This window comes from Gastrolobium bilobum, unplaced genomic scaffold, assembly GCF_033153095.1.
Source record: "Gastrolobium bilobum isolate Gb01-03AN ecotype WA unplaced genomic scaffold, APGP_CSIRO_Gbil_v1 utg5478, whole genome shotgun sequence".
In the NCBI taxonomy this organism is placed as follows: Eukaryota; Viridiplantae; Streptophyta; class Magnoliopsida; order Fabales; family Fabaceae; genus Gastrolobium; species Gastrolobium bilobum.
The window spans coordinates 83,693-154,770 of record NW_026896298.1 but is presented as its reverse complement, the minus strand read 5'-3'; the positions used below and the strand labels follow the sequence as shown (position 1 = coordinate 154,770).

General features: G+C 33.4%; 8 protein-coding genes across 12 annotated transcripts in view; 4 read left to right on the top strand and 4 right to left on the bottom strand.

Annotated features, from left to right (window-relative positions):
• Nucleotides 1–4,949, bottom strand: part of LOC133298726 (protein phosphatase 2C 32-like) — a 6,175-nt gene extending 1,226 nt beyond the window's left edge. The window contains exons 1-3 of one of the 2 annotated variants that reach the window (XR_009749852.1): nt 2,153–4,949; nt 1,366–1,479; nt 1 (exon numbers count right to left, since the gene is read on the bottom strand). The exon at nt 1 is cut by the window's left edge and continues 26 nt beyond it. Coding sequence is in view for 1 of the 2 variants with exons in the window: in XM_061498047.1 (XP_061354031.1) it covers nt 1; nt 1,366–1,479; nt 2,142–4,340 (2,314 nt within the window). In the remaining variant the exon portion in view is untranslated. Of the gene's footprint in view, nt 2–1,365; nt 1,480–2,141 lie in introns of both variants that reach the window. The other variant, XM_061498047.1, reaches the window with a different exon arrangement.
• An 11,083-nt stretch (nt 4,950–16,032) lies between these two features.
• On the bottom strand, nt 16,033–16,854 carry LOC133298729 (uncharacterized). Its single transcript, XM_061498050.1, has one exon. It carries the CDS (start codon nt 16,852–16,854, stop codon nt 16,033–16,035), a length of 822 nt encoding a protein of 273 aa, XP_061354034.1.
• A 3,079-nt stretch (nt 16,855–19,933) lies between these two features.
• On the bottom strand, nt 19,934–22,863 carry LOC133298731 (uncharacterized). 2 transcript variants are annotated; one of them, XM_061498053.1, is made up of 4 exons: nt 22,576–22,863; nt 22,319–22,524; nt 20,781–20,948; nt 19,934–20,414 (listed from the first exon to the last, which is right to left on the bottom strand). In XM_061498053.1, the coding sequence occupies exons 1-4, from the start codon at nt 22,823–22,825 to the stop codon at nt 20,205–20,207; spliced, it is 834 nt and encodes a 277-aa protein (XP_061354037.1). In that variant the 5' UTR covers nt 22,826–22,863; the 3' UTR covers nt 19,934–20,204. The 2 variants fall into 2 exon arrangements, with proteins under 2 accessions (XP_061354037.1, XP_061354036.1); XM_061498052.1 differs by having other exon boundaries at nt 22,319–22,863.
• A 927-nt stretch (nt 22,864–23,790) lies between these two features.
• On the top strand, nt 23,791–27,335 carry LOC133298733 (peptidyl-prolyl cis-trans isomerase, chloroplastic-like). Of its 3 annotated transcripts, none has more exons than XM_061498057.1 (7): nt 23,791–23,975; nt 24,976–25,141; nt 25,427–25,561; nt 25,675–25,763; nt 25,909–25,963; nt 26,130–26,215; nt 26,910–27,335. In XM_061498057.1, the coding sequence occupies exons 1-7, from the start codon at nt 23,907–23,909 to the stop codon at nt 27,066–27,068; spliced, it is 759 nt and encodes a 252-aa protein (XP_061354041.1). In that variant the 5' UTR covers nt 23,791–23,906; the 3' UTR covers nt 27,069–27,335. The 3 variants fall into 3 exon arrangements, with proteins under 3 accessions (XP_061354041.1, XP_061354040.1, XP_061354039.1); XM_061498056.1 differs by having other exon boundaries at nt 23,795–23,975; nt 24,976–25,137; nt 25,420–25,561; nt 26,910–27,328; XM_061498055.1 differs by having other exon boundaries at nt 23,796–23,975; nt 24,946–25,137; nt 25,420–25,561; nt 26,910–27,324.
• A 168-nt stretch (nt 27,336–27,503) lies between these two features.
• LOC133298732 (uncharacterized protein C24B11.05-like) lies at nt 27,504–30,024 on the bottom strand. The gene is made up of 9 exons (XM_061498054.1): nt 29,991–30,024; nt 29,713–29,781; nt 29,383–29,452; nt 28,823–28,888; nt 28,620–28,717; nt 28,390–28,515; nt 28,008–28,298; nt 27,815–27,880; nt 27,504–27,711 (listed from the first exon to the last, which is right to left on the bottom strand). The coding sequence occupies exons 3-9, from the start codon at nt 29,432–29,434 to the stop codon at nt 27,559–27,561; spliced, it is 852 nt and encodes a 283-aa protein (XP_061354038.1). The 5' UTR covers nt 29,435–29,452; nt 29,713–29,781; nt 29,991–30,024; the 3' UTR covers nt 27,504–27,558.
• A 7,989-nt stretch (nt 30,025–38,013) lies between these two features.
• On the top strand, nt 38,014–48,734 carry LOC133298739 (protein ABC transporter 1, mitochondrial). Its single transcript, XM_061498064.1, has 8 exons — nt 38,014–38,689; nt 38,802–39,021; nt 40,159–40,311; nt 41,314–41,472; nt 41,880–42,039; nt 43,109–43,218; nt 47,413–47,529; nt 48,172–48,734. Exons 1-8 carry the CDS (start codon nt 38,151–38,153, stop codon nt 48,568–48,570), a joined length of 1,857 nt encoding a protein of 618 aa, XP_061354048.1. The 5' UTR covers nt 38,014–38,150; the 3' UTR covers nt 48,571–48,734.
• Nucleotides 48,735–50,996: 2,262 nt separating this feature from the next.
• LOC133298741 (pectin acetylesterase 12-like) lies at nt 50,997–57,972 on the top strand. The gene is made up of 12 exons (XM_061498067.1): nt 50,997–51,225; nt 51,933–52,015; nt 52,184–52,313; nt 52,439–52,512; nt 55,403–55,489; nt 55,562–55,686; nt 55,779–55,839; nt 56,170–56,223; nt 56,307–56,384; nt 56,788–56,893; nt 57,063–57,208; nt 57,693–57,972. Exons 1-12 carry the CDS (start codon nt 51,033–51,035, stop codon nt 57,798–57,800), a joined length of 1,245 nt encoding a protein of 414 aa, XP_061354051.1. The 5' UTR covers nt 50,997–51,032; the 3' UTR covers nt 57,801–57,972.
• Nucleotides 57,973–63,202: 5,230 nt separating this feature from the next.
• On the top strand, nt 63,203–66,568 carry LOC133298728 (polygalacturonase QRT2-like). The gene is made up of 9 exons (XM_061498049.1): nt 63,203–63,463; nt 63,565–63,690; nt 63,795–63,974; nt 64,466–64,486; nt 64,590–64,797; nt 64,888–64,969; nt 65,076–65,184; nt 66,107–66,226; nt 66,341–66,568. Exons 1-9 carry the CDS (start codon nt 63,203–63,205, stop codon nt 66,566–66,568), a joined length of 1,335 nt encoding a protein of 444 aa, XP_061354033.1.
• Nucleotides 66,569–71,078: the final 4,510 nt, after the last annotated feature.

Sequence of the window (71,078 nt, the reverse complement as noted above, 5' to 3'; positions counted from 1 at the left end):
GCTAAACCAAAACAAAAAAAGGTTAGAAAAGGTTTGAATGATTCCATATAAGGCAGATTAAAAAAAAACAAAACAGTGCAAAATGTTATTGGTGTCATCATCAAAAAGTTGGTAAAAGGTATATGAGTAGCTTGAGGCCATTTAATTCACAACGTAAACATAAATAAATATATTCTTTTCATATTCAAGTCTTCACAATTAATCATCAGCCAAATGAATCTTCAGAACTACCAATAATGGACAATTAGAAAATGTACTTGATGCAATGCAGTAATATAAAAACATGCTGCATTCGACAGTCCTTGAAGCTTTACCTGCCACAAAAGTAATAGTACTACCAAAATCCAACCTGCTGATCCAATGTTCCACCCTTTCCTCAACTCTCTTTTCCTTTAAACTAGATTAGACCTCAATAGTTAAAATGCGATTAATCCTGTATTGACTATTTCATCCATTATTACCCAACTGCACCTTTATCTAACTTAAAAAAATTGGAAGTTAAATCAGAGAGACAGATATATGGAAACCATCTAAAAGCATCATCATAGGTATCCATTGTTGCTAGAGAACCACGACCAAAAGGGACATAGACAAGATTATCCATATAAACAGTTTGGATCCCCTATTGTCAGCTCGGAGATAACTTATTAGCCACCTACCAAGGTAAAGTGCTAAGAAATCAATACTATTAGTGGGCATAATATTGTGGCCCCAGATTCCAAGGGTGTTGAAAAAACAAATTTATGTCCTGTTGTCCACAACCACATAATATAGTAAGTTTATCACCAACTCCCGACCTTTGACTACTCCTCCCATTTGATATAGTTTGGCTATCACGCGCATGAACCCCAGCCCAGTGAGGTCTCCAATTCAAGGTGTATTTCTACCATTTTAAGTGTACAAAATCTTGAAAGATAGTCTTCAAAATAATATGTGAAAAATGTTTCATAAAAAGGAATACATGAATTGAGAGGCCAAACATAATTCTACTGGATTCAGCAAGTATAATTCAGCCTAAAAGACAAAGTAGAAGGACGTAAAACAAAAAGCATGCTGATTCCAAGCACCTGACAGTTAATATATTGCAATTTCAAAGCCAACTGACGTTGTCAGCTACTAAGTCAAGGATGAAAGTGAGACAATGGTACCTACAACTATTAGAGGCCTAGCTGAGGGCTCTGGGCAGCCTGCCCCGCGTGCACGCACACACAATTATAATGTATATACCTTTTTACCTAATTTTTTCATATGTTACGGGAAAATGGATAAATATGGAAACAAGTAGAATCCCTACTTATAAACTAAACACAAAAGGACTGCAACAAACCAAATTTCAGATAGGTCAAAGTCACAAGATCTACTGACCCTCTTCAAGAACCCAGCACCAAATGCTCTGGTGACTTTTAAATGTCCTTTCACTCGATCATTTAATATGGCTTGATTATCATCCGGGTGTTCTGCTCTTATTCTAAAAACTTCCTGCAGAAAAGAGGCAAAATTGAAAAATATTCGGTGAAACACTTTATTAAATGCTATGAACTTTTCTTTCTAGTACATATTTCATATTTTAAATAAGTATAATGATATTTGATTGGAATTCTTGTTAGTAAATGCAAGAGTGCACAGGATATCAGGGAAATCCTCATGCAAAATGAACTACAAAACAAACCTGGTCTGATCTAGAGAACTGTACATAGACATGAATTTCCACATTTTGATTCATATTTTATTAAAAGCCAGCGGAGAAAGAAAATCCACTGTATAAGCAAATGATCAAGAGATCAACAACTGTCTGGTGCACAAGTGGATTATTTGTGTGAATGCAAAATGACACATTATTGTTGATGATACTCATCAATTCACTTATACAGTTTATTATGTAGAACATTTTTGTTGACAGAAAAGTACACAATTTGATTAGCATATAAGATTTATGTCATAGTAAATATGCTAGTTATAAATCAATATCATTCCAACATACATATGCAGGCACAGAGAAATAGAACACAATACAATAATTCACATCAGCCTAGCGGGTGAAATTTTAGAACTAGAACATTTGACCATAATTTATAAAGATCTCCGAACAAGCATCACAAACTATTTGATTCACCAATACACAAAGAAGGAAGGAAACACACCTCTTCAATACCTGTGCTGTGATCAGTGGAAAGCTGAAGAGCCCTCATTCTTAATCTGCACATGGATATCTCACGGTTTTTATTCATCTTGTTGACATGACTGTTATGCATGTGAATTGGGGACTCCTCCGAAATCCTATCCAGCTCCATGCGTACTAATGACTCTCTAGATCGATTTCTATGCCTCACATCATCCTTGACAAAACTTGGATTAGGATGACGATCATTTGGTCTTTCTTGAGCCACAATCACTCGACTATCTCCAAGGTTCATGACATAAACATCTTGATCCTTCATCAGCATCACTAAAACACATGATCCCATTAAAGCAAGCTCTGGATTTTTGTCCAGATTATGCTCCACCATTTCCAAGTATGCCTCTTCTGTTCTTTCAAGAGCTCGAGCCATTGCTCTTAAAACAGCGTTATGATCTACTCCAGACTTGCATTTTCTAATTGGTCCTGAGGCTTCCAATATTTTCTCATCAACACAACTTCCCTCCCTATGCCAATCATAACTCCAAGGAAAAAGTTTCTTACACAAGGACTTTGGCTTCCTGTACATTTTTCTGATTTTTGTACTGATAAATGACTTTCTCGAATTCTGCCTTTGTCCCAAAACAGAAAAAGCAGCTTCAGGTTCCTGATTGGTTGAATCAAACCCAGTGCCCACATTTTCTCCTGATGTAGTGGGACCTTCTTCCTGATGTTTAGAACCATCTTCTTTTGCATTAGATGAGCAAGGTCTCATATACCTATCTAGTGTTGATTCCCTACAAACCGAAGAATCTTTACATTGTTCTGAGACTGACCAAAAACCATGTTCATCCCAAGATTCCATCTGGAGTAACTCATAAAGCCGCACACTTTTTCTACCTTTTCCAGTCAATTGTCCAAGTTGACCGGAAGCTGGAAGAGTACACGAGATACTGGGACTTCCACAATTAGGTAACAGGTGTTCAACATTAATCTTAGCTTCAGCATTTTCCTCAACTATCTCCCTGGCAGTTGATTGATCCTTGATCATCACTGAACCAGAAGAAGCTTCTAAACATTCTTGATTTGAATTAGCATGAGTATCAGACATTTCCCCCCTACTGCATTCTGGAGCAACCACAGCTTTTACAGTTTCAGGGACTTCAGGTTTAAATGGATCTATAGGATTATCTTCATAATCCCAAAGTAAACCTTCCAATTCCTTGTCTACAAATCTATAAAGATGGCTCATCAGAAAATCAGGTGCATCTGGTCCACTAAAACCATCATATATCCCAATAAACAACCACCCTTGTTCTTCAGAAAGCACAACATGAACCCTATCTTCACCAGCCTTACCATGAGCCCACTGCAAATTGTGTGTATGCTTATACTCCGCTTCAGATGGTCCAACTTCAATACAGTTCCTTGAGACTTCAGGTCGAAACTTTGCATCTTTGGAATGCCAGGCTAGTTGAGTCACTGGGTGAAAGAATAACCTTTGCATCCAACTGCTACCCATAGAATGCTTAGAGAAGGTCCGAGAGAAAGTGTTCTTCATTGGTCCACTTACACTTCTCATGAGATGTTGGAGGCCTGGCCTTCGACGACCACGTGCAAGTGGTGCCGAAAAATTGGATTTGTCAGTGGCATCAAGAGGACCTGACATAACTCCCTTCTCTATTGGCCCAGACATGAAACCACCACCCCTATCCAATGGACCTGAGGCAAAACCTCTCTCCAGGGGGCCAGACATGAAACCATTCAAAGGTCCAGAACCACGTGGAACAGGCTGCAAAGGGATTGCAGCAAAAGAAGCAGTTCCCTCAAATGAAGCAGCAGGTTCCAGGACATCACTAGCAAACAATGCACTCTGGTTACAAATCCTTGCAGTTGAAACATTGGCACTAACAGAAGCCCCTGAAATCGTCTTGAATGTGGTTTCTGGAAAATTCTTACTCGGCTTGTGTATGCCAGAAGAATCTTCCATACTATCATGCCTAAAGGATCCACTCAAGGTTTCAGAATCCAGGGTACTGGAATCAACTGTAAACCTCTCAGAGTTTGATGGGCTAATGGCAGGAGATTCAAAAATAGATGGCCTCACATAACAGAAGGAATGGCCTAACCCTTCATCTAATGGCTCTAAAAACTCCAAATCAACTCCACTTTTGCCATTGAATGGCACCAAACAGCCAACAACACGAGAAGTGCCGTTACCCATTATTGCATACAATACAACCCCAGACCCCTAAGATGCTATTATATAGTTCCCGTACCTGAGCACCCTCAACAAATAAAGATACAAACAACAAAACCAACTCCCTGAAAACCCAACAAACCCCACAACCACCCCATGATTACTAAGCTGACCATGCATCATCATCAAATTCCCAGCCCCAAAGTGATGCAACCCATATGCTGTTTCCACCAAAACTAACATAAAATGAAGCCAAAAAAACACTCTTTGGCTCAAAGGGTGCAAATCAACGAAATCCTCCCGAGAGTGAGTGTTTCAAACAGTGCCAAAAGACAAAAGAAAAAAACCACAACTTCGTACAAACGTGACGGTTTAACCTTGTGAGTAAACGAGGGTGGATCGAGCACACTCGCAAACAGATCTAATAGCGCCAGAAACAAAAACAGAAACCCATTTCACAATTTATATATAATATTTTTCTTCTTCTTCTTAGTGGAATCTGAGAAATAAACGTAGGAGGGAACCATGCCCAAATTGATTCGAGCCATGAGATTGAATCATTCGAGCACAGCCACTCCTACCTTGAGTGTGATAAAGTATATATAACTAAGAATAGGTGAGAAATGGAGGAGTGAGGAGTGTGTTTGTTGGGTTGGAATAAAGAGGAGAGCAAAGCTTGAAGCAAAAGGGAAAATGTGGTTTTTTGGTTGCAATATTTAAAAATGAAACCAAATAAAAAATAAAATAAAAAATAAAAATATAGAGATTTGGTTTGATGATGAAGAATCAATATTGAGTTCATCAAGGAGGGTCTCTTTCTTGGGGTTTTCAAATGGTTTGGGAGGGTAAAAACTTTAAAATAAAATTAAAAAAAAGGGAGAAAAATATAAAATGGAAATGGTTAAAATAATTAGTTTGAAAAAGTAGAGACTGTTGTACATGGGTTTGGTCATTTTCTTCTTTGTTTATGTAATTTTCATTGTGAATGATTGGCGTGTGTTTTGGACTTTTGGTGCTGTAGAAGTCAATAAATAAACCCTTATCCCATCATCACTCTCATCAATGGAGTTGGATGGGCGGGATGCCGTGGGGCACCACACCTCGCTAATTTCTTTGCCTCATTTTTACCCATTTTGAAGCATAAAGATAATCTCTCAATCCACTTTGACAGAATACCAAAATAGCTTCCAAATTATGGTTATCAAGAAAGGAATCAAAAGGCACAAATGAAAAGAAAATGTCATCATACTCCTTTATTATTAGTGTTCCTTGCGGCTTAATATATATACGTATATAAATAAAGTTACGTAGCAATCAATTAGTATTACTATCAATATTATTATCTTGTTTTCAAAAAAAAAAAAATATTATTATCTATTAATTTCACTGTTAGATTGATTATATTGATCAAACGGTTATATTTATTTTCATCTTTGTAAGGTTATGATTCTCCATATTTAATGTTTTATATTTATTTTCACCTTTGTATAGTTATAATTCTCTATATTTAATATTTTCACATTAAATATGAAAAATCATAACTATAGAAAAATGAAAATAAATATAATCATTGAAATAACATAATCAATCTAACGGTGAAATTAATTGGTAGTAATATTTGTAGTAACACTAATTAATTGTTACAATATCCTATCCCTAGATATTAGTGTTTTTTATGTTGTAAAACATAATTTTATTTTTTATACACATATAAATATGTTGAACCCATATTTTCTTTCTTTTTCTTTTTTTACATGACCTTATATGGATTTTATATATTTTTATGTATATATTATCTGTTATAACATGACAAATATTAATCATGTAAATAAATAAGTTGGCAATGTATTTCTCATTACTTGCCTTCTGTTCCGTGCTTGATTAGACTTTGCCGCGGTAATAAAATAATAATATCTCACGTGAATTTGTTTCCATTCTTACTGACTATATATATATATATATATATATATATATATATATATATATATATATATATATATATATATATATATATATATATATATATATGGGAAAAATGTGTATCATTTTAAAAGATGTAAAGTTGTGTCATTTTAAGTGAGAGAAAGAGATAGATAAAAGAGGAGAGAGAGAGTGGACACAAAAATATAAAGGTGTGGGTTTCACCTTTTTGTGAGAGTGAAAGGATATAAGTTGTGTCATTTAAAAGGATAAACATTTTTTCCTATAAATATATATATATATATAGGAAAAAATGTTTATCCTTTTAAATGACACACTTTTTTTTTGTAAGCTTAAATGACACACTTTACATTCTTTCACTCTCACTAAGAGGCGGGATTCACATTTTTAAAACTTTTTTTCTTTCACTCTCTCTCCCATGATTTATCTCTTTTTCTTACTTAAAATGACACAACTTTATATCCTTTAGAATGATACACAATTTTCTCATATATATATATATATATATATATATATATATATATAAAAGAAAAATTATTTATCATTTAAATGATATAATTTTATGTTATTTTAAATGAAACAATGTCGTTTTGATATATAATTAATAATTTTTTATATTATTTGTTCCCCCGCACTCCGGATTAGTCTCATAGCCGGCTCAAAGAGTCGAAGCTCGTGGGGATAACGGAGGGAGCCAACTCGTCTCAAAGAGATAATTAGGGTTGGGTAACTCCAAAAAAATTAATATTCTCTCTCCTCCACTTTGTGTCTCTTCCTAATTATTTAGAGATAAAGAATGTAAAAAATTATCAATTATGCACCAAAATAACGTCGTTTCATCTAAAATGATACAAAATTATATCCTTTAAAAGGATAAATATTTTTTCGATATATATATATATATAATTTTTTTATATTATCTATTTTTCATCAATTACTCAATTAATAAGATAAAATCGTATAAATGATAAAGTTTTTCTTATCAAATTTTAACATAACTGCATTTCTAAGAAGACTCAAACTCATACTACTAATTAAGTTACAACACCAACTTATCAATTGATGCATGTGTTTTGTGATAAGTTTTTTTTTTTTGTACTTTCTGTTTATTTCCCCCTAAGGTTATTGAATTTCCTTTGGAATGCTTTACATGTTTGGCTATTTGCCATTAATACCTTGGCCCCAAATGTCATGAATGCTTTGTCTTGTATGTATATGCATATAAGGGGCAAACACGAAAAATCCTAAAACTACGTAAAAGTCTACTCGATACGGCTTTCTTGGTGATAAATTGACTAAGAAGTTTTGTTAAAAAGTAAATGTATCCCTAATTAGTTTGACTATGTGAGGCCTTTTTGAAAGGAGGTTGATTTTTCTGCCATCACAAAAAAATAAAGAAAAAAAAAACTGCGTAGGTAGATTTAGAGATATTCAACGATAGAAGGTGAAATCTATTGTGCACGCGATTAAAGATCTGAATCGCCTGCAATAGTGAAATGACAGTGGGACGTGCAGTTATTTTTCTAAGGGAAATTGTTTTCTTATGTGACATAGGATAAAACTTATCTCCTATAGACACATATAGAGGAAAGAGGAAAGAGAATATAGGAGAGAAAAAAAATATAAATGGGTCTCATTTCTTTATATGTGAGTGTAGGAGAGAAGTTTTACCGTATGTTACATAAGAAAAACAATTCCCTTTTTCTAATTATAGACGATGAAGGCTAGGAGTGTAAATGGACTAGACCGGTTTACAAAGACTTACTCCCTAGCAGTGATGGACTCAGAAAATATTATTTATGTCTGCATATTTAGTGATGAGGATTTGGGGGCAGCTCCCCTGAAAAAAAATTTAAAAAAATTTTAAATGCATTAAGGGATATAATATTGTAACAACCAAGTAGTGTTACTACCAATCAATTTCACCGTTACGTCGATTATGCTGATCTAACGGTTATATTTATTTTTATCTTTGTATGGTTATAATTCCACATATTTAATACTTTATATTTATTTCCACCTTTGTATGGTTATGATTTTTCATATTTAATGCTTTCATTTTAAATACGAGGAATCATAACCATACAAAGATAGAAATAAATATAACCCGTTGGATCAACATAATCGATCCAACGATAAAATTGATTGGTAGTAACATTGATAGTAACATTACTTGGTAGTTACAATGTCCTTCCCCGTGCAGGGGTGTTAACGAGCCGAGCCGAGCCGAGCTTTGGTCTTAACGGGCCGAGCCTGTGTTTAAATTTGTCAGACTGGCCTTAGCCTGTTACTTGTTACGAATATAATATCAGCCTTTGGCCTGTCTCATTTACAAAAAATAAAAGTCTTTTTAGCCTGTTTAAAAAAAATAATACAACAAAAAATTATCCAAACAAAATATACAATCAACAACACTAGTAATTCCATAATTATTCATAAATTTATTGTATATCAAAATAGCATAATATAAAACAAAATCATTTAAAAAGTTTGTTTAATTAATAAAATGGGATGAAATGAATTGAGAAGAGAGAGAGGGCTATCACAAGTAGTATAAAAAATAAATAAAATAAATAAAAAATAATATATTAGGCAAGCCTGAGAAGCTCTAAGGCCGAGCTTTTGAATTAGAGCCTGAAGCCTTTTTATTAAACAAGCTTTTATACAAGTCCAAGCTTGGGTACAACAATCAATTTTAGACATCTAAGATCAGGCCTTCACGAGTCGAGCCAAAGGCCCCTGGCTTGTTTAGCACCCCTACGTGCAGGGATTAAAAAAACAAAAAATATAAATAAGAAAAAAACTTCAACTTAACATAAAAAATTATTCTCAACACTTTTTTTTAATCAAGCTGATTTGTTGTATTGCATCATAAAATATACAATAAAAACATCTTATTCCATCCTACCGTATTCCATTCATTTATTTCCATCCCTCGTTGTATATCCAAACAAAGCCTAATATAACCAACATCATGCTTTACTACTATGCTTAAAAAAAAAAAATTAGAAGTTCATGTCTGCAAGTACGGACAGAGGCGACCAACTAGGTCCACCATTGCTCCCAAGCCTATATTAAGTTAGACTTGACATATTACAAATGGGGACGGTTATACTTACAACTTATTTTTTTTTTTTTTGTAAATACTTACAACTTATTTTTGTTTACAGTCTTTTACAATCATATTTTAATCGTTGATTTCCGTCAATCAATGTTTATTATTTTTGTAAATCAAATTTATTAATTAATATTTAATTTACAGTGAATGATAACCGTTGATTGACGGAAATCAACGGTTAAGATATGGTTGTAAAAGGTTGTAAACAAAAATATATTGTAAATATAATCTTTCCTATTACAAATAGTAAAATAAAATATGCATAGGTTTTTAAAAAGATTTATTTAGAAAAAAGGTCATGGGCTTTCTTTTATACATGTCGGGTCTATAAACCTACAGGTCGGTCTATATCATATTATTTATTTTAAATAAAACTATTATTTTAATAATTTTGAATAATAAAGTAATATTATTTTAGTTACTTTTTTAATTTTTAAATGTTTAATAGACTTAAACATGTTCAAAGCTTTTATTTTTAAAATATAGGTCAGATTGGACTTGTAATTTGGAGTCTACCCAGACTAATAGACCAAGTCAAACCTAATATTTTTACACATGTTTGACCTATTTAAATCAAAACCTAACCTAACCTAACCTATTAGAGCTTAGCTTATTTACACCTGATTAGTAGTCCTATGATTAATGATATTTTTTTAAAGTATTCCAGGACCACCATCTTATTGGATGATTTTTTATCCAAAATAAATTCCATTTAAATTCCTTTTTTTTTTTAATTTCCACTCAATCTTTTTTTTGCCATTTTTTGCCGGGAGCATGGTGATTAATGATGTCTCCTTTTCTCTAGATTTAATGATATACAACAAAACAATTTGGTTGTCACCTTGAAATTTCATTTGTTTTTTTTATTAAAAAATCCACCTTTTAACTCGTCGGGAATGGCTCATATAAAAGGGATTATTTTTGTTGCTTAAAAAATTCCCTTACTTTAAAATAAAATAAAATTTTGATTAGCTACAGAAAACAAAGTACAAACCCACCGAAAGTCCGAAACAGCTAGAAGGGTATCACTGACATTAAAAAAAAAAAAAAAAAAAAAAATTAATGTTGCTCGCGGATGTCCAATATTTGACCTATAACTTTGCAATGGCAATCATAGAAATAGAGGATAATACCCACGGGATCATTACAAGTAATCAACAGTGATGCATGAAACTTAACTGATTAGTGATTGACATAATGTTTACAGCCTCAAAACCCAGCCTTTGCTTTAACATGCTTTGACACTTCTTAGTCTGTCCAATTCTTATTTGTATGACAAATAAATTATTATTGTGTATTTAAGATTGTTATAATATATAAAAGATATTTCAGAATATCTTATTTGTATCTTAAAATAGTTTAAGTATTTTATATTATTTTTGAGGAATAATTTTTTTATGGTTCATTTTTTTATCTAATAAGAATTTAGAATGTAATATTAATAAATGGAAAAAACTACTCCTTGGATGTAGGAGAGTAGTCTACTTTCTTGTAGAGACATGAATTTTTGGATTTTTTATTTTTATTTTTTTATTTTATAATTACACAGATCCCATCACATGATTGTGAGAGTGGTAAGAGACATTTTCTCTCGTATCACTGTAGATTAATAAAGCCCTTAATAAATAAGTATGGATTGTTATTTTATAACTTCTGTTACATCATAACATATCAAATGAATACTAGTTTCATATCATTCACTTTATTCTCTCTTTTCCATGAAGATTAACAATTTGGGAGAGAGCACATTTTCCCCCTATCAAAAAGAAAAAGAAAAGGGATATGGGAGAAAATAATCATAAAGTTAATGAAAAAATGAATGAGTTACCTTTTATTATATTTAATAAATGATGTATAGAATGCTCGATACATCTAGTATTGAAAATATTTTCGTGGGAAGGATAGATCAGTTACCTCATAATGACAAGGAGAAAAGGGTCATGATGGGCATGACGAAATTGGAATGGATCACATGCTTGTTTGACAGAGAGACAAAAATCATGAAGATATGACATTTTTAAAGTTTAGTTTCAAATTTTTAACAACTCGACAATGAAAAAATGATGTAATTTGATACAATTGTTATCTTACACTCAATTTTAGTGGTTGACTTTCACGTATCAAATTGATGGAATTGATTGAATTACTTTCATTATTTAATTTTTAATTTTTAATAAATTACAATTGTTAACGACTAAAATTTAATATAAGATTTATTATTCTTAAAGTAGTGTAAAAAGATCCTTTCCATTTAATTTTAATAAGTAATATATTGAATCTTTTAAAACTAGATAAATATAAATGATATTTTCCTAATCATGATAGCTATAAGTTATTTATTAGTGGGGAAACAAAAGATAGTGAAATTATGAAATATTCATTTTTTCTTTCTTTTAGGGGGATTACTTTTTTCATGCAGTAGGAGAGATGTTTTATCTTCTACTGACACAAATAAAATGGGATCCACCAATTTTAAAAAAAGAAATGACATGTTATTCGATGTGAATATAATATGAGAAACTAATCTAATGTAACATAAGAATATAATTTTTCTTTAAAAAGCGATTTTGATATATGTAACAGGAGTGTTACCCAAATTTAGTAGAACATGCTTGACTAGAAATCACATAAGGATTTCCCATTGCTTTATTAAACAGACGTTTCATGGTCATTGGATTTTAATGCAATTTATTGTACAAATTCTTAGTGTATGTAAAGAAGCAAAGAAACTTCATTGATGAAAGTGAAAAGTTACAAACTAAAACCGTACTTGCATCTCTGATATGCACAGCTCCTTTATATGTACAAGAAGGAGCAGAAAGGTAAAGTGAGACATAGAGCCCACGTGACTAGTCTAATAGACTAACTATATCTAAGTAGTTGTAACTAATAGTCTAACAGACTAACTAACACATTAAGAAACTAATAACAGTTAGTTAATAATCTAATAAAAAATTACAAAGAATAAATATATTTTGTATCACCCCCCTCAAGTTGGAAGGTGGATATCAAGGAGCTTCAACTTGGAGATGAAATCATGGAAGGAAACTGGTTGGAGAGCCTTTGTGAACACATCAGTAAGTTGTTTAGAAGTAGAAACAGGCAACAAGTGTATCAGACCATCCATAATTTTCTCTCTAGTCACATGACAATCAAGTTCTATGTGTTTGCTACGTTAATGAAATGAAGGATTGTAAGCAAGGTGTACGGAAGCCTGGTTGTCACAATAGACATTAGCAGGCTTAGTCATAGGCACCTGAAGATCATTGAGGAGGTATGAGAGCCATTGGAGTTTACAAGTAACAGTTGCTAGAGCTCGATATTCTACTTCTGCTGAGGATCTTGAAAATGTGCTTTGCTTCTTTGACTTCCAAGAGATAAGAGAATCTCCAATGAAGATGCAGAAACCAGTGGTGGATTTGCGAGTATCTGGGCATGTGGCCCAATCTGCATCAGCAAAGCCAGACAAAATCAAAGAATTATGAGTAGGAAACAATAAACCCTTGGCTGGTGAGGCTTTCAAGCACCGAAGAACTCTACAAGCTGTATCATGACGAGTCTTCATTGGATTGGCAACAAATTAGCTCAACTATTGAACAACAAAGGAAATATCTGGTCTAGTATTTGTGAGGTACAATAGACATCCTACTAATCTCTATATGCAACAGGATCATGAAACAACTCACCCTTTTTTTGCTTCAAACGTAATGAAGGTCCCATGGGAGATGAGGCAAGCTTAGCACCAAGTAACCCATTTCAAGGACATATTTTCTTTGATTCAACACCAAGCCTTTTCTGGAACGGGCCACTTCCATTCTTAAGAAAAAATATATATGACCCAAGTCTTTAATACTGAACAATCTATCCATATGCTATTTTTACCAAGTTAATCTCTTGAATATTATTTCCAGCCAATACCATGTCATCCACATAGACTAGTAAACAAGTAAATGAATTACCAGTAGCTTTAGTAAACAATGAGTGATCTGCATTGAACTGGTGAAATCCAAGGTTTCGTAGCTCACATGTGAGTCTTGCATTCCATTGACGACTGGCCTGCTTGAGACCATATAGAGATTTTTGAAGTTTACATACCTGCTTCGGTTCGGGAAAAACAACTCCTTTAGGGATGGACATGTATACTTCCTCTGACAGGTCTCCGTGTAGAAAGGCATTGTTAATGTCTACTTGTTCAAGAAACCAATCTTTGGCAACAGCAATAGCAAGTAGAAGCCGAATGGTAGTGAGCTTAACCACGGGAGAAAATATCTCAAAATAGTCTATTCCTTCCATTTGATTTGTATCCTTTAGCAACAAGGCGAGCTTTGTAATGAGCAACTGAACAATCAGGATTGTGTTTGGTCCTGTAGACCCATTTACAACCAATTGGGTGTTTTCCTTTGGGCAGATCAACAAAAATCCAAGTCTTATTTCGGTCAAGAGCATCAAGCTCTTCTCTCATGGTGTAACCCACTTCTTAGATTGCACTGCTTGACTATAAGAGTTAGGCTTAACAGATGAACAAGGGTTATGACAAAAGGAAGCATAGAAAGCTGAGCAATTGTTATAAGAAACAAAAGAAGAAATAGGATGAGAAGTGGAAGGAAGATTACCTAGAGATGATGTGTGATCAGCTAAAACTGAAGAAAGATTGCATTGAAAATCAGCCAAGTGTCGTGGCTGCATCCTCACTCTTGTGGAACGTCTGACTGTTGATGGTATATGCTGAGGAAAGCTTGGCTGTTCTGTTTGTCCGATAGGTAATTGTTGGTCTTGGCTAGGGACAGATTGTTATACAGGACTTGTGGGTAAAGACTGTTGTGGTATTGGTTGTGACAACTGTTCATCTGGTGAATGGTCAGGCTGTGGACATAAAAGTGTGTGATATAGTGTGTCCCCATGTATTGGTAGGATAATTGGGCTATCAGAGAGAGCAGGTTGGTCATTGGCACAAGTTTCAGAAAAGGGAAAGTGTGATTCATAGAAAAACACATTCCTAGAAAGGAAGATTTCCTTGGAATTAAGAGCATACATAATATATCCCTTGACACCATCCTTGTGTCCAAGGTATATGCACTTACAGGCTCTTGAATCAAACTTGGTACGATTAGCTTTTAGTGTGGAAACAAAAGACAAACAACCAAAGGCTTTAAGATGAATAATCACAAGTGCTCTTTTGTACAGCAGTTTATAGGGTGACTTATGTTGCAGTTTTGGTGAGGGAAGTCTATTGATGACATGAATGGCATGAGAAATATAATAAGACCATAAATTTGTAGGAAGATTGCCTTGGAAAAGTAATGCCCTTGTTGTGTTTAAAATATGTTGATGTTTTCTCTCCACAACACCATTTTGTTGTGGAGACTCCACACATGACAATTGGTGGATGTTCCCTTTATGATTAAAGAAGTCTTGCATCATGAATTCTTGACCATTATCACTTCTAAATTACTTTATAGTCGTGTTGAACTGATTTTCTACAAACATGACCAAAGACTTAATGTGCATTCTGGTTTCAGACTTGGACTTCATCAAAATTCCCCAAGTGAAACGTGTAAAATCATCTACTTCTGTCAAGAAATAATGATGACCATGAATGGAAGATGTGGAGTATGGCCCCCAAATGTCTATATGCACCAAATCAAAAGCATTATTAGAAACAGTGGAGCTAGAAATGAAAGGAAATTTTCTCTGCCTTGAATAATGGCATATATCACAAGGATTATCTGTATTTTTACAAGAAATTAAAGGATATTGTGTCATCATTGTATTTATTACAGAAGAAGAACAATGACCTAAACGTAGGTGCCATATATCTGCTGTACTAGGCTTTACAGTATAAGGGGATTGAACAGAAATGCTATTTGTGGATTTGGTTTGTAAGGCCAAGGGTATATTTTTCTGGCTACAGTCTTGAGTGAGGATGTATAAGCCTCCCTTTAGCTTAGCTGAACCAATCATCTCCATGGTAGGCTTGTGTTGGATGACACACATTCGCTGTTGAAAAATTACACAACAATTAGAATATTGTACCAATTTGGTTACATATATGAGGTTAACAGTAAAGTTCTCAACAAGCAAGACATTAGATAAACTGAGTGTGTCTGAGAAAATTACAGTACCTAAGTAATAAAAGTGGACCTGGCTACCATTAGGTAGAGAAATAGCTATTGGTGCAATCTTTTGTATTGAGGATAAGCTGGTGAATGAGTGGGTTATATGATCAGTGGCTTATGTGTCTAGGATCCACTATGTGCAAGCATTACCTGAAGAGGCTGTTTCATTATTGGCTGCTCTTTTCTCGGTATTGAGTGCTCTTGCCTGCACTATGTTGCTCATATGAGGGGAAATCCCTTGATGTTGCAAAGTTTGCTGAATGAGTTGTTGTTGCATGGATTGTTGAATCATCTCAAATATAGCTTCATACAGATTCTTAGTAAAACTCTCTTTGTTCTCTTGCTGTGTGACAACATTATTCTGATCACCAAGAGCATCTGAAGCATCTTGAATCACAACATTAGCAGCTTTATGTCCACTTTTCATCTTATATCCAGGTGGATACCCATGCTTCTCAAAGCATGTATCAATAGTATGGCTTGTTTTCCTATAGTGTGTACACAACCTAGAAGTTGATCTTCCACGCCCATTATAGTAACCTCATCCTCTTCCTCTAGCATTGAAACAACCTCCTCTTGCCATCATATGCTTTGCAGAAGAGTTGTAAAACACATTGGAAGCTCCATCTACAGAATTAGGCATCATGCCTTCAATATACATTTGTCTCTCCTGTTGAGTGACCAGTGAAAACACACAATTTATCGATGGAAGAGGATCCAGAAGCATGATTTGGGATCTCACATGAGAATACTGCTCATTGCGCCCTTTGAGGAACCAAATTGAATAGTCCCTATCCTTGATATTCCTCACTTGTGATGCAATAGTGCAGCATGGGCGAATGCACTTACATGAAGGTGTTGGTTGCAAATTCTCCAACTCATCCCAAAGGATCTTGAGTTGAGTGTAATAATCTGATATTGATTTGTCTCCTTGATGAAGACGAAAAAACTCATCATGTAAGTCAGAAATTCGAAATATATATGATTGAGAAAACCTCTCCTTGAGGTCTTTCCATACATCAACAACCCTATCCATCCATAGCATCGAATGAGAAATAAAGTCAGTAATGGATCGATGCAGCCATGACAGTACCTTGGTGTTGCATCTCTCCCAAGCAGCATAACGCTGATCAGAAATTTCTGGAACAGAAATTGAACCATTTACAAAAGCAAGTTTATTCTTAGAAATCAAGGCCATAGTCATGGCTCTGGCCCATCCGTGGTAGTTCTTACCGTTCATAGGCGTGGACACAAGTATGAGAGACAGATTCTCATTTGGATGAAGGAAGTCCTGATCTGAAAAATTCTTGAACAGGATTTTGATCTGTATTCCTTTGATTCGCAGTATTAGAAGCACTTTCATGAATCTCAGGCTGATCTATGACCTGATCCACGACACGCGGAGGACTCTGATTCGCCATGCAGAAGAATCGATTGAACACCTTGGTTCACTTGATTCAGAAGAAGACCAGTGAAGGAAAAAACAAATCTAAAATCGAAAAAGAAAAATGACGAATATCAAAACTCCATGGAGAGCTCTGATACCATATTAGTGTATGTAAAGAAGCAAAGAAACTTTATTGATGAAAGTGAAAAGTTACAAACTAAAACCGTACTTGCATCTCTGATATGCACAATTCCTTTATATGTACAAGAAGGAGCAGAAGGGTAAACTGAGACACAAAGCCCACGTGACTAGTCTAATAGACTAACTATATCTAACTAGTTGTAACTAATAGTCTAACAAACTAACTAACATATAAGAAACTAATAACAGTTAGTTATTAATCTAATAACAAAATTACAAAGAATAAATATATTCTGCATCACAAATTACTAATGACAAGGAATAAAGATAAATACATTAAAAAAGGAAATAATTATATTATATTGCATCAGATAAATATTTCATATAACAGAGATAAAGTAGTAGGGTCCATAATTTCTTTTTTCTTTTTTAAAAATGATGAACCCACTCTCTTATCTCTATTGCGTGAAATAATTATCTGATACAACATGAGATAAATAGATCCCTTAAAAAAATAAAAAAGTCTTACAAAACAAAGCTATTTAATTCCATAAGCATCAAGTCCTCCACAATGTTGACTAACTAAACCAACGAGATTATGACGATAAGACAAAATATGTGGTCCCCATTTGTTCTCTTTTCAACGCTATAATGAAAAATTAAAATAAAAAAGAAAGCCATGACTTCCGGTACGTATCTTTTTGTGTTCTTAAGATATGCGCAGGGAATAATAAATACCCTTTATCCAAAAAGAGAGAGAAAGGGAATAATAAATGCCCTACAGATATATTATACATCTGAAGTGGGCATCTTCGACCAAAGTCCACGATCAGAAAAATCTTAATTTACATGGGAATAAGAGGCAAGACAACAATTATGCAATAGAACCCTCCATGTGAAACATCACCATACGCTGTCAGAATGGCCATTATGGACTTACTATAGTTATAAAAAAAATAAAGGTTACAAAAAGGGAGCAGCTAAAAAGTATATATATCCATATATCTTCCAAATCCACTTACTAATTAATTAACAACATGCTTGTCCTCTCTTAAGAAAAGAGGGTTAAGGTGACAAAAAAAAGTAGTGGCGTAAAAACAAGAAGGCCCGTCCTATATGGAGTGGGTAAATGTGAGAGTTGCATCACGAGTAAATGGCTTCAAAGTTCAAATGTTAGTGTTCTTTTGGGGTAAGGTTTTGATACCCAGTATTCATGTTTGTTCTAATTTGCCGAATAAAATAGTGTAATGTTTGTATACTAATGACAATTTTTTATGTTGTACAATTGTTTGGAATGCATCCGTAGATACTCTACCTAGGTCTAATTCTCTATAGAATATTATTTTCTGATTATTATTAGTATTAATTTTTTTTTTAAGTTTATATAGTACTCAATTTTAAAATTTAAATTTGCTTTCAACCTACATTATCGAGGTGATGATCAATGTACTTTTCATTATGAAGGTGAAAGGGAACGATGAAGGTAGAAGTCCACTTTGAGTTAGTTAATCATTATTTGCCAAATGGTCCTAGGTTATGACTTATGACAACTACTGTTGGTGGCGATTAACTCTAATTATTCCTAAAGTCACTCCTTATTGTATTGATTACTTTGTCCCATTCAATGAATTCCCATACCAATAATTTGTATTAAAAAAACCAAACTTAAAGTCTATAGATTTCTTATATAAATTTATGTTTGTAAAAGTGATATGATATGATTCGTGTGGGTATCAATATACTTACAATCACATATAAAACAAACGAGGGTGACAACTTTATTTTGTCATACGACTGAAGATTTATTGACATTGTGTAATATTTGAAACAATCACATTAATTGATCTTTGTATAACATCTAATTTGGATAGATCTACTAGTTTAATTCTAAATATTATTACTTTGATTTTGTATGTTAAATTTTAACAAATATTTTTAAGCTAATTCAAGATATGTGCATGTTTGGATTAATTTATTTAGGATAAAAAAAATTGATCAGAAGTTTTTCGAGTAACACAAAGTGGAAAATCTTAAGTTTACCTTTTTATGTAAATTAATAAAATTAAATTCATTCATGATGATACAATAATAAGGGCATTAGTGAATTACACTTCCACAAAGAGGAAAACAAAGGTTCAAGTTTGAAGATGTCACTTGTGAAGAAGACGTAATCGGATTTTTTTTTTCTCGAGTTTGGTATCTTGGAAATATTTTATTAGATTTTAAATATTCATTATAAAATCAATAATCACTAAAAACTTTCATTCACCGAGTAATAGGTTAAAGCTGTCAGATGAAACAAGCTACGGCACTGGTCCAACAACAACTGGGTTTCAACTTTCAATATCTTCTTGTCTTTCCGACGTGACACATAACTAATTAATCTGTCTAAGCACTTCCATCTCCCATTTTAATAAAATCTCCATATAGTACATAAAATTTCTTCAATATAAAAACATTTGATAAATTTAAATAAACAAAGGGCTTTATGAATATTATGATACAGGAAAATAGATGTCTCCAGCCATAGACACAAACAATCAATAGATTCCATTGAAAAAATAAAAATAAAATAAACCTCATACATTTTTGAGCCACTAGGAGAAACATATTCTCTCTTACTACGTGATACTCATAAAACCCATAAACAAAAACAAAAACCTGAATGTGGGAAATTAACAAATTTTAATTATCTTTTTAAATATTAAAACAATGTCGATAACTCATGATAGATGTGTTTGCAATTGCAACGCCACATTTATTATCTTTTTTATGTTATTCCCTCTTTATAAAGAAAAAAAAGGGTCAAACCCAAAAAATGTTTGTAAGTTTATAGATAAGATGACCTGAACTATACATCTGTCACACTTTCGGTTAGCTCAATCCTCTCCAAAGCATATGTACAATTCTCTCTAATATCATCTTTGGGAAGAATTTAAAATCTTAATTCCAGAACTCGCTTCAAATTGGAGTAATCGCGAAATGATGAACTAATTGAAATATTTTAAAAAAACAGCATCAAGAACAACACGTGGATACGTCCACTCTCTCAAGTCTAGTTCAGACCTTGAAGATATTCTAGGGGGAGAATAAGACCAAGCTTGCAGCTGTACACCGCGAGATGTAAACTATACTTTATATTCATTTCTTTTTTATGATCAATAATATGTTATTAATTACATAATTCATTCGAATTCATGTGCATGCACAGTCCTTTGGGTAGCTTTTAGAGTTTCGTCCCTTACGGATGCAAGGTTCATTTTTATCTCATTGCAAAGTCTACCCTCTATGAGACGAACGGGCAACCACAGCTTCGGCTTGACATCAACAATATATGAGAGAGTCGTTTTAACTTCTCCGACTTGGGACTCCTCACAACTTCCGCTGTTGAATTGCTGCAAAACCATCGTTGTTTATGAAGTTAGCTTTGTATTTGTATGTCTACCCACTTGAATATATAGTTTCAAAATCTATAAACTTTCAGCATCTTTCAGAACAAAACCAATGAACATGTTGAGAATTGGAGAAGGCTGTCTACGTGGAGAAAGTCAAGCCAAAAGCATACAACACCCCATTTTGTAAATAATATAATTAATTGTCATGTTTCTCATAAATCATAGCCTTAACTTGGTCAATACTCAATACCCTAAAGTTTCCAATGTCAATTTATGATACAGAAAAGTGTATATTTATAGAAATGTATATAATACATTATTCTGGATCCACAAGAATTCTAAGTGGGGAACAAATAAAAATTCTACCTGCAAAATAGACCATTTTCCTTCAAAGAGTTGAAAATCTCCTTCAATCATCTTGAATTCGATTTCACGCTTCACGCCGGAAGGAAGAGTCTCCAAATCTTTCTCATAACAATCTACAACTACTTTAGCATTAAATTTTATCCCAAATGCCAAGTTCTGCTGTCCAATCTGTTCAGATAACGTAGCAACAATAAATATAATTCAAGCCAAATGCATGAACAAGGAAAATCTCCAAAAGATATCAGTTTATAGTTCAGGTCACAGTAAAATAACACATCCTGTTTGTTAAGGTTGCAACTTAGGAGAGGATTTATTATGGTCCGGGACTACCATTTTTTAGGTGGTCCCTTAGTGTAAATGAGAGGGTAAAATTGGAAAAGAGAAAAAATAACAGGGGTAGAAAGGAAAAGAAAAAATTAGTGTTGTGAGAGGGAGCACCAAATTATTGGGTGGTCCTGAATCATAAAAAATATTTCCGCAACTTAGAGGCTTGTAATTTAGATAAAACCATGCTTGGCCTTACTATAATTTAATCCTATATAAATTTTGATTCTAAGGATAGCGTCATGCTGACTCTCATTTCGGAAGTAAAGTGCTGCACCAACTAAAGTGTGCAATGCATATCAGTCACTAACATCAGTATTCCCATACTTTGAAGGTATAGGTACCTACGCATCCTCATCACCCACAATTGATGCCTAAATGATTTCCCAGACATCTCTGGTAGTCAAACAGCTCTAATCAAACAAGTTAGAGCGATCATATATCATGAAGCTGGATATTTCACATCTTTAAAACAAAAGTCATTCATGAACATCCGTGCTTTAACATTTTTAAAGAGCTAATGCTTTCCAACAAAATCTTGTGGACCTAATTTACTTTTTTGTTCCTTATCCACTCTACTATGAGGTGGTTGTCCGTGACTGAGAGAGTAATGCAAGTTATATTTGAACATTTAACACCAGTCTAAAGGGCTGAAAGTATTGGACGAAAATAACTACGATAGCAAGAAGAAAATCCATGATATGTAGCTGTATACCAATCTGTATTACATTATAAACTTATCGAGTATTGAAAGCCTCTCAATTAATGTGTCTTTTATTTGCATTGCAATTTTCCGCGGCTAGGCTATAAGGACCATAAGGTCCATCATAGAGAAGCAGACTCAACAGTCAAGTAAAGGAAGTTCCCTCCTCCCTACATAGCAATAGCAACAAAAAAATGCAACCAAAATTTTATACCTAATTGCACGTGTCCTCATGAGGGCTGTCCAATACAAATAATCTCTAATACAACCTAACATATTGTTTGATTCAGAATTACTCTAATATTTTTACTTTATGACCCTAAATTAATAAAGAATGGGATTTGATTCAGAAATGGAGTAACCCAAAACAACCCCAACATATTGTTTGAAAGCTAGCAAATTAATAAAATGCATCCAGAGAAATATTGCCAAAAACATGCAACTAATTTCATAAAAATGCAAACTTTAAGAACCCCATTTGGCGCATATCATGAGTGATAGAGAGAGGAACCTGCAAAAGACGAGCATATTTGTCACCCTTTTGGAGCAATTGGCTAACGGCAAGGCCAGGAATAAAATCAGCCAACCTATCATAATCGGTCAAGATGCTCCAAATCGCAGCAAGGGGTGCTTCAATGGAAATCCTTGATTGGATTCTGCGGGAATTCTTCTCCAGCTTCATCACTTCTATGAAAAACCCATCCTCAGCTAAGGATTCTGACTCTTGAACCCCATTTTTATCATCCTCTGTCACCAAAGTCAAATTACCAGAAGAATAATTATCATTATCATCCTCCATAGTGGTGGGGTCGGATTTGGAAGCACGATTATGCAAGAAAGGTCTGAACTTGAAGGAGCTTGGTTTGGGAGAAGGTGGAGTGGAAAGGGAATGGTATTGGTGGGTGTTGAAATGAAAAGGGTATGAGAATAAGAAGATGGAGTTGGTTATGGATATGGAATTAGAACATGAAGGCACTGGTCGAGGGAATGGGAGAGCAGAGTGTGAAAAGCCACTCATTGTTTTTGTTCTCTTCTAATTCTCTGACATTTGCAAAACCTCACTAAGTCAACAAAGTAATTAATTTACACTGACCAAGGTTAGAATATCAGCATTATAAATATCGAATAAATATGTGTCATTTTAAATGATGAGGTAGGATCCTTTGACACCGGTGTCAAATTTGAAATTTGACACCTCATCTAAGAGTCATTAGATCAAAAAAGATCATCGACTCTGATTTGTAAGCATGTGACACCATTGATCTTTTTTGATCTAACGGCTCTTAGATGATGTGTCAAACTTCAAATTTGACACCGGTGTCAAAGGATCCTACCTCTTAAATGATATACTTTATATTTTTTCATTTTCATAAAGAGGTAGGATTCACATCTTTAAATTTTTTTTCCCTCCTTCTATCTCTCATGATTTATCTCTTTCCCTCATTTAAAATGATATAACTTTGTATCTTTTAAAATGATACACATTTTTCTCTATAAATATTTATGTGATTTACAATTATTATTTAACTTAGATTAATATTTTAAAGAACGTTTTAGTTTTGATAATTTAACCATATATTAGAGAGGAGTGTTATTTTTGAAAATATTCTAATCGGTTCATTGTTTCGCAACTAATTCGATTCGGGGTGGGTCCATGATTAAGGCTTTAAACTCCTCCAAAAATGATACCAGAGAGATTCGAACACATGCTCTTACCCCATCTGCTTAGCTCCCATGCGCCAACTTAGCTACCACCATTTGGTAGAGGAGTGTTATTTTGACAAAACAAATTTCTTACAAACTTACAAATTATACTATGTCTTATCATGAAATTTCATTTAAGAGTGTTTTATTAATAAAATACAATGTAGTTTGTAAAAATTTATAAATATAACATTTTCTTTTAATACGAAAATAAGTTAATTCAAACCTATTTTTAATTAATTTTTTGCTAGAAAAAAGTTAAATCAGTTTATCCTTTTAGGCACCCCTGTGTGGCTGTGTGCTCTCAGCTGAACTGAGAAGTGAGAAGCTAAACTTGAGCGTGAGAGAGAGCATTTTTCCACGAGAAAAAGCTTTTTCCAATTAACTTGTTAGTTATGGCATCTTCATTCTCAACGCAGTTGGTACATAGTCAGAACTTACTTCCTCGTTTTCATCATGTCCAGGTTACTATTTTTTATTTATCATGCTCGTGTTTTGAGTCTTTAAAACTTGTTAATAATGACGATAATTCAAGGTGTTATTAGGTCCAATGTTTCAAATTAAAATTAGCTTTGGTCATTGGTAGCACCCCAAACACTTCCAAACCATTAAATATGACAACAGCAAAGGTCGTTGGTTGTAAGAGATATGAAAAGGATAACTTTTACCAGAGATATGATATCTTTTATTTAAGTATTGTAATAAATTATGGATAGGATATTGTAAAGAACAAATTCAACCCAAAAGCTTAAGCTGATGCGTGAGGCTACATTAATGGTTTTATATATCTCAACACGCTCCCTCACACACGAGAGCTCAATGGACTTGAAGGGTGGACAATGCATAGACCCACCTACCTATGCTAAGAAATTCCACAAGAGAAAGTGGGGGGCGGTGAGGATCGAACCCGAGACACGAGGCTACGAGGCTCTGATACTATGTAAAGAACCAATTCAACCCAAAAGCTTAAGTTAATGGATGAAGTTACATTAATGGTTTTTATATATCTCAACAGTTATTATGCCACCTTAGTTGAGATTATAATCTAAGTGTGTGGGGAGAAATAGGTTAAGGAGGCATGAAAAAAAATATACACGTAATATCCTATCGCATAAATTATTATATACTTTTGCCCAGGTGGTAACGCTCCTGGGTACATTTGCAGTTCCTGAAGCTCTTCCTTTTCCTTTTTTCATATTGATCTACTACTTGTTTACAATTTGCAAACATGCCATGTTATCGTTGGACCTCAGCATGAAATGACTCTTGTATGCAAATGTGTCTGTTCTATTTTATATACAGTACGATGTTCATCTCAGCTAACTGTGCAGTGGGTGCTTTGAATATTTTAAGATAAGACAACAAGAGAATATGCTACTAAAGTAAAGTGTCTATATACATTAATAATGGGAAATTTTTTGTTTTTTTCTTCAGGGGAATTTTAGCCAAGATGTGTCAAAAGCTGGAAGGCCCCATGTGGTCTATAGCAGTACCGGATTACAGCTTGGTTACGGCAAAACATTGGCATCAAAATCTCATTATGCTTCGAGGTTTTCTCTCACACAACAATCTGAAGCAAAACCAATCACCTATAGGAGAATGACATGTATTAATGCTAAGGAAAATGTGAGTACATCATTTAAAATTCGTTCTTTGGAATTTTGTTTGCAGAAAAATTCTAAGCCAATGTGAGCATTTAATATTGAACGTAGTCTTAGAAACAGTTCCAGAAATATGGAGCACTTGTTGATCATAGAATCGTTTAGAATGAATGGTGTTTGGATTGTTGCATCTCCATGTTCAAATCGTATTGCTTTAACCACAAAAGCTCTTGGCAATCCAAAATAGTCAATTTTGCTTTGAGTTACGATAATGGTTCATTATCTTACATGGTTTTGTTAATTTTAGGTTCTAGAGCTGCAAGCCAAAGTGACAAACAAGTGTTTCTTTGATGTAGAAATTGGGGGTGAACCTACTGGAAGGATTGTTTTCGGCCTATTTGGAGAGGTTGCTCCTAAAACAGTTGAGAATTTCCGTGCTTTGTGCACAGGCAAGCAATCAAATTTTTCTACAGCATTGTTTTTCTTGTAATTGTGGTTATTATTGTGAAATTGGTTGAGTGACACAGCATTTTATGCATCAAATTGAATAATCTCTGTGCAGGAGAGAAAGGATATGGTTACAAAGGATGCTACTTCCATCGTATAATCAAAGATTTCATGATTCAGGGAGGTGACTTCACTGAAGGAGATGTGAGCTTTGTTATATTTTGTTGCTATACTTGCATATATATGCTAACTGTCGTGTGCATGCAGTTGCACACTGCCATGTGTATATGCATCGTGCTAAGGGTGATAATGTTTCTTCTCACTTCAAATATGCTTTAATTGGCTGTAGGGAACTGGTGGAATCAGTATCTATGGTGCTAAATTTGAAGATGAGAGTTTTGCTTGTATGTCTCTGCTGATGCTTGATTAGTAATATTGATTTTTAAATTTTTTATTAGTGATTGGTATTCAAAATTTTGCTATGGCCGTTTTTCTAATTTAAAACTGTTAAGTCAATCTTCTTCAGACTTGACTTTTCTAGATAACATTTATAAAAAAAATTCCTTGCAGTGAAGCATGTTGGTGCTGGAGTATTGAGCATGGCAAATGCCGGTCCTAATACCAATGGTAGTCAATTTTTTATTTGCACTGTACAGGTGAGAGAGACATTCGCTGTCCTTCTTTGACTTTAAGAATCAAATAAAGCGTATATGTGTATATGAATTTGTTTTCTGAAAAGAATTTCCAACCCTTTCCTCCCCACCTACCCCTCTTTATTAACAAGCAAATTTTATAAGTAACATTATTTCAAAGGACTTTACTGGAAACAGGGAAATCAGATAGAAGAAGACAGTATTTCATGTGATGAAACCAGATTAATGCATGCAGCCTATATTTTAAAAGTTAAAACTATAATTAAGCCCAAGTAAACTTCCTATACCACTTAACTTTTATGGGTTATACACTTTGGTCACATATTGGCAAGAGCAAGACAATTCTAGATGCCATCGTCTGAATTGTCTTGACCTACTGATAAAATCAAGGTTTTATTACAATCCTCTTAACCTCACTGAAATTCCATTTTGGTCTCTCTTATTTCAATTACTACAATGTTATCCTGATAGTTTTCAAATTGATACAACCAAGTGTGACAAATTGATTTTTTCAGGGCACAATCTTTGCTGACATGGAAGTATTACACAATGTTGATTCACATATTTTAATGCTCATCCATTTATCTAAACTATCCTAATCTTTTTCATTTCTACCATTACATACACACATTGTTTGTTGTTTGTTTAGATTTTGGATTTGATACTGATAAGTAAATGATGTGACTTCATGATGTAGACTCCATGGTTAGACAATCGCCATGTTGTGTTTGGACATGTCGTTGAAGGATTGGATGTTGTGAGGACACTTGAATCGCAGGAGACAAGCAAGTTAGATAACAGCCCTCGGAAATCATGCAGAATTGCTAATTCTGGGGAACTGCCAATAGATGGTTGATCTTTACACTGAAGTGCAGTAATTTTTCTGACTTTAATTACAATTTTCAGTTGCCACAAATCCCAACTAGTTTGGGATAAATGTGTTGTCAATGTTGAAGTTGAATTATGGGGGAGGAGGGGTTATGGATATCTGCAATGTTCATGTTGTTTGAATTATCATTGCTCTATGCTGAAGGAAAAATTGAATGTCACTACAAGTGCATTTAGTGAATTATTATTAGGAGAGATTTTGTATTACTAGATTCGTACCACAATCCTTATAAATATAGTAAATGTCTTTTTCTGTTATAAATTTCTGCATCTGCAATTTGCATTTACAAGTTTCCCATCCATTTCATGATGCCAATTGCAAGGTTAATGCATTTAACCATTAGCATACTGTGGAGACATTTGCAAAATTATAGTAAACTTAGATAGAAAAACTATGCTGAGCTAGAAACTCTTGATTTGCTTCATACATTTACTAAAATATTTAGTCGAAGCAAAACCTATGCAAGGACCATGGTTTCAACAGCTGGAGCTTGGATCATTTGCTGTTGGTTGCCTTCTTCAACATCCCATATTTCAGGTAATGCTTCTTTGATATTATGAATACTATTCAGAGCATGGTCAGCACCAGGCACCAAATCTAAACGTCCCACCTGCAATCAGTGTGTCGTTAGCTTGTATTACATATGAATACAGGGAGTTATTTAATTGCTTAGATTTCTACATAACATGCATAGATAGCAAATTATAGCTTACGATAACAGTGTGAAGTCCAGCTATTTTCCCACTTGCAACATTTCTAACACTATCATCAAAGAAAAGCTGCAGAAGATACAAGAGAACTATTATGAATTGATTTTTTGGAACTATGGGCCAAAAATATGTAAATAAACACATTAAAAGTAAGTTATTTTCCCATATAACATTTTAGGTAAGTTATCATTCTTACTGTTTTCTTTGGATCTGCGTTAGCAATCCGAATAGCAGCTTCAAAGGCTTCCACAGATGGTTTACAGAGGATTTTTGAGTGAGATTTAAAACAAACAATCTCTGTTAAATCGCAGGCATTACTAAACGTTGTACTTCCTGTGACCACGTGATTATCATCCAGTACATCCATGTAATTAGTTTGTTTGGGAGGATTAAGCGTTTCAAAGCATATGACGCCTTCAAAACAATCTTCCAAACCCAATCCCTTGAGAACTTTAGCCGCATGTGCACGGTCTGCATTGGTAAATACCTGCAAAGAACATTTTCAAGTCTTTGAATTTTATGGAATGCTCTTCACTGAACAAACTAATATTTAAGGTTGAACTTTTTTTCTGACATACTATTTTACGCTGAGGCATGGAAAGCAGAAGGTTCCTCAAAACTGGATCAGGCTTCAGTTTCTCGTATGGTAAACTTCCATGCACGATAGCATGGAACTCATCATCGTCAAACTCATAACCAAGGACCTGAGAGGAAATTAAGACTAAAACTTACATAAACTCATTGATGATAGTGAATCAGTATTACAGAAAAAAGCATAACGAGGAGAAACACATAGGGCAATATATACCTTCAGTCCTGCCATAGTTGTCCCATATTCCTTGTACAAATCCAGGCACATCTTTGGTACTTCACTTTCTTCAATATGCAAGTGTTTCAACATGTACTCTGCAAACAAGATTGGTTAACTATAGTACTTCTATCACATATTATTATCTGAAAACTAGAATATTACATGTTCTAACTTCTAACTATAGTACTTGATATTTGTACCTTCTATGTTCTTGCGACATGCCAAATTGAGACCTAAGCTCCAAGGGTATAGAGTATCATCCATATCTGTGACCAACATTTGGAACCAGAAATTAGTATCCCACCCCTTTTTCCTCTTTAAATTTGTAGTAACAGAACAGGTGTATAGTGTGTTTGGTTGAAAAGGAATGATAGAAAGTTTTAATTGGTTAAGCACACCCCAAAACCACTCAAGACCCATTTTTCTATGTTCCTTCAATTTGAAAATTTTAGGAGGAAACGCGTCATTACTAACCATATATATATATTTTTTCGTTTGAACTTTCCCTTTACTTTCCTTAATCTATCTTGAGCATCCAAACAGCGAAGAAGAAAATAACAATTTAAATTCCTTATTGTCTTCTGTTTCTTGCTTTTCGTTTGTCATCTAACTCCGAAACAGTATCACATAAAACTTAGCCTAGATTATTTCAATGAGTTTTGTAGCGGCGAGCGAGGAAGTTAAATAAAAAACCAGAAGGTAAATAATACACTCTTGTGAAACATGTAAGAGTTCACTAGTTGAGTTGCACCAATCATACCAAAAAGCAAGCAATCATACTTGACTCCAGCAATCCTGGGAGCTGTATCCATCTTAAAAGAATTTCAAATCTGCAACAAATTTCAGTAAACCATATATAAATTTCCTCTTGTCCTCTTTCTAAGGCATGTCTTGAAAGAGTCATCACTTGCAGTAGCTTAATTAATTAATGGACACCGTATTTGCTGTTTGATGATCATAATTATATGACCAACTGAAAAATCTGAAATAGAAACTACAAAAACACACCTAACTTAACTAATTTCAAAGCAAGAGTACCAAAATTTAAGACGTTAACACGCCAGATTTGACCAGAGGAAAAAAGACATACCTGGTGATCAAAGGTTGACAGGCAAAGAGACCAAATATTGAATTTACAGTTCAATAATCTCCACCGTATCTGCTTGATTTAAAACGATTAGGAAAGTTAGTATCCGTCATTTCATGGTTTATGATAAATTCAATGCATTGAAGCATGCTTTCCAACGTGGACCACATAAACTTAACTAAAATAATATCAAGAGACTTTATGCACATTAATAGGACATTGGTGAAAGGTGAAAAAAACAAAAAACAAAAATAAGTGGAACAAACTAAACAAAACAATACCTTAGGGTGTTTGTTTGTAATGCCTCTGCTGCACGAAATGGTTGTGGCTCACCAAATCTATTTGTACGTGTATATATATATATGAATTTGAAGGAGGACCCACCACTCTTCTGAACGTGCGTGGTGACGCTTAAAATTTCTGAGGTGGTGACCATCGTTATTCTTTTTCTTTTTCTTTTCTTTTTGGATACGATATTTTTCACTGGTTAAAATTCGTCATCCATCTTTGATATTTTTCAGTCATTTTCTGTGCCATAATTGCTCTATTGTTTTTCACATAAAGTTTGAGTTGACAATTGTATTTATTCTTAAATTTGTGCTCCCGTGCATTATGACTGTGTGTTATCTTTATCGTCTTAGTTAATAAGACTGTATTATGTATCCAGTGGCGAACGCATTAATTTTAATGACGGAAACGAAAATAAAAAATATTTTTATTTATATTGAAATATAATACAGACTTAATATAAAAAAATTAAAAGAAATCTATTACTAAGATCATTTTATTTGACTCTTATTTTACGAATTTTATTATTGTTAAACTCATATATAATTGAATCCGTGTTAAAACTCAAAACAATTTCTTTTTTAGTGTATGTAATCAAAGAATCATTAAGAAATTGATCTTCTATTTTATTTCCAAACTTGTTCTTGATTTTATTTTACGCATGCGGATCCTGACTTTTTTCTTTCTTTTTAAATGTCAGAATCCACATGTGTAAATATGTTTGTTACAAAAAATTTCATATGTTATTGCTGCAGAAGAGGCGAACCCATAAATAAATCATCTTATCCATATCAATAAATTTGATACCCACAAAGTTATATATGCTCTTTCATTTTTTTTATAGCTAAAATTGTTGAGAATTTAAAGAGATTAAGAATAATTTAGAAGAACATACTACAATTATTTAATCTCACAATTACGTGTTTGGTAGGAGGTGAATTTTTTTTTAGAAAAATGGGATTGGAAAATTATTTGCCTATGTTTCATAGGAGGTGAAGTAAAAATATGGCTAGAATTTTTTTTTTTCCCATCATTTGCTTTTCTATGTAAAATAGTTAGGGAATATTACTATTGAAGGGGTGGAATTGTTTTTTTTTTTTTTTTCATGTGGAGGAAAAATTAATATACAACATCATTAAAATTAACTCAACATTCCCGAAAAATTTTTGGCCTACCAAACATCTTTTAGTAACTTACCCAGAAAAAATAATTTTCCATCATATTCTCGAAAAACATTTTTTCCCGATAAAAAACCTTTTCTCCTCTACGAAATGCCTCTAACCTATATATTGGCAAATGAACTACCAAGTCAATTCATTTGGGAACCCTCGGATCCACTCTTTTTCCTATTCAAAGATCAGCCTTTTGTCTCTGTGTTTTCACATCGAGAATTCTTTGCAGACGAAGAGATGTCAAGGGAATCAAGCCCCCCACTTTTTAATATTTTAATCCTAGAAATATTTAACTTCTTTTTGTCTTCTTCATAACCAAAATCGTCATTGACTTTTCAAACTAGTACAATTAGGAGAAGCTGAATAAAAAATGAAAATGCAAAAGCTGAATCATTTTCTTAAATTTTACCCCCAAAAGAAGGTAAGAGAGAATGAGACGAGTTATTAACTATCACTGAAAATTGAAGAGTGAAAAGATACTTGAAGAGTGTTTTAAGATTGAGTCCCACGCCCCCTTCAATGAAAATACTTGTTCTTCCTCTTCACGTTCACACATGTCATTAATTTACCCACTCACACACATTTTATAATATTATTAAAATATCATTTATAAATTTAATTTTTTTCCCATCAAAATTTAGGAGGGGCGGGGCCATCCTAACCCCCCTCTAGTTCCGCCTCTGCATGTATGTAAGAGAATCCTAATTATACAAGGATAGATCACTAATGATAAGAAAAGAGAAAAAAAATATATGAAAAATAAAAAATTACAAAATTATCATGGTTAATTTGATTATTAATGATTAAGATTCTTTTATATCACATAGTCATATTACTCATATCAATTAACAAAACGAAAGAATCTAATTTCACGTACTCCACTCGTACAAAAGCAGATAAAATGCCAAGGGCACAATCCCATCTTCCATGCATATAAATTTGGTCAAAGAAATGGGAGCAGTTAACGCTAGTTTGGGACCTTTATACCAAGGAAAAGGGAGGCATATTCTAGAAATTAGGTTGTGAAGATGAGGTTTATTCTTTAACTGTAATGGGATATAACTATGTATAAGCATCTTTGTTACTATGTATGATTATAATAAGGCATAAAAAAATGTTTGTTACTCAATGTCCCTTTGCATCCACATCAGATGCCACCCTCCCTACTAGGCTGCTACTAGTAGAGGCCGAATCTTCATCACTGACACTGCTGGTTTATACACGGCAACGTGCATTTGTCGTGTGTTTTTAGCTATCTTCAAGTTTAAAAGATATTGTATTTTAACTTTTACGTCTGCTGGATTGAGGTCATATTAATTTTTTTTTTAATTGGAGTCAATTTTATGTCTTATAATATATATTTTTTAAAATTAATAATTAAAAATAATTTAATTAAAATGATTTAAAATTTTACATATGGTTAAAAAAATTATAAAATGAAGTTGACAAAAAAATAATGGTAATCAAACGAGTTTTTCTGTTTTTTAACTTTGAACACATGTTTTCAAAACAAAATTGTCTTCTGTTTTTTAATTTTTAAAAATCTTTTTAAACTAATTTTATCAAATGAATTTTTTCCTTTTTTTATTCTGAAAAACAGCTCTTATAAATTATTCTATAAAATTATTTAAAAAAAAAATCAGAACATAATCAAACAGATTCTAATATTTCGCATCCCATTTCATTTCAGAACACAATTAAATAGGGTTTGGTGTTTGTCATTTTAAATGACTTAAGTTATGTTATTTTAAGAGAAAGATAAATACAAGGAATGAAAATCATGGGAAAGAAAGTGAATGGTTTTTTTTTAATTTAAATTTTAAATAAAAAAATTTCTTGTGTCTACCTCTCTCTTAAAATGACATAACTTTATATCATTCTAAATGACAAACACTTTTTCCTATGAAATAACTTATCGGTTTGATTGGGCTGATTAAATTAAAACAGAATGTAAATACTAAACCTAATTGCAGTAAAATAAATTAAATAACTGTTGTAATAGAACCCAGCCCAATACAGAATCGGAGAGGTGACGGGGATTCCTGGTACTCCTCTTCTTGTTGGGCCTTGCTGGGCTGGAAGTGGGTTTGTCATACCCACAACAGATGAGTACGAAGAATTCAACCCATTTATACTGATATGTAATAAAATCGTTATCGAAATTAAAATCAGGTTCGGCGCTCGACCAATACGCGATCCAAGTGTCTAGAACAATTAACGTTAAAATCCAAAAGTAAAGTGCTGAACTATATTCGTTCTCATTAATTTCGAAGGAGCAATGAGCTTATTATTTTTGTCAGATTCTATTCATTGTTGCTTGTGAATCTGGCTTTTGCTTAACCAATGCAATTTTACGACATGTTAGTAAAAAGAAGAAACGTAAGTTCGTTATTGGTGAACACTGAAGAGGTTGTCCTCCATCATGAGCCAGAGGAAACGATCTTACTCTCTTAGGCCCAGGCCATTCTCAAATTAGTCTCTTATTTGATGAACTACGCTGTGAGCGAGTATTTGTCTGTAACATATCCCAGTTCCATGATCCTTGAGGTGTGACAGACGAGGTATTTTTTTTCTAAAGATATGAAAGCGATTTATTTTTGGGTTTTATTACTCTCATTCAACATAAGATAGATATCTTATGTTGTAGAGAGAAAATAGGTGAGTCTCACCATTACAAAAAAAAAAGAAAAAAAAGAAAAAGGTGGGGCACGAAAATCGAAGAGAGAGATGATATCTCATGTTGAAGGAGAGTAATATTTCTCTTTATTTTTAATATTAAATTAAGAAAGACATAAAGAATGTATAAGGCGATTATTTGAGGAAAGAAGTAATTGTGAATAATGAGGAGAGATATTCTCACTACCAAAATTTTCTACTACCAACTTACTACCTATTTAATCACTCTTAGATTAATATTTTCTCTCTCTTCAAAAACTTTTTAGCATTCTCTCTCTTCTTTGATCCAATGGTGATGTGGAGTAGTAAGCTAGTAGTAAGAATTTTTGATATCCAATAGTGATGTGATAAGTAGTAAACTAATAGTAAGAATTTTTGGTAGTTAGAATATCCGCCCTCGTGAATAATATTGCGATAAGTAGGTTGCAACTTTGTCCTCAAAAGATGTGTTAGTAGAGGATCCGAACTTTGATCCCTTATCATTCATAAAAATAGACATATTAAATTAGATCAGGTTCAATGTTGTATGTGATCTGTGTAATTTTTTCGTAATTGTACTGTTTATATAGGGACATTTATGAGTATTCCCTAACATATGTTTATCTTAATTGAAAGCAACTAAAAACTGGATGTAAATTGCTCTTCTTCTTTTTTTGGGTAATCGTAAATTGCTTTTTAGTTAAAATATTTTCTTACAACATTCATCTAATAATTTTAGACTTTTTTTTCCAGTATAAAGAAGGGGGAAACCGGCCCAAAAGAAAAACTTTACTTATTTGCATTCTATATAATATTTCCTTCATACTTTTCGCTTAACATTAACTTCAAATTTGGTAAGTACATATGTTAAAGGTTTGGGAAAAAAAAAAATAACACCAATATTTCCTGGAGTCCATGCAATTTTTTCATTATTAACAAAAACTGAGAATACAAATTGTCCCGATCAACAGCAATGACCAATTACACAAATCAAATACACATTATATCAAAGAAGCAAAGGGTAATTACAAAATACAAGATTTTATCCAAAAATATTTTCTACCACCAAAAAACTCGAATAAAAATCTTAACAATCGGATTAGAGAATTATAATAGGGGAACATACCGACTAATTTTTAGTTCGATCCAACGGTTAATCAAAGAGATATAACTGCAAATTTCACTTACCAAAACAAGATTGAATTCACTTACCAAAACAAGATTGAAATTTTCATATCCTCTTAATGCTGTCAAATAACCGACAACTGGAAGCTTGAATTACAAAGCCGAACGGTCAGAGTCAAGAAACAAGTATTTTTGAAATGACAATAAAAGTTTCTCCTTGATCAGGCGGTGAATCAAGGAGATATATCTCGTTGAATATTGCTGCATGTTGCAAAATTTTGCGGAAAATGGTTCAATTTGAGAAAATTCTGGTACTACTGCAAACCTCCAATCAACAACAATATTGTACAGAATGAAGACCAAACCAATGAGTTACGAAATTTGTTAAAAATATTTCGGCTTAATCTAATGGTAAAATAAGGAGATATCAAAGACGGATTAAAATGGTTGCTCTTCCTTCTTTTCTCGCGTTTTCTTGACTAATGTGATGTTGTATAAAGGAACCCTAATATTTCTCATTAACAAAAAGAACCCATTTTCTTGAAACTTAAATTGCTTGTTGAAAGTTTATAAATGACTTTATTACATCCTTCACACAACAATTATTTGGGTTCAAAGTCTGATCAAGAACACATACACTTTTTTTTTTTTTTTTAAATTGAAAGTTTAGACAGGGTTTAAACACTAGTATCGAGCAGGATATGTCAAATCTCCCAACAAATATATATATTTTTATTATATGCTAAAATTGCACTTCTAATAAGCTACTAAAAATGGATTGTGAGGGGTTTAAATCTATCATTGTATAGAAAATCTATTTATGATGACTGAAGTTATCTATGAAGCATTAATAAGCAAAAGCGTTACTTATTGAACACTTGACGTGTTCAACGGAAGCATTCTTCGTTTTAGTAGCACCAAATGAATCTAAGAAACTGTCATTGCGGATTCGGCAAGTGTAACGATTATATAAGTAATAAAGTATATAAGTAAGAGTATCATTTCCACGAGAATTAGATTTCAATCACCAATTCATAATTTACGCTTAAGTTGGACAATTGACCAAGAGAATTGAATAAAAATTAGCTTAAATAACAAAACAAAAAGAAACAAATATCGAGTTACTTGACAATCAAGAAACACAGTTAGGGTTTCAAATTCCCTAAATCTCCCCTTTTTCTTATGAATTAAAACACTTAATTGAATGTCATTTTTATATCGTCAATCGATTCCTCTAAATTAATTAGAACTCAATGCATTGATATCCTAATTCTGTACTCTTTTTAAAGAATCTTAGTTTTTGATTGGTCTTCAAAGAAAATAAGCTTTAAATGTAACAATCGTAAAGATTGCATAACCCCTATGTCTATCCCTATAATCATAAAAATTACAATGAATTTACCATGCACAAATCATGTACCAATATCCCTATTGACATACACTCACCCTAGATCAATCTATATGATCAAACTCGTAGAAGGCATGAAAAAATTAAATATAAATTCATTCAATATAAAAATGAAGATTAACATTAAAGATTATTCAAAACAAAAAGATTTAATTGTGTTCCATCTAACCCTAACTACAAAATAAAACTAGCCTAACATAGAGGAATCAAGAACACATGAAATCAAGAAGGCTTCCCAAAACTCCATTGGTGTGATGGCGCAGAGAATCTTCAAGAATCCTAGCATAATCTTGTCTTTGACTCGTCTCCGACTTTTAAAAGCATGAAAAACTCATTTCTCCGATGAAAACTATGCCCCCGGTGTCAAGTGATATATGATTCCTCATAAAAATAGATTAAATATGTGTAGAAACCCTAACTTTGGGTGAAAAACACGTAATGGGACTTAATTGGATCCCAAACAAGTGTTAAAACGCGAATGGACAGAATTGAAACATGTTGTAACATGTTAAAATGTGCTCATCCATTAGTGCGCTAAAACTCTCTTGGAGGGCATTTTAACGCGCTCCTCTAGTAGCTCCATATAATTTTTCACGTCCAACATGTTAAAATGCGCTTGGAGAGCGTTTTAACGCGCTCTTCCATTGCTTGGCATCCTTCTTTCGCGTCTAGCGTGTTAAAATGTGCAAGTAGAACGTTTCAACACCCCTCTTCCAGTAATTTAATGCTTCCTTTATGGACCCCTGAATACTCTATTATACGCTCGTTTTCATCTTCAGTTCAGACACAAAATAATGGGATTTATGTGAAAAAAAGAAGAAGAGTGATACTGCTTTTGATGGTGTCCGCAGGAAATAATTATTACCTCCCGCAACAAAAGACTTGATTTCCCTTTAAAAAAATATAAAATATAAAAATTAATTTTTTATATTGTAAGAGATAATTTTATCTCTCATGTATATATAAAACTTTGTGATATAGATATGAGTCATGTGAAGAGAAGACATAAAAAATAAATAAAAAAATTGAATCCTCTTATATGAAAAAGTGATAATGTTATTTGACCACAACCACTCATTCAAAATTACACATTTTTCTCCCTATTATCTCGATTGAGATCAAATAAATGAACACTTTTCATATCGATTCCCAAAAATTTAGGCTTACACTAATTTCGAAAAAATAAATTCAAATGAATCATTGGGAACAGTGACCAAAGTGTCACTGTTGGCAAAAAAATTTACCAGACTGCCACACAAACAGTAAATTTTGTCAAAATACCACGTGTCATATTTCGCTACACTGTGTAGCAAAATATGTGTGCAAATAATTCACTGCACAGTGTAGCGAATATGCCACGTCAGAACCAAAAATGCCATGTGTCAAAATTGGAGAAATTCGCTGTGTACTGAATTATTTGCACACATATTTTATTACAGTGTAGCAAAATATGCCACGTGACATTTTGACAAAATTTAATATTTAGGGGTAAATTTTTTTGGAGAGAGTGACAAAATGGTCACTTCTCCGAATCATTGTCTCAAAACGGAAAGAATTCCCTCCCCGTTCCCTATAGCTATATATATATATATATATTCAGACAAATCCTTTTCATTCGTTACTTCTTTCAAGTTTCATGGAAGGGAAACAGCCCACGTAAGTGGCAAGTGTTCACAATGTTAGGTTCGAACACATGAATTTAAAACCAAGATGATTCTCAATCTCATTCTCAACATTGATTAAAACCCGCCATTAATTTCCACGTTATCAATTCCAATCCAATCCAATCGGTAATGGCCTCCGTCAGGGACCTCACCAGGCTCTTCAATGGCATATCCTTAATCGCCAACGAATTCGTGAAGCGCTCTTTACCCTTCGAATCCGCCACAACCGGAGAATTCGAAACCCTAATCAAGAAAACTCTGGTCTCCGCCACCGACCTCACCGGCATCACCAAAGGAAAGGTTCGCCAATTCTCCAATCCTGGACCTACCTCTAGCACCACACGCGCTACTGCTACCGATTCCGTTGTTTATTTCACTGATCAGCCTTCTCAATCTGATTCAACACTACCAGCAACAATAACAGTAACAAAGACAAACGATGACGTTTTTGCTGATTTTTCTACTAAGGAAAATAATCGCGTCCCGAGCGATTCCGTGGAAGCTTCTGATGCAAATGTGGCGGTGAAGGAAGTTGAGATTCCGAGCTCTGCTGCTGAAAATGTTAACCAAGATGCGAGTAGAGAAGTGGCACCTGCGCCGCCGCCATTAAGGAAACGAAGGCCCAGGGAGATGAAGGTTCCCGCAACTCCATTTTCTAGGGCTTTAGGGTTAGTGTTGTTTAATTCAATTTCATGACTATGATGTGATGCGTTTGATTGTGATGTATAAGCATTTACTGTTCCTAACTCTTAGTGTCTGTTGTCATTTATGAAATTGTAGGTTTGCTGGACTAGGAGCTGGTCTTGCGTGGGGAACACTTCAGGAATCTGCCAAGAGGCTTGCCTTTGGTACACCTCAAGGCAATCAATCTGCAGTTTCCCCGTTCTTGTCTGAAAAAAATGCGGAACGTTTAGCTCTTGCGCTTTGTAGAATGCGTGGAGCAGCGCTCAAAATTGGGCAGATGTTGAGCATACAGGATGAATCTCTTATTCCTGCTCCGGTAATGTGGCCTTTCTTTTATGCTTGTGGCTAAATTGGTATGGAGAAAGTTACTCTAAAGTGAGATTGTCTTTAGTGTAAGTAAGGGTGTATTCATCCTTGAATTTCAGTGGGTTAAGATTATGATGCATTTTGAATTAAATGAGACAAGCTCACTTTAAAGGAGCCTTATCCATTTGGTATGATACAAACTTATTTATCGGGCATATGTATATTGTTTACGAAGAGCATATTGATGATAGTAAGTAGGATTGTTATCTGAAGTCGTCGTGCAATTTTAATTGAAGTTGAGATACTGAGTGTGCTTGATTAAATTGAAAAATTTTAGCACTGAATTTCAAGTGATGAAAAAAATAAAACACTGAATTTCTTTTTCTGGTAGAAAACACTGAATTTTAAATGTTGAAAATGTATTAAAGGAAACTATTATTGATTATATATAATCAAGGCTATACTAATGGATAACTATTTTCTTTCAATTATTTTAGTATGGAAAGAGTTATTGCTGAATACATTTTGTGATCTCTGATGTGCTTAACGTTTTTAGTTTTTTTTCCCCCTTAAACTTCATTTTTGACATATATTAATTAAACAAACTGCACTAAATCATTTTCAGCATTGAATTGAATTTTTAGATAGGCTCTAAGTCTTTGTTTCAGTATAGTGTGATTGTATTTAATGTACATGAACCTATATTAAATGTTGTCAGCAGTCAGACATGCATCCTTCTTTCAAATGGTTCAAGGTTGGACAGAGAGCATAAATGCAGATTTTGAAAACAAATTATTAAAGGCTGCTTAGTGGATAAAGATCCTCTTACAGGATAGTTTGCCATGATCATGAGTTCCATGGTCAAAGGTGCTTGTAATTTTTTACAGACTTGCTAATTAGGTTGTGAATCTATTACTATTTCTACATTGCTTTATTTTGTTTATGGAGTCTCTTGCAAAATGGTGGTTATGATTGTCATGTTTGCTGCTAGTCTGCTACTATCCCTTGTATTTTTACCAATGCTGGGAAGAAAAATTAGTATGATTTTCTACCCCTAAGGTCATCAGTTCCATGAAAAAATCAGTGAATGACTTCTGTTTATATTTTACGTGACTGAAAAAGTAAACTCTCAATCCTTTATCTGTAGATCCTGGCTGCTTTAGAAATTGTCCGTCAAGGTGCAGATGTGATGCCAAAGAGCCAGCTTAATCAAGTTTTAAATGCTGAGTTAGGTCCTGACTGGTCATCAAAATTGATTAGTTTTGATTATGAACCTATGGCTGCTGCAAGTATTGGCCAGGTATGTTTGCTTGTTTACTTGTTGCTTTAAATCTATCATTTACTGGTTTTGAGTGCTAAAGTTCTTTAGTTGTCACCGTTTTTCATCATTTCATCTTTCTGTTTGGCTTTAGATATTGCTCAAGTAATTTCAAATAATCAAAATGGCCATCTCTTTTACAATTTGTTAATTGCTTTACTTTAGATGTTAAGGAATCTTTTTTTTTTAGATGTTCAGTTTATTTTTTTTTTAACTCTTAACCTTTGAGCCCTTGGAGAATATTTTTTTACCTAAAAGAACATTAAATATTTATCATCAGTCAAATTATCTTTGGTTTTTACTTGTTAGAGATAATATGCATAAAAACCATTCACGAGCTTTTATGTAAAAGCTTAAGCTTTTATGAAAGTTGGTTATTGATATTGTATTAGAGCCTTTATGACTAAGTGGTTATAAGTTTGATAATAAAAATTTGAATTTCAACACTAGGTACGTGAGCTTATGCATTGTCTATGTTCCAAACCCAAACAATTTTTGCGTGAGGATGTGTGTTAGAAATATACATAAAGACCATTCAGGGGCCGCCACCTTACAACTTAAGCTTTTAGGAGAGTTGGTCCTTGATTTGATATTACTACTGAATATAGATTTTATATCTTGAATTAATATATATAGTTCTTTGATCTCTAGTAATCATGTTTCCATCTGTCACAGATAAACATATGTTAATGTGATAAGCTTTGAGAACCCAATCTTGCTTTCCACTCTTTTTTCTTAAATCTAGATTGAGATGACTCTGGACTATCTAATTCACTTTGAATTCATATTAATATAAAAGTCATTCTTATAAGAATGCCAAACTTTGCTATAGTTCTTTTCCTCATGTACGAGATCTTATGTTCCATATAATTCCAAGCAAGACAGTTTGCATTATCCTAACAGCAAAATCATGACACTATATGTTGTGGTACTCCTGCTTTGTACAATAGTATTGCCTAATGAGGATCCTCATACAAAATTTAGGTGCACCGAGCTGTCATGAAGGATGGCAAGCAAGTTGCTATGAAAATTCAGTATCCTGGTGTTGCAGATAGCATTGACAGTGACATTGAGAATGTGAAACTTCTACTAAACTACACAAATCTAATTCCTGAAGGACTTTATCTTGATAGAGCGATAAAGGTGTGTATTTGTTAATAGCATTCATGTATGCTTTTGGTTGTGTTTATATCAATATCCTCATCTCGTAGTGTTTAAACCCACAAAATTTTGTGTCTGGTCTGTAGGGTTTCGGATCCCTTTGCCCTTCTTTCCCTTCTTTTCACTTAATGATTTTCCTTCAAAGTTCAGTTAGATCCTAAAGCCAATATTTATAATAATTTGATCTCTATACAGACTTGCGCAACAGCCGCAACTCTTTCATTCTATCACTTTCTATTTGACTCTTCCCTTTCATCATCTAAATTGGACTATGCAGGATGCTATTTATTTATCCGGAGTCTCTTACCTATCATATGAAAAGACTTGACAAATATATCTGTCCATATGTTAAGTTTCGTGTTGTTACGTTCATCCTTTTTTTTTCCTAGGTGGCCAAAGAAGAACTATCTCGTGAGTGTGATTACAAGTTGGAGGCAGGAAGTCAGAAGCGATTCCGAGATCTTCTTGCTTGCACAGAAGGATTTTATGTTCCAATAGTTGTGGATGATATTTCAAGCAAAAGAGTATTGACTACAGAACTTGTTAATGGTAATTATAATAAATTTCACCAGTTCTTGTGATACATTCTTTTGAATTTGATACATCTTTGCTTAACTGGAGGATTCTGGAATCACAGCTTACATAACTTTCTTATACAATTAAGTGATTCAAAAGAATAAAACGGTATATGGTATTTGCAGCAGCTGCATTTGAGACCCTGTTTAGAAAAGCTCTCAATAGTTAGTATTATTTATGCGGAAGATATAGTTTTCCTAATTTAATAAAATATTTCCTGCAAATTTTCCAACTTTACTTTATATATCTGATTTGAGTCATTTACTTAGTTATTTATTTCATCTTGCATATTTTCAATTGAGTAAAGCTCCAAGATCAAAAGAAAGATGTGCTAACAATAAGCAACATTATCAAATGTGTTCTATAATTATGCATTAATTATGCCACATGGCTAATTAAAGTTTTGATCTTTTACAGATAAATTTAGTTGTCGCCTTCCTTTTTTCTTTTGCATAAGAAAACTTCAAGATGGGCTGTTTGGAGTTTGGACTGATGGGTAATAAAAAATTTTACATGTGGTAGGCTGCTAAATCATATCAGGCCTTCTTTCTTCAAGTTGTTTCAACCATTAATGAAATTTTCGTTAGAAAAATATTTATTTTGTGATTATTAAACAAGCACTTCCTTGGAATTGTAGAATAACAAAGCTGGTTTGACTTTAGTACATATTAATGTCAGATTGTCAGTGAGATATTTTGAGAAATGCTGCCGCCTTTAATGAGATAGTTTTATGAAGAAACAAAGATTTGTGCATGATGTTTTTATTCATTTTGTGCTCAAGTATTGCTTAGCTTTAGGTGAGAATGATGCTATTTGTCCTATTCATTAGATAAATGATGCTTTTCTTTTCATTAAATAATTTTTATACTTGCGTTGGGGGGAAAAGGAATATATAGCAAACAACTCCAGGGGTTGTTTATTCAATTAAATGATGACTTTATTTACATTATTTAGATTAAATAATTACAATTAGTTTCTATTAAATAATTCTATTGTATTCAATTTTTAGATTGTAACATGGGGTGGTTTTCTCTTGCTACAGGAATTCCAATTGACAAAGTGGCACTACTGGACCAGGAAACTCGTAATTATATTGGGAATAAGTTATTAGAACTCACATTATTGGAGTTGTTTGCATTCCGTTTTATGCAGGCATGTTATTCCTTACTGTGTTTATATATGTGCACATGCGTAAAATTATTAATTGCATTGTTGACACACTAACTGTAGCATCAAATATCAGAGAACTTAGGAAGTGCACTGATAAGATCACAATGAATAAATTGCAAAATACCACAGTAGCTAGTATTAAATTTAAGAAATTGACAAAATAAGGTCTCCGTTATAAGAATTCAACTATTACAGGTCCAGAAAATGACAGGAAGCAGAAATAAGAGCCAATTAGCCTCACAACAGAATTGAGACGCCATGAGCATTGTCCAAGCCTAGCCTAATTCCCATGACCTCAATCGGTGACTCTACCCATGCAAACACACACCTAAATAACAAACTTCTACCCTCACACTACTGTAACTAATTCACTCTCCCATTAACACGTCAGCCTCACACTCCTCAGCTACACGCTCCATAGGTGCTGCATCATCATTCATTGAGGCCCAATTGAACTTCCTTCTATTTTTACCACGCACATAAGTCAGAGTGGGCTTAGACGAGCTGGATTTGGGCCCCAAGGGCCTATCAATACTTCCCCCCAAATTAAGCACCTTGTCCTCAAGGTGGGCAGTAGGGAACAAAGCCTCCAAAGCCAAAAAGTTCTCCCAAGAATTTTCAAAAGAAGGCAAATCCTTCCATTTAACCAATACCTCCAAACTGCCAGTAGCCGAATGCCTCCATTGAAGAACATCCTCAAGCTCTACTTGCAACTCCCAATCAGTAGATAACATAGGAGGTAATGACTGAACATTAGGCACAGGATTAACGACCTTCTTCAAAAGAGAAACATGGAAAACAGGGTGAACCCGACAACCATCAGGCAGAGATAAACGGTAAGCTGCAGCCCCAATTTTCTGCAATATCTCAAAGGGCCCATAGAAACGAGGACTGAGCTTCTCATTAATTTTTTTAGCAAGAGTTTTGAGGCGATATGGTTGGAGCTTAAAGTAGACCAGATCACCAACTTCAAAAACAACCTCCCTACGATGCAAATTAGCTTGTGCTCTCATGCGATTCTGCGCCCTTAGTAAATTAGCCTGGAGCTCATCTAAAATGGCATCTCTCTCCGTGAGCAAATGAGACACGACATCAACAGAACCAGCGCTGTTACCTACCCGCAAAATATGCGGGGGATCCGATCCATACAATGCCTTGAAAGGCGACATTCCCGTGGAAACTTTATAAGTAGTGTTATACCAAAACTCTGCCCAATGCAACCATTTAGGCCACTATTTTGGCTTGGAATGGCAGAAACACCTAAGGTACGTTTCCAAACACCGATTAACCACCTCCGTTTGGCCGTTCGTTTGTGGGTGGTAAGAGGAACTATAATGTAACTTGGTACCCGCGACCTTGAACAAATCGAACCAAAAATGACTCATAAAAACCTTATCTCTATCCGATACAATGGTGATGGGGAACCCATGCAACTTCACCACATAGAGGATAAACAACTCAGCCGCATCTTTCGCAGAATAAGGATGAGCTAAAGACATAAAGTGAGCGTATTTAGAGAGCCTGTCAACAACAACGAAAATAGTATCCAAACCACCAGCCCGAGGAAGACCACCCAGAAAATCCATGGAAATATCACTCCAAACTTGAGTCGGAATAGGAAAGGGTTGGAGTAACCCAGCTGGTGACAAGTTCTGCACTTTGTTCTGTTGACACACAGAACACTGCCACATATTTTTTAATGGAACCTTCCCAAAACACAACCCCTGCAATTCTTTTAAAGGTGCGAAAAAACCCAGAATGGCCCCCTAAACCAGAATCATGGAACTCATGGAGAATTAAGGGAACGAACCTGGATGTCTTAGAGAGCACAAATCGGCCTTCAAAAAATAAACGGCCCCCACATAAGGTAAAACCAGGTTGTGAGGCAGGATCAAGTAGCAGAGCTTGGATAATAGCACAAAGCTTGTCATCTTGATGCACCTCCTTTTCCCATACCTCCCCTTCAGGCAGTTCCAGCTTAGTGAGGGCGGCACACTGCATACGCCTGGAAAGAGCATCAGCCACGACGTTGTCCCTTCCCGGCTGATATTGTATTTCAAAGTCGTAACCCAGCAATTTAGAGGTCCATTTCTGTTGTTCCTCACCCAAGACTCGTTGAGAATGTGAGACTCTTTTGGTCCGTGCTCACAACAAAGTGCCTACCCATCAAGTACTAACGCCATTTTTGTATAGCAAAGACAATGGCCATCAACTCCTTCTCATAAACAGATTTAGCCAAGGCTCTACTCGAAAAACCTTGGTTGGCATAAGCTAACGGACGACCCTCCTGCATTAAGACAGCCCCTATCCCCTTGCCAGAAACATTAGTTACAACCGTAAAGGGTTTGGAAAAATCAGGCAGAGCTATGACTGGCACCGAGCACATTCTCTCTTTTAACTCTTGAAAAGCAGAATCTGCCTCTGAGTTCCATTTGAAATTGTTCTTCTTAAGAAGGTCAGTCAGCGGCTTAGCCAACTTACCATAACCTTGCACAAATTTTCGGTAATAACCGGTGAGACCCAAAAATCCACGCAAACCCTTGACATCCTTAGGAGAGGGCCACTCCCTCATAGCATGAATTTTTTGTGGGTCAGCCGAAACTCCAGCGGCCGAGATAATATGACCCAGATATTCAACTTGTTGTTGGCCAAAATTGCATTTTTTCCTATTAGCAAACAGTGCATGATTGCGTAGAACCAGAAAAACCTTCCGTAAATGGTCAACATGTTCTCCTTTGCTGCGGTTGTAAATTAAAATGTCATAAAAAAAAACTAATGCAAATTTACGTAAAAAGGGTTTCAACACCTCATTCATCGAAGCCTGGAACGTGGAAGGAGCATTAGTTAAACCCAAAGGCATAACTAAATACTCATAATGCCCTTCATGCGTCCGGAATGCGGTTTTGGGAATATCTTCTACACGAACGCGAATTTGATTGTAACCAGACTTCAAATTCTGAAAAATCAGACTTCTACACGTCCGGAATGCGGTTATGGAGATGAACTCCTTACACAGATAAAACACTGAATACGCACAACAGACTTACTGCAAGCCTCGTAATAATTCTGAAAAACAACACTGTAAATGACCCAGAAAATACAACTGCTGCTAGTAAACGAACTAGTAATAACAAGAAGTAAAAAGACCTCAACTCACCCTCAAAGCCAACATACCTAGGCTTCAAGAGATCCCTAGAGATCCTTCCCCAAATCTCACTCCAAATTCAATCAATCCGTCGTAAAGAAACCCCACCCTGAACATCTATATATACTAATTCCTAACTAATGGGCTTGGATACTTTATTGAAGGCCCATCAATACCTAGGCCTTGCAAATGGAACCCAACATTGAGATGTACCACCCCAAAGTTAGCTCAAAGGGTAGGAGTACCCAAGGTCTTATAAACCCCACATTAGTTGCCCATACAACCAATGTGGAATTCCAAGACCTTATACCTTGCAAATGGAACCCAACATTCCACCACGCTTCCCTAGTGCGTTCCCCTACGCACACTCCACGTGATGGATGATCTGATACCATTTGATGAGATCTTGGGATACATCTCCCTAAAAGCTAGCTCAAAGGGTGGGAGTGCCCAAGGCCTTATAAACCCCATATTAGTTGCTAATACAATCAATGTGGGACTCCAAGTCCCATACCTTGCAAATGGAACCCAACATTCAGACACTATCAATATCATCCTCAACTGACAGTTTGACATTAATATCTTTCTACAAACTTCCATGTTGGATGTTTGTGAACTGGTTAAGATTTAAGAGCAAAAATGTATTCTATTTATTTACATAGTTTTCATCCCATGCTCTGTAAAGAGCAAGGTTGATATGTGTAATGAAGTTAGATGACTGAAGCTGCTAAAGAGTTTACCAAGTATAATAGCCTAAGTTATACCATTTTGCAAGGTCTTGTTGAATCAATTGACAAGGCATTAGCCATTATGGTATAGTCAACTTCTGGTCTTGGTGGCTATTCTTTTACACTACCGGAGTCTAATTCAATTATAATCATTTTTTCCTAATACCGAGTTTCTAACAAGATAAAGAACACGAGGTCATATTTATTCTAACAGGTTATGTACTATATGTTCATGAGCTTCTCTTTCTATTGTGTTTTGTTGCTTTGTGTTTTTTCTAACCTTGGAGGTGTTCTTTGGTGCAGACTGATCCTAATTGGGGTAATTTCCTATATGATGATGCTACAAAGACAATCAATCTTATTGATTTTGGAGCAGCGCGGGATTTCCCAAAAAGATTTGTTGATGATTATTTAAGAATGGTTGGTTCTCTTCCGTTCTGATTTATCTTTTCCTAAATAACTAAGTTGAGGTTGAAATCTTAATCTGGTTCGTTGTTTTCTCTGTTTAATTTTTATGTTGCTGAGATATGGGATATTCAAACTAGATCGTGAAAGATGTCAGTTCTTGACTTTTTTTTTTTTTAAAAATGCTGACTCTATTTTGACTGTAAGTAACCAGATTCTCATTTGAAAATTGTCATGTAAGGTAAATTATCGATTTAACTGAAGTTAATAGATATATAATAGAACATGGTTAAAGATTATGTTGACGTGATTCTATATTGAATGATTTAAATTCTAAAGAATATACAAAAAAAGAATTGAAATGCCCCTAATTAGTCATGTGTTCATAATAAGTAAGGTGATCATTCAGTTGTTTCCATTAATGTGGTTAACAGACTCTAATGCCAGTATAAGTTTTTTTTTTAATTCAAAATTTTCCTTTATGGTGTCATATGATATGATGACTTGTTAGCACTTGATTGCTTGTATTTTCATCTTCAACTTGGCAGGACGGTTTGAGCTGTTTGACTATATTACCCTTCCCTTTTCATAAGCTGAGCTGCAAAATCTTGGAGCTCTTATTACTGTTATTTTTGTTTTTGACGCATAATTAATTAGGTTGTAGCATGTGCAAATAAGGATAGTGATGGGGTCATTGAGATGTCCAGGAGACTTGGGTTCCTCACTGGAATGGAATCTGATGTGATGCTAGATGCCCACGTCCAAGCTGGTTTTATTGTGGGTTTGCCATTCTCAAGACCTGGTGGATTTGACTTCCGATCAAACAACATCACTCAAAGCATTTCTCACCTTGGGGCGACGATGCTGAAGCACAGACTCACTCCTCCACCGGATGAAGCCTACAGTCTGCACAGAAAGCTTTCCGGTGCTTTTTTGGCATGCATTAAGATTGGGGCTGTTGTCCCTTGTAGGGAACTATTGCTTGAAATGTACAAGCATCATAAGTTTGATGATGAAGTAAATGAGGTATTATGTAGTGGCTCAATGTCTTCATAGGCTAATTATTTCTTCTCCAATTATTTTTGACCAATTATAATAATCTGTGGGATGCTAGTTTGCGTCCAAGCTCCTTAAGAAGAACATTTCCATTTGCTCCACAAATGGAGTCCTTTCGGGGGACAATTTCCCCTCTCCCAATTTGTAACTTTAGCTTCCTATAGTGTGTTATCTTGATGGATTCTTTGAAAGCTGATTGATTCTTTAAAATAACGTGTTTGGATATGTTTTTCCTGTCATCCTGATCTTAACTTCAAATATGAATGCTCATCATCAGTCATGCCGGCGTCCATGTGCCAGTTGGGTTATCTGAAATTGTTCAGAAATGATATTTTTGTTTAATCAGTCCTTGCTCGACCAATCTTTGTTCATAATTTTTTCTAGGTAAATCAACATGAACATTACTTTAAGTCGTTAACATATTGTTATTATTGTTGTTATTTTGGGATACATGAGTTAACAATTTGTTCTTGATAAATAAGTTATCATATACGTTCCTCTAATCGGGCATCTGAACAGAACATGCATCATCATTATGAATTAATCTATTGGCATTATGCCATTTCGACCAGCTAAAGTAGTCATTGGCTCTTATAAAGGAGTACACGACCCATGCTATTGATTTGTCATTTCGTATAACTTGTTAACTGAGTTTTGTGGTTGAATTGTGTCTAATTTCTATACCCTTCAACGTTGAGAGTTTTTTGCAGCGTCACCATTAAGAAGTTAACACGAACTTACTAATGGAGGATTTATTAAATTTTTTTAACATGATCCTTTTAAATATATGTTATCAAGTGTATTGATAGCGTCTCGTTATAAGCACAGAAGATAAACTTAGTAAATTGTTGAGTAGAGAACTTGTGTGATACAATTTGTCCTTTTTATAAATCTTCATAGTATAAGCTAATAAGAATGTTGAGATGTGCCATAGGGCAGACTGCAATGCAACTTTTGTAAAGAATCAATTCCCGCAATAAGTGGACACAGCAAACTTGAGCACCAAACTGCTTTACCCCCGGGTCCACCGAGTCTGGGTGCATACCCAAAAAGTAATGCTATTTTTTTTTTAAAAAAAAAAAAAGTAATGCTATTTAATTAGCACATTACTTGTGGTGATGGATATCTATAGTTGCACTTAAAATGATGTCAAATGTAAATCTCCTAATAAATTCAAGTAACGCCTTTCGAATAATTATTTAAAATTTTTTAAAAATAAAAACATTTGATTCATTAAAACATTATTATTATTATTGTTTTTCAAATTACATGTCTTTGGACAAGAATAAAACGAAATATCTTGTATCTTCCTTTTGGCTAACTGAAATCAGGGATAACCAGTTAATCTCCGGAGTCCAAACATGTGATAGTCAGGTGAGGAAGGAGTAGTTTTTTTAATTATTATTAAATGTAATTTATCATGTCTTATAAAATGAAAATTAAACTAAAAGGAAGTATAATTTATGGGTTTTATAATTCTCATTTTTAACATGAGAATTCAAATTTTCCTACACACCCTTCGATTTCCGTGCTGACATGGGCCCTACATATAATTTTTTCTAACACCTGGGTCCCATATGCTTTCATCTCTACAACATGAGAATTGAATTCTCATTTAACATGAGAAAATCAAATCTCATAATTTATATAGGATTAATGTTTCTCATGCTGTGAGAGATAATTTTATCTCCTAAATATATATAAAAGTATGATGATATATGAAGAGAAAAGAGAGTAAAAGAAAGCATGCATCCGCATACTTTTACGTATATGTAGGTTTATAAAATTATCTCACGTAACATTAATAGAATGAGAAACACTAATCCCAATTTTTATATACGATGATAATTGTGGAAAAAAAAAAGTCGACACCCTTTATAGCTACAAATTAACGTGATTGGCTCTGTCAGTGCCTTCAATTAGCCACGACAATCATTGTAGCTCTTCAAAAAGAGTTGCTCGATGAGAAAAAAACAGCTATTAGTAACGACTAACAAGAAGCAAAGATATGTATTTGATGGCCTGACGATACAGAAAAAGGCAGAAAAGAAATAATTTGATCCATTTACTAGAAAAGAAAGCACTAGGAATCAGTTCATAATGAAAGATCTTGCGTGGTTTTTACGACATCATAGATTAAACTTTAATGTCAGTGATTGTATGAAAAAAACATTAAAATGAAAAACAGGTCTACTTAAAGTGACCTCAGTGAAAAAGAAAAAGAAAAAGAAAAAGAAAAAGGAATAACAACAACAAATGACGACAAGGATCTACTGTATCTGTATATGTTTCTCATCTTATGCTTTTAGCAGTAAGATAGGCTTCGTTTCCTCCAGAGGAGAAGAGAAACGATCAATGGACCTTATTTAAAGCATATCAATACGCGAAGACAAGGCAACAGAGAAAGAGAAAATCAGTAGAGTAGTTGTAGCTGTGGAGAGTGGAAGCTGATTATTGCAAACATGACAATGAAGCTGATTTTGGTGGCCATTGAATTTGCATGCTTAGTTTATGGGGTCATCTCCTCTGGATCTGAGACACTGTCTGTGCTTTCTTTCTTAGAAAACGGTGCCGTCTCAGAAAAGGCTTATTCCTCACCGCAACCTTTTATGGTCAACCTCACTCTTATTGAAGGAGCTGATTCTAAAGGAGCTGGTCTCTTTCTCTCTCCCAGTTAAATTATTTGTCAATGGCTTCTTTTATGTGATGTGCCTCTTTCTGAAAACTACATTCTAGGCTTCTTTCACATCGCAATCTAGGCTTCTTTTTAAGCATCAATTAAGTGGATTACTTTCCTTATATGAGAGTCTAACATATAATATATACTCTTTGAGCTATTGCATGAAATGCCACATTTTGTAGCTAATTACCCATTTCTTGTTTCTTCTTTAAAATAGTATGCACAACATTTGAGAGCTTCATCCTTTAATTAACCTTTCTCTCTAGTTTGCATTATTCTTTTATCATTAGCCGTTAGTTACTTCCCAATCATAATTCTAATCTATGGGATACCATAGTGGGGGAACTCAAGAAGGAGATTAACCTGTTACCTCTTTGTCTCATTCTGCTTATGATAGCTCCACGCATACATACCTTGTTTGTCTCTCCTGCAGTGAATATTGTTTTGATTGATTCCTGACTGAATATGCCTCATATTTGAATGGAGCTAGTATGCTTTTTAAATAACATAATACTCATAGGATATACATCATTGTGTGAATGCTTGTTTGCGTTGGTTGAGTTCTATAAAATTGATAACAGAACCTATTTTGTTAAAGAGTAAAAATTGTCTCAAATGCATAAATTTGTTGCTTGATTTCAAATCTGGGAATTTAGTTTTGTAATTTTGTCCTATAATGCAGTGTGTTTGGATGGAACATTGCCTGGTTACCATTTGGATCGTGGATTTGGATCTGGTGCAAATAGTTGGCTTATTCATCTGGAGGTATGTAAAATAATGTCCAAGTGTCTTCATGATGAGTCTCATTAACAATACTTTCAAGGTTTAATAGTTTCTAAAAATTTGCCAATTGTTCTAGCCTTTCATTGGCCTATATTAAGTTATGATAACTTTTAGTCATGCTATTTATTGATACTTTTTGAATACCTATAGGGAGGAGGATGGTGTAATACCGTCAGAAACTGTGTCTATAGAAGAAGTACTCGTCGTGGTTCCTCAAAATACATGGAAAGTCAAATACCATTCACGGGAATATTGAGCAATAAAGCTGAAGAAAACCCTGGTTTTTCTCTTCACCCTACACACACATGGATGCATTTGTTAACTCTGCCCTTCTGGAAGCTACAACATATCTATACTCAAGTATGTGTTTTGTCATTTTTTGTGGACATAATCTTCCATGAGCAGATTTCTTTAACTGGAACAGAGTCAAATTACGGTACTGTGATGGGGCTTCTTTCAGCGGAGATAGTCAAAATGAGGTCAGTGAGAGTATCAGAGCACATATATTATTTATGCTTTTACCTATATAATTGCTATTAACAGCTGAGTTATTGCACATGCATCCAATCAATGAAGCTACATGGTAAAATCATTATAATTTCTAATAGTAAAGCTAGTACCACAAACTTATGGCCACGAAAAAACCTAACTCTTTATTTTGTGGCATTGATTTTATATATTGTCTATCAGGGTTCTTAATTAATATAGCACAAAGTTATTCCATCCTCCTAATCGAATAAATCTTTAGTGCAACTGATATATTGTGCATTTGTCATTCAGTTTGTGACACCATAAAAAATATCATATCATTTGAAAAAAGGGAAAATTAAATGACAGTTGCTCTGACCAGATAATGTAATGTTTTCTATCCACATGTTACAAAATTAATGACAAATGCATTGAATTTTTTGTTAGTGGATATAAGTGAAAATTGAACACATAACCTAATACAACCTACCTAAATCCCTTATTATTAGACAAATCCTAATAACTTAATACACTTCATTTGCACTAAAGATTTATTATGTGTCATGGTTGCATCTCGTGTAGGAAACTTTTGCGATATAATTGCTGAGTTATTAGTATGGACCAGCCCACTTGATTTGGTCCTAGCCAACGTAAGCCCAGGTTAAAAAGCCTATATGGACCAAAAAAACATATTTATTTATTTTTATTAATTTAAAATAATACAGTATTATAAATAATATATATATATATATATATATATATATATTTATATATATATATATATTTATTTTTACAAATCAAATTCGTTGATATTTTTTGATCTAACGACTCTCAGATGAGATGTCAAATTTCAAATTTGACTCCGGAGTCAAAGAATCCTACCTCTCTATATATATATATGGAGATAGATAGGATCTTTTGACACCAGTATCAAATTTAAAATTTGACACCTCATCTGATAGCAGTTAGATAAAAAATAAATCAACGACTCTGATTTGTAAGCATGTGACACCATTGATCTTTTTTGATCTAACGGTCATCAGATGAGATATCAAACTTAAAATTTGATACTAATATCAAAGGATCTTATCTAACACACATATATATATATGGAAAAGCAAAAGTCATGTTACAGGATTTTTTTTTTTCCTCGTGCTCTCAGATCATTTTCCGTGTAATGTTTTTTTCTTTATTTCTTTTTCTAATATTTGTTGGCCCCACCAAAGTATGTTTATGTAACATGATATATCAATTTTCCTATAGATGACATTTACAAAATCCATATAAAAAAGAGAAAGGTTATACTTACAACTTTTTTTTTACAATCTCTTACAGCTATATCTTAACACCATTAATTTCCGCCAATCAACAGTTATGATTTTTACAAATTAAACTCATTAATTAATTATTAATTCACAATAAATGATAATCGTTGATTGGCGAAAATCATAACATATTGTTGTAAAAAAAAAAAAAAATTGTAAATATAACATTCATCTATAAAAAATCAGTAAAATTAATTTAAGAAATTTGAATAATTTATATTAGATTATATATATAAAAATATAAGTAGAAAAGAGAGAGATAATGTCTTATCCCATGTAATATTTGTTCCCCTTATCATGTCAAAGGGTCATCGTCGTGTTCTTGTTCCTCCTCCTTCTCCTGAGGCCTCTCGTTCTTCTCCACATCCATCTTATCCAAGTACTTAAGTGACATATCAACCCAAAAACCCTAGATCGATAATCATTAACCTGCTTAAGGGGACACTCATTCAGATCCAGCAAAATATGGATTCAAGAAGAAATCTAAGACTGAGTGGTCTATATCATTAGTTGAACTCCTTCTATGTATTGCTGCCTTTGTTGGACATGTTCTGTTTTCCGTTGAGATTATGACATTGAAATCTTCTTTGCTTGGAAGCTAAATTAAAAAGGATTTAACCCTAGGTGAAAAGTAAAACACTGTTCTCTTTTGGCCGTGTTGTAGAGCAAGGTGCTGCTGAATCCTTGTTGATTTAGCTTCCAACCAAATGAAGGGTTCAATCTCATAATCTCGGTGCCAAACTGGAAATGTGCAAAGGAGTTTCAACAAATGGTATCAAATCCATGTGCTCCCAAACGTGTATGTTGCTCTTGAGTTTCAGCTTTCAACTTGGCATCATTCATGTTTGGCTTGGAACGAGGAGTTGTGTTGTCTACAACTCGGTTCCCTGCTATGGTATTATCTTGGGTTGAGAATTTTCTAAATCGAACAGGTAGATCGGTAATGAGAAGGTCAATAAATAAAAATATTATTTAATTGTTAATTTTGTAACATATATGAAGGTAGGGATGGCTTAAGAGAATCTTGGCCTAAACTAAACTTTAATTCCATGCTTTTGAGAACTAGAGCGCTTTATCATTTGTTATGTTCATGTTTAAAGCTATTATTCTGCAGTTTTTGAGAACTAGTGCACTGCAGCTTTCAGCTAGTGCTATCATTCGTTGTGTCAATACATGTGTTATGAAGGTAGGGATGGCTTAAGAGAACCACACACATTTAGGGGTAGTGGATATGTTTGCTTTTATCCTAATGTATCCAATGAGAACAACACATTTCTTAATCAACAAAGTTGTATGGATACACGGGTGTGCGTCTCTATAATTTGCTCACATTAGTGGCACATATAAATTTTCGAATTTCAATGTACACTCTGATATCCCATAGAATTATTTAAAACACAAGATCAACAAAGCTATTTGTTTTTGTGAATCTTTGCCGTTGTGGATGACTTATCTTTTCTAAAGAATAAGGAACTCTTATATATCCTTTATTGCTGGTGAGTTAATTGTTATGGTAAGATTCTTTATTTTGAAATTTATGATTCCATTGATATGTGAATTTGGTTCATTTTTTCAGTCTGCACAGCTTCAATTTCGAGGACAAAAAATATGGCTAGCTGCAATAGAGGAATTAATGTCCGAAGGAATGCAGAACGCCAACCAGGTTTCCCGTGTCTCTTTATATTGATATTCAATCTATAACATGCATGGATGCTAATCAACAAATGTATATCAGGCCCTTCTCTCTGGATGCTCTGCGGGTGGTCTGGCATCCATAATACATTGTGATGAGTTCCAGACCTTGTTTCCAAATTCTTCCAAAGTGAAATGTTTGAGTGATGCAGGGTTTTTTCTTGATGCGTAAGATTTGTATTTTTTTTTATATGACTTCTCGTAGTCTGTACACCTACCTAGAAACTTAGGTATAATTGATGATCTGTTCAATCATGTAGAATTGATGTATCAGGGGGACGCACACTGAGGAATCTGTTTGGAGGTGTTGTTCAGTTACAGGTAGTATTAATGTAGTTAGGTAGTAAAAAAATAAAAAACTTTTGGAATATGGCATTAGTAGATTTATATGGTTCTGCTTATCTTTAGATAAAATTCAATTTAATTATCAATGCTGGGTGTAGCAAGGATCAAAATTTTGACGCATAGGCATAGAAGCTTTGATATTATGTCGAAGACCTATCATACTAGAAGTTTAAGCTGTTAAAATTGAGTAACACAATCTTAGCGATAAACTCTTTCATTAGCTTTTTTGTTTTTTTTTACTTCTCTGATGTAAGGTTAGTAAAACCTGTACAAATATGTCATGTTGCTGATGTTTTGAAATTGTAGGAAGTACAAAAAAATCTGCCAAAAAGTTGTCTCAACCAACTGGACCCAACTTCGGTAATTCTTATTCTGGATGTCATGTTATTTGTATCTTGAAATTAGACATTTAAATTTTAAACATGCGGAGTTTCTTTCTTCAGTGCTTCTTTCCTCAGAATTTGGTCAAACATGTTGAGACCCCATTGTTTCTACTCAATGCGGCTTATGATGCATGGCAGGTAACATGAATTAATACACTGCTTCTCCTGTATTATGTTAATGATACACCTGATTATATGCTAATTACAAGAAACACTTTTGTACTCAAGTTCTATCACATGGACATCATAAGCTCTAGCTTGACTAATTTATTGTCTGAAATTGCCCTTCACCTTAAATGGTTTCCAAAATTTTTTTCTCTGTTTTCTTTTGTACAATAAGGTAAATTTTTTTCGATTTTACATTTCTCAAAACTTGGACTTAGACTTTTACCAACCCCCAATTAAAAAACCTGGGTCCAGCACTCAAACCAGGAATAACAATTACCATGATCATTCTTGTTGATCCCTGTATGTTATTTCTTATAGGTGCTTCAATCAAATTACCACTACTTTATTATGACGTGGACTATGTTTTTATCAGGTCCAAGCCAGTTTAGCCCCACCTTCAGCTGACCCCCTTGGCTCTTGGAGTGATTGCAAATCAAACCATGCAAATTGTAGCTCATCTCAAATTCATTTCCTCCAAGGTGCTCTTAATCTCTACTATTGTGGATTATGCACAGAAATTTATGTACATTTAGGAAATTTTCTTGTAATATACTATATCTCTACTAATGTGAATCATACACAGTTATTGATGTACATCTGCAATTATCTGATTTCATTGTAACATATCATATCTTTTCTTTGAAGCAGACTTCAGAAATCAATTGCTAAATGACGTGAAAGACTTCTCAATGTCATCTCAAACTGGACTATTCATAAATTCTTGTTTTGCTCATTGCCAGTCTGAGAGACAGGAGACATGGTTTGCTAATGACTCTCCCCTTATTGGGAACAAGGTATACTTAATTTAGGTTTCCGTTGTCTTAAGACAGTGTAATTGGATGGACTAAAGAAATTATAAGGGGTAATGTCCCATTATATGGCTATAGACTATAGAGGCCCCAAAAACATTCTGGAAAGCCTCTCTGCTAGGACAAAAGCTCTTAAACTAGAAAATGGCATGACAACAGTTCTATGTGGTCTTTCAACGAAGCATCAAGATGTAGTGAACAATAGAAGCCTTTCCAATTATAATCTATAGGAGTTTAAGAAAGTATAGCTGAAAGCTTCAGGGCAGCCAAGGTTTCTAGTTGAACCCTTTCTCAGGAGAAGGGAAAGAACCATTTAAAAACTCTTGCTTTCGTTTGACTGCACTTAAGTTTGATTAGTCCAACACGAGTGACTTTAATGCCTTGGATGAAATATTCACTACTCAAGCTTCATGTCTTTTCCCCCTTTTTGTTTATAGTTCTAAGAAAATAATAATCTTTTATAATGCAGCCGATTGCAATTGCTGTTGGAGACTGGTATTTCGATCGAGAAGTTGTCAAAGCTATTGACTGTGCTTACCCCTGTGACAATACCTGCCATAATCTGATGTTTAAGTGAGAAAAATTTGTTATCTCCATGTGGTTATATGATATTTTACACTTTCATCCTTGTAATTTCCATTTGTGTATTTAGCATTCATTAAGTTATGGAAAGACCATTCTTGGCTGAGGGTGCTATTGATTATCTATCTTCCTTTTCAGAGATAATAATTCATGTCAATAAGATTCATTAGTAGTCATTTATCTACTCTTGGTTAGAATGTCCCAAAACGGAAAATGAATTCGTACATCTGCTGCATGCTTTTTATTTTTGAAGATGTTACATATAAACCCCTTAAAGAATCTTCGAGAGGACCCCAAATCTATACCTTAAGGTTGCTGGCTTTTTTCAATAGATCATCAATACCTCTCCTGTTTGCAAGAAAATGGTAGATTGATATGAAAAGACAACAAAAATTTGAAGCCTGATTCAACAAAGAACTATATAGAACTTCCACTTGCAAAGACATTCCTGAATTCTGGGTTCCGATACTAGCTAGCTATTACCATTAGGATTCTTAATCTTGTGTTAAAAGAACTTGGGTCTTTTGTCAGCCTCATTTTATGAGTTATTATTATCAAGGGAAAATTAATAAATCAAAATAATTTTTCCCGTAATTTAGGGACAATTTGACGTTGTGATAAATTAAGTCGCGCGTAAAGGCATCTAAATTAAATTAGTATTTCAATACATTAAAGTGCAATTGAGATGATAAAAATAAGATGGATAAGCACAATTTCTCTTTTGTTTTATAATTGTAATTTACTTTGGTTGATTCTAATATTATCGTCATCAGAAGCGACATTGCAAATTACACTAAATGGAATATAATGCATTGTAAAGTGCTGAACTCCGAAGATAAGGACGACTTCCCTCTATATACTACTACTTACTATACTATATGCTGAGCAAAAATCTCCATCTAAAATTTCTACTGATGGGTAAAATAAGGGACAGAGAAAGTGATGACCTAAATATCAATTTATTAAATACACAAAGCAATCGCAGTACAGTGACCAGAAAATGACTTTATTATATGCATCCAAATTTCCCACCTACCCACTTCTACTACATTGATGTGTACTCTGTTCTCATAAAAAGCTACTTATTCAAACACTAATGTACCGAGAAAATGTGGCGATCGATCAAAAAGGAAACTTCAACTTGAAAACCCAACACACGGAGACGTTGGGGAATTTAGTGTTTGAACACGGTCGTTGCTACCGCATGTGTCCACGTTATGAGCCGATCCTTTACATCGTTTCGATCCTCACCTAAATTACAAAGTTTCGGGGTTAAAAAAAAAAAACATGATTAGAGAGATTAGTTCATTTTTATTGCTTATTCAAATAAATCATAAGTTGAACACTCTAGGAAAAACTCCTAAATTTGGCTTTAAATCTGTTGAGACTCTAAAGAGAGACTCTAATTATCATTGGGTTAACAAAATTTTAATTGAATTAACATGACCTGACCTAATAATGTTATAATTTAACACACTTGGGTGAAAATTATTGATGGACCTTTTATTGTTTTATTTGAGTTAAATAAAAGCCCAAAGCTTAAGGTTGAAAGAAGCCCATCAAGAACAGACCAATTCAACAATGCATAGAGGGGCAAAAGAGTAAAAAGAAGAAAAAATGGACCTGAAGAAGGGCATAACCATCGTGGGTGACTCATTTCAACCCAAATCAAAAACTATCAAACCCTATCCCCTTTTTCATCTTCCCTCATTGAAGCATCCAGCCATATCAATCCATTTTCCATGATTTTCTAGCCCAATCCATGATATGAACCAAACTATTTTCACAAAATACAATTTACAAAAGAAAACCCCAATTGTTTTGTGAACCTGAGCCAGGTACACTTCGTTGATAAAGAATGCGGGTGGAAAGAGAAGATGCTTGTGCAAAGGATGATCAAAGTGTGAGAGCAGAGACACATATGGCTATTGATGCAAGGGTCACGAGACTGTCACATGCAAAAAAAGAGGATATAAAAGAAGGAAGAGCGTCACTGTAGGGGGTCGTCTTCTTCCTCCTGCTTCTTGGTTGATATTTCTTTAGAGTCTATTTTTATTTTTTTAGTTTTACAATAGCATTTGATTTTAGTTTTAAATTGTTATTTTTCTTTTGTTTCATTTCTGTTTTGAGCTCAACTCTTATGGGTATGAGCTAGTCCTTTTAGAGGTTGGGTTTAGGTGATACCCAAACCTCATTGCTTGGATGATATTTGGTTTTCTGGATTTTAATGTTTTATCTCAGTTGTTTAAAACTATTTTTATTGTTTAAATTTTCTACAGTCTGGCTGGATGTTAGAGGTTTATTTAGGAATTAGTTGTTGAGAAATAACTCATTTTAGATTATGCATTAAGCTCGTGGACTTGAATGAGAGATCATTCAAGGGATCTCACTTCAGACATGAATGAGTCCTCCATGTAACATTGGACTTGAGTCACAAGAGTCCTAATCCCATTTGGCATAGAGATATGTAAGTGGTTGATTTTGGATAAAATAACTTTTAAGAGATTAAAAATCAACACGCGAGTTCCATTAACTGAGAATTTTTGGATGAGCAACTTGTTAATCAAATCATTCTTTCAAGCATTGTGGGGAAGAGCATTGTGGGGAAGGAGAACCGAAAACCCAACCCATTTTTTCTAAACATTTTCACTAACTCATTTTCTTTTCTCCGTTTTAGCATTTGATCATTTTTTCTCTAAAAGTTGTTTACATCAAAAACAAAAACAAAACACTTGTTAAATTGATTTCTTATTACTTTCCATCTTTTAGAACAATTGAATCCAAAATTAATTCAGAAAAATAAAAAAATAAAATAGTAACGTAGTCATTGCTATTTCAGATTAGTCTTGTGATTATTTTATTTTTATTTTCTTTTTTAGATTGAATTAAGTTTTAGCAATTATCAATTTTAGTCAAGCTAAAAATCCTTGTAGAAACGATAATTGGAGTCTCAAATACGTTATATATTACTTGTGACTGCATATACTTGTGCATATTTTGCCTACTCCTTATCACGGTCAACAAATTTCAAGAAGAATAAATTTGACATTCCACAAGGTAAATATACTGTACATATTATTGGGAGACTTGACTTTGCCGAAATTATTTAGAAAGTATATATAAAAACGACCATAATGGTGGTAAGAGAGTCTAGTGTAGCAAATAATATAGAAAATATACCAGGTCTATGGCCTATGGGTGAAGCCAAATGTGAGTAGCTTCCTCAACCCACTTAACCCCTGAATCCAATGTTCCTTATATTTTTTCTTGCTTTTGCTCCTATTTTTCTCCGAACTATCCCCTGCACACCTCCTCCTCCTCAATGGATCGTTCTCCTTTGTTTTTCCCCCCATGAAAACACCGTTTTGACCCTCATTGACATTTGCGTTGTCCTTCACTGGCATTCGTCGTGGGGGCTTAGCCAGCAAAGAATTAAAGCTACCCAATTCGTTTTCAGAGCCAGAGAGCTTTTTGCCATCAGAAAATTTGCCATCAGCATCACCAATATCCCCTTTGAAACTCTCGATGGACAAGCCTGACAAAATACATAGCAGCCGTGACATCATCAACAACACGGCACTTGGTGCCGCTGGAATAAATAAAAACCCTTGTCGTGTGGGGAAGGGGATATATATCAATATTGCCCGTTTTATGATTTTTCATATTTAATGCTTTTACATTAAATATGAAAATTATAATTATATAAATATAAAAATAAATACAACTGTTGGATCAACATAATCGATATAACGGTTAAATTGATTGGTAATAATATTGGTAGTAATCCTAATTGATTGTTACAATATCCTTCCCCTATTTTTAATACAAAAATCACACATTTTTGTCCCAAGAACCATAGCGACCCATAACTTGAAAAATTATTTTTTAATTATCCAAAAGCTCTAAAAAATCGCCTATTTTTGAGATTGATTATATTAGAATCTTGTTGGTTTGTTGGTTTTGTGATGAAAATCATTCAAAAATCTATTCTTTTTGAGCTTTGACGAAGCTCCCATGGCAGAATCTGATTACGAGCGGATCAACCCGTCAAAGGAAGAAAAAGACACTGTAGTAGATAAATCTCAAGAAATATGAGGGGTTAGTATGAGATTGTGAGAGAGACATCCTATTTATATTTCTCACTAAGAATCTCACGAAATCCACACAATAGAAAATTCATTAAAATCGTTAAATTTTTGAATACCATAATATTATTTTTCCTTTGTTTAAAAACCAATTATTGAATACCAACGAATTTGGACGGACTAGAAAATAGTTTTTTAAAATCGTAATCGAATACCATGACTTTTTTTCAATCCTTTAAAATCTTAATTGAATACCAATGGATTATTTTGTCTAAAAATAACACATTAAAATCTTTTGAAATCTCAATTCAATACACTCCTATAGATCCTAACAGTTGATTTTCGTCAATGAACGATTATAATTTATTGGGTCAGACTTATTAATTAATTAATAATTTGCAATAAATTAATGGTTGGAATCTAAAATAACACAACGTTATATCCTTTAAAAAGAAAAATATTTTGCCACATACGCACATTGTGGTACAAAATACGCAAAAGCAATGTTCATCCAAAATTCTTGATTGTTGATACTATAAATAGATTAATTTGAATTTTTTCCCTCATTTGGATTAAGAATAAAGAAGAAGAAAAATCATTGATTCCAAATTATGGTACCTTCCGTATTAGTTTCTCATATGAATTCATATGATTTATTATGTTTTCATTTGGAAATTCTCATTTATTACATATTGTTTTATGACTTTTATGCGGGCTTAGTACAATTGCTATAGAATTTATGATTTTTTTCCCTTTATTGTATACTAAAATCAATTAATTTTTTTTTGAGATATTCCAATCGGTTCATCGCTTAGACAAACACATGCTCTCACCCCTACTTGCTCAGTTCCCTCGTGTCAACTGAATTACTATCATTTATCAATCAAATTATTATTATTTATGAAAGAAATATTTATCATTTTAAAGGACATATAATTATGTTATTTTAAGTAAAAGAAAAATACAACTTAATATTTTTTATTTAAAATTTAAATTTTTAAAAAAATCACTCACTTTCTCCTTCCATAATTTCCATTGTTTATATTTTTTTCTTACTTAAAATATGATATAACTCTATATGCTTCAAAAGTGCAAACTCTAAATCCATTATTTATATATGATGCCAATCAAATAATTACTGATTGTTTTGCTTACATATTGAATTCCATTTTCTCTGCCCAATCCCCACGAAAATCCTAGAAAACCAGCTCTCTAACTATCCCTCTAGTATATATAGGTCTTCCTTTGACATTAAACACAAATCTGCCATTCAGCTAAGTTTGTTCTTTTCCTACAAACTGAAAACATGAGAATGTCTCAACAAAGTTTAGTTCTTTCATTTTTCTTCATGTTTGTCTCATTTGGCTTGTCTTTTGGCTCTTACATGGAGAACACACGCTATCGAACAAGTTATCCACGTTACACGTGGCCTGGGAGGCTGGTGACGCCAAATCATGAACATTCTGGCCTCGCCAATTGGGCTGATCGATATACCCTATCTGCATTGTCTCAGAGAATGGTTATTGTTGATGACTATGGAGCCAAACCTAATGATGAAGGAGATGATACCAGGGTATAACGTAACAACAACATGAAAAACATGATATTTTTGTCCATTCAGTTCTCAATCTCTTATTTATTTATTTTTTTTCTTTTTTTGTAATTGTGCTTTAGGCATTTGAGAAGGCATGGAATGTGGCATGTTCTACGGGGAGTGTTCTTGTGGTCCCCGAAAAAAGTGTTTATTATCTAAAGCTAATAACATTTTCAGGCCCATGTCAACTAAACACTGCCTTTACAGTGAGATATATACTATATATGTTCAAAACAATGTTTAGTGAGAAATTAGATGATTAGTGGTCATTCATTGTAATTGTTTTGTGTTTCCTGCTTCTTCATGTTAGATTCGTGGAGAAATCATTGCATGGCCTGACATGTCAGCTTACGAAAGCACAGGAAAAAGTGGCCTCAAATATTGGATTATGTTTTATGGTGTAACGAATCTCATAGTTGATGGAGGCGGCATTATCAATGGGAATGGCAGGAATTGGTGGCTGAACTCTTGCAAAATCAACAAAAACCTTGTAAGTTATTGAAGTTTGACTCTGATGACTAAAACTCCTAATCCAATTTACATTATTGTTTTGTTGGATTTATCTCCACTAAATCAGAGAATAATTAATAGAGTAAGATTTTACTTACAACTTATTTTTATTTATAATTTTTTATAATCATATTTTAACCGTTGATTTCTGTCAATTAATGATTATTATTTCGCAAATTAAACTTATTAATTAATTATTAATTTCCAATAAATGATAATCGTTGATTGGCCGAAATCAATGATTAAGATACTTTTATAAAATGTTATAAATGAAAATCGGTTATAAGTATAACCTTCATCTAATTAATATTTGAATAACCATTGATAACTCATTATTAATTTTGCAATAAGTATTGAATTTTAAAGAACCCATATATGACTATATCCCATATTTAAATCTTTATTGATTTTTATTCTAGTGATTTTCAATACTGACCGTTATTTCTTTACTCTCCTCCTCTTGTTTCACAGCCATGCAAAGATGCGCCAACTGTGAGTTAATGTTTTTCGTAACATAAAGCTTTAACTATTATTTTCAATATTGACCGTTATTTTCATACTAACTTTTTTTTTTCTTGGAAAATTTGTTGCATAGGCTGTAACTTTCGTTGCATGCAACTCCTTGAAAGTGGCAAACCTGAAGTTCCACGATGCACAACAAATGCATATTCGGATTCAGGGATGCAAAAATGTTAGAGTTTTGGATCTGGAGATTAGAGCACCAGGGGACAGCCCTAACACTGATGGTATTCATGTCACGGACACCCAAGACATTACCATAAGCCACAGTGACATCATGACAGGTAAAAATGAAGATCAACTCAAAAAATATTAAATAAAAAATTCACTTGAATTTTAAAATTTCTAATTTTTTTCCCACTATTTTATTGAAGGTGATGACTGTATTTCCATAGTAAGTGGGTCCCAACAAGTTCGAGCTATGAATATTACTTGTGGACCAGGACATGGAATTAGGTTTGTGATTTATATATATCACAAACATCGATCTCTAAATTGCAGTTTTGTTTAGGTCAATTTTTAATTGATTGGTTAAAAATGTTAATGTAGTATTATTGTGCAGCATTGGAAGCTTAGGGGTTGATAATTCAGAAGCTGAAGTCTATGATGTGCTTGTGAACAAGTCCACCTTAATAGGAACGACTAATGGAGTGAGGATAAAGACTTGGCAGGTAAGTGTTTGACTTTGCTATTTGACACACTATATCATTCGAAACGGTTGAAAATAGTTATATTTATAATGGAAAATATGTTTTTCATCAGATAATTTATTTTACGCACGTATAAAAAAATGGGTGAAATTTATTTTTTTCCTTTTTTTAGTCACTTTTTTCTTTATATATATTGCATGAGAAATATTGGAAACATATTCTCATTAATAAATATAAATTGCAAAAAGCATAAGAATTGAAGTTGCCAACTTAATTTTTGGCTTTACCAAATTATTATAACATGACAATCAAAATGGGAAAATTCATTACGCACAAATGCCACATAAGTCATATTACATTTTCTATAATGTAATGCGAAGGCTTTTAATACTAAGCATGTTTCCTTTAAGTTCAATGTACCCGCAGTTTTAATGAGGGGTAACCTTCGGATCGTATTCTGAGAACAAAGTGACTGGAGGGGTTAAATGGGGATACCTTCCAAGTTATAAAAAAAAAACATGTTTCCTTTAAGAAGTATTTTTTCCATACATTAGTGCTTGTTTGGTACGCGGGATTTTTGGAGATTCCTGGGAAACTGAATTTTTTTAAATTTTTTATTTTCAGATATTATCGTAAACTGAATGTAAAAATCATATTTTTGAAAATTGAGATTCCCTGATAAAAAAAATTCCCCCTCTACCATCATGTCTCCTTTAAAGTCGGCTCATGGATCTTTCTCTTAATCCTTACCGACCTCCTGAATATTCTATTATTTATTTCATTTTTTTTATAAATTCAATCTGCACTAAAGAAATAAAATAAAACAAAATTCAAAAAGGTTCTTCCTAATATACTTGTTGCATGTGAAGGGTATTTATTTTGAAAGATGAGAGGTGTTTTATTCATGTTATCTTATTTATTTTTTTCTTTATCCGAAACACAGGGAGGTTCTGGTTATGCAAGAAACATCACATTTATGAACATAGAGATGCGAAATGTGACTTATCCCATAATCATAGATCAAAACTACTGTGACCAGGGAGCTCCATGCCAGGAGAAGCAGGTGATTATTAATTAATGTTGTCGAATTACATGTCCTTAATTGAGAGAATTTTTTTTTCTATTATAGCATTGCATGATATTGATCATAATCAAGACTATCTTGGTCGAATGATAGAACTCTGCAGTGGAATTGAGCGGCGTGCGGTATCAAAACATCAGAGGAACAAGTGCCTCAGAAGTAGCAATAAAATTTAACTGCAGCGAAACTATCCCTTGCAAAGGAGTCTACATGCAAGATGTGATTTTAACACCAGAAGACGGTGCCGGCATCAAGGCTTCTTGTGTGAATGTTCAATATGTCAACAGAGGAAAGCTTTTCCCTCAATGCGATCCATATAATTGAAGAAAGAAGGAAGAATGAACTTATTGGCATTTGAAAATTTCAATTATGATAACATTTAATTGTTATTAGTTACTTAGAACTAGGCACCATGCATATTCGTTTTGCTTAGTCTAATTTTTTTTTTAATAAACTATGATCTTTTTGTTTTGTTTTATTTCTAATGTTAGTTTTGCAATGAATGGAATATAACAAAGATAAAAGCTATGCTCAAAGCATAATAAACATATTGTTGGGTAATGGATGAAATATAACGAAATCTTAATTGTAATACCCCATATTTTTATTAATAAAATAATAATAATAATAAATTAATAATAATAATAATATAATAAATTAGTAGTAATAATATATATATATATATAAAGATATTAGATGATTAATTGATTTATTAATTGATGATTTATGTATTAATGTTGATTGGTAATATTTGATTGATAATGATTGATTAATAATGATTGATTGGTAATGTTCGATTGGTAATGATTGATTGGTAATGTTGATTGGTAATTTGATTAGATATGATGACTCAATAATGAGTCAGCCTTGAGTTAGCAAATAAGTTAGCTGTAATCTGAGCCATAAGAAATTAATAATAAAATAGTGTATGAAGCCAATATCTGAGCCAGATACATCAATGAAGAATAAGGAAATAATTGCACGAAATCCATACTCAAGCCCAAAACTTCAACTATAAATAGAGGTCTAGCCTAACCAAACCAATTCACTCTTTAACATTTCTCCTCTACTATACTCTCTTCTCACTCCAAAAAGTTTATTTTAATTATATTCATTTTTTTAATATTTTTTTGATTATCAACCGGGTTCTCTGCCCCAAATTATTCCCTTTAGAAGTTAGCGAAAACGGAGACCAGGTAATTCTAATCCCTAGAGACTCATAGGTTATATTGATATGAATTTTGATATATGTAATCCTAATATCTAGGTGTTCTTAGGTTAGTTTTATATGAAATTATTTATATCACGATTCTTAAATTCGAATTATTACATGTGATATTTAGGAAATTTTTATTGGAAAAATAATAGAATTTTTATTTTGAGAATAAATGGATATGATTGAATTTTCATATTTTTATGATTGAATAATTATGATAATTGATGTGATGTGATTGTATGAATGACGATGATTAGATTTGGGTTTTACTATGATAAATGTTGAAGATTTGAATTGTTATATCCTTGAAAAAATATGGAAGTTATGATGACCTTGAGTAATGGATATATTGAAAGAAGAAATTTTCAAATGTGATATGATGATTGAGTGTGATTGTAAATAATTAAATAGTGGGAGGATAGCTTTGGGATGGTACCTCCCAAGGTGATGAACACAACTTTTGGGCTTTATGCCTCCGATGTGAAAAAGATTATATCCGTTCTTCCCAAAGTGGTGTATGGCAGGGTTCCCTGGGATACTAGTAGCAACTTTGGGAAGAGGTGTGCATACTAGGAAGATGTGAATTGATTATGGCCAATGTGGTTTGTTTGTGACTGGCAGGGTTTCCCGGGTCACAGAGTAGACTGACAGGGTTTTCCGGGTTTACCATGGTTCTCTTCCCACTAAGTACAATGAACTTAAACATGATTAATAATGAAATGTTATTTGATTTGATTATGATGAATGTTATTGAATTGTGAATGTTACCATTTATGTAATATTATGATTAATGTTGTGCTGAATATGTTAGTTGATAATTGCCCTTTCTAAATGGACTAAATGGATTGAATAAAGATTAATATAATTAATAACAAGTTGATGTTTGATTTGAATTTTTGATTTATATTAGTTTATTGGATTATTATGAGTTTTATTTATTTATTTATTTTTGTATATCGGATTTGGATTACCAGTTTTGCAAACTTTTGTGTTTGTTTGACTGCAATAATCCTGCGTGGGAGCAGAGTTCCTTTGAATCAAGTTACAAAGGATCGGGCTAGAAGTGGGCAGTGAGGATAACTACTGAGATATTTTTTTTAATCCTAAATTTTATGTATAAGACATATTTTTGATTTTATTGTTATATTTATGAATGTAATAAAGAGCCTTGCACTTGTCCCTGTACAGGTGCGGCGGTAACATTTTCCCAAATTAGTTTTAGATTAGCTTCCGCAATAGATATAAGATCTTAATAAATAGTTAAATGTTTTTTTTTTTTTGAAAATTTTCTCTATTATAGGAATATTTTATTGTTGTTAAAATTGTTAGAGATTTGGGGTGTTACATTAATACTTGAAATTAAGGAATTTTCGATTATCTCTTAAAATTGTAACTTTATTAAAATCAAGAGATTTTAGATAATTTTAAAGTTTAGCAATTTATTAATCTATTTATTTTGAAGTTTTGTAATTAATTATATATGTCTTATTTCTAAATTTTTCATAAATTAAAATAAAATATTTATAATTTCATATGTTAAAGTGAATTTTAAAATATATAAAATATTTATTTGAATAACCAATCTAAACACCTCTTAGTACAAGAGCAAATAATGGTAACTTTGTCCTAATATATCTTAGCACGGGCAAAGAATAATGGTAACCTTTAATCAATAATTCTTAATTTTATTTTTCTTTTGTTTGAAAAAAATAAAACAAAAAAAATATTTAAAGTTTTATTTTTTACTTTTATCTCTCCTTCTATTACTTTTCTCATTTTTTTTAATTATTTTTTTACATACCAACCATTCTATTATTTTTATTATTTTATAATTAAATATTTCTTAGCACAAAATTGAATTTGTACTTGGAAGTCATAATTTTAAAAACAGAAAATAAAATAAAAAAACTTAAAAATTATGAAATTTAAACTGAAAAATAATTTTCAAAATCTAAAATTAAACTAAGTAGATATACATATCAGGATTATGTTAGTTACTGTCTCAATTTTGATCGTTGATTTACTGTCTCAATTTAGTTGTGTGAATCATTGAATTCAAGTGAATAAATACAAAAAAAAAGAGAGTATACGAGTTCTTATTTTTACATTGATATAAGAATAACATTGTTCTGAACATGAATAAAATATTCTCTAACGTCTTAGAAATTACCCTCATTCCCTTAGGTAGTGTTTGGTAGGAGGTATCTTAGGAGATAGATAGGTATTTGAAATTGGGAATCTAGTTATATCATGTTTGGTAGAAGAGATTGCAATATTTTCCCACCAATTCCATTCCCCCAGCAATAGCAATTGATATTGGATGTAAAATTGCACAAAATACACTGGCACATAATATTACTTGACATGTGGTATTTGGAATTATTCGGCTAAATAGAATAGAAAATAACAATTTGTTCACAAATATAACCTCATAATCTAAACCATAATTGCAACTAATGCCTCACGACAATAGTACGATAATACAAATCATGTAGACTCAAACAAGACAGATGGACAGAGGTCATAGACACAGACTCATGGACGTTTTTGGTAAAGGATAATTCAAATTCAAAAATTTTAAAAGGGTTGTTTTGGTAATTGCAACTCATTTTCTCATCAATATTTTATCTTTAACCAAACATAGACTTACAAATTTTACTCAATTTTTCCAGTAAAACTTAGCCATTCAAACAACTTTTTTTTGATTTTCCTACCAAACTTACTTTCCCACCATATCCCTAGTATTCAAAAATTTTCTCTTCAACCAAACGCCTTAGGGGTGATAAATGAGTCAGGGGCCTTTCAGGAGCCTTGGGCTCGGCTTGTGAAGGCCTGAGCTTACATGTCTAATATTGGTTGTTAGAACTAGGCTTGGACTTGTATAAAAGCTCGTTTAGTAAAAAGGCCTCAGGTTCCAATTTAAAAGCTCGGCCTTGGAGCCTCTCAGGCTGGCCTAGTATATTAATTTTCATTTTCATTTATATTTTTTTATACTATTTATAATAGCCCTCTCTCACCTCTCAATCCATTTCACCCCTATTTTATTAGTTAAACAGACTTTTTATGTTGTTAGGATATATATTGAATTTATGAATATTTATGGAATTACTGGTGTTGTTGATTGTATATTCTGTTTGGATAAATTTTTGTTGTCTTGTTTGTTCTAACAGGCTAAATCAGACTTTTATTTTTTGTAAATAAGGTAGGTCACATTCCGATAATTATATTCGTAACAGGTAACAGGCTTGGTAAGACCGACACATTTAAACACAGGCTTAGTCTTTTAAGACCAAAGCTCGGTTCGGCTCGGCCCGTTAACACCCCTAGCCTTAAGGACAAAGCAATGCATTGGAAAAAAAGGGAAACATAGCAAGAGTCACACAGAGTTGACAAAAAATAAAATAAAAAAATAAAATTAATAAAGTGAGTGAAGATATATGATACAAACTTCATATTTATTTATATAAAATAAATAAAGTAATTAATTATTAATTAATTATGTGTCCATCTAATAATTATTAACTAATCTCTAACTAAACTCATGCACTGTGATACACTAAAAAATTATTGGCAGGTTTATGATAATCATAAAAATAAGCATAATTATACAAGTTATAT

Bases quoted from the DNA above. Each gene is read 5' to 3' on its own strand.
- LOC133298729 (XM_061498050.1), bottom strand. From the start codon at position 16,854: ATGAAAGTGCTTCTAATACTGCGAATCAAAGGAATACAGATCAAAATC.
- LOC133298731 (XM_061498052.1), bottom strand. From the start codon at position 22,825: ATGAGTGGCTTTTCACACTCTGCTCTCCCATTCCCTCGACCAGTGCCT. The intron at 20,949-22,318 runs GTTCCTCTCTCT...TTATCTGAACAG, and splicing joins AATATGCTCGTCTTTTGCAG to ATTGGACAGCAGAACTTGGC. The intron at 20,415-20,780 runs GTAGAATTTTTA...ATGGTTTTGCAG, and splicing joins GAAAATGGTCTATTTTGCAG to CAATTCAACAGCGGAAGTTG.
- LOC133298733 (XM_061498055.1), top strand. From the start codon at position 23,907: ATGGCATCTTCATTCTCAACGCAGTTGGTACATAGTCAGAACTTACTT. The intron at 25,138-25,419 runs GTGAGTACATCA...TGTTAATTTTAG, and splicing joins GTATTAATGCTAAGGAAAAT to GTTCTAGAGCTGCAAGCCAA. The intron at 26,216-26,909 runs GTGAGAGAGACA...TTCATGATGTAG, and splicing joins TTTTTATTTGCACTGTACAG to ACTCCATGGTTAGACAATCG.
- LOC133298732 (XM_061498054.1), bottom strand. From the start codon at position 29,434: ATGGATACAGCTCCCAGGATTGCTGGAGTCAAGTATGATTGCTTGCTT. The intron at 28,299-28,389 runs GTATGTCAGAAA...TGTTCTTTGCAG, and splicing joins CCATGCCTCAGCGTAAAATA to GTATTTACCAATGCAGACCG. The intron at 27,881-28,007 runs GTAAGAATGATA...TATCTTCTGCAG, and splicing joins ACGCAGATCCAAAGAAAACA to CTTTTCTTTGATGATAGTGT.
- LOC133298739 (XM_061498064.1), top strand. From the start codon at position 38,151: ATGGCCTCCGTCAGGGACCTCACCAGGCTCTTCAATGGCATATCCTTA. The intron at 39,022-40,158 runs GTAATGTGGCCT...CTTTATCTGTAG, and splicing joins AATCTCTTATTCCTGCTCCG to ATCCTGGCTGCTTTAGAAAT. The intron at 41,473-41,879 runs GTGTGTATTTGT...TTTTTTTCCTAG, and splicing joins ATCTTGATAGAGCGATAAAG to GTGGCCAAAGAAGAACTATC.
- LOC133298741 (XM_061498067.1), top strand. From the start codon at position 51,033: ATGACAATGAAGCTGATTTTGGTGGCCATTGAATTTGCATGCTTAGTT. The intron at 51,226-51,932 runs GTCTCTTTCTCT...CCTATAATGCAG, and splicing joins AGCTGATTCTAAAGGAGCTG to TGTGTTTGGATGGAACATTG. The intron at 56,385-56,787 runs GTAACATGAATT...TGTTTTTATCAG, and splicing joins CGGCTTATGATGCATGGCAG to GTCCAAGCCAGTTTAGCCCC.
- LOC133298728 (XM_061498049.1), top strand. From the start codon at position 63,203: ATGTCTCAACAAAGTTTAGTTCTTTCATTTTTCTTCATGTTTGTCTCA. The intron at 63,691-63,794 runs GTGAGATATATA...TCTTCATGTTAG, and splicing joins AACTAAACACTGCCTTTACA to ATTCGTGGAGAAATCATTGC. The intron at 63,975-64,465 runs GTAAGTTATTGA...CTTGTTTCACAG, and splicing joins GCAAAATCAACAAAAACCTT to CCATGCAAAGATGCGCCAAC.